Source organism: Helianthus annuus, chromosome 16 (assembly GCF_002127325.2).
Source record: "Helianthus annuus cultivar XRQ/B chromosome 16, HanXRQr2.0-SUNRISE, whole genome shotgun sequence".
NCBI classification, from domain to species: domain Eukaryota; kingdom Viridiplantae; phylum Streptophyta; class Magnoliopsida; order Asterales; family Asteraceae; genus Helianthus; species Helianthus annuus.
In genome coordinates this window covers 114,429,790-114,501,878 of record NC_035448.2, presented here as the reverse complement: position 1 = coordinate 114,501,878, position 72,089 = coordinate 114,429,790, and the positions used below count along the sequence as shown (strand labels likewise).

Sequence of the window (72,089 nt, the reverse complement as noted above, 5' to 3'; positions counted from 1 at the left end):
GATTCTTCCAATGAATCCTCAGACGAATCCTCTGATGACACCGTACCGCCACAAGACGCCCAGCCCAGCCGTAAACGAAAGACCTCGAGCCCAAACTCTTTAGCCACTAAACTGTCGCAACCAGATGTAACACCCCAAAAATATAAATTTTATATTATAAATTAAAAGTCGGTTATGGTCAAGATAAAGTAACTAGGAATAAGTAACCTAGTTAATCATAAGCCTTATATTAATAAGAAAACAAGGTTAAAACACCCTTTATAAAAAATTATTGAATTGTAGAGGGGCTAAACTTGGCAAAAGTGAAAAAGGTTTTAATTAAATTAAAAACCAAACACCAAAACAAACACCTAAGTGTGTGTTCTAGTCGTGCGATCCACAGAGCCAAGAAAGGGCTCTCAAAAGTTCAACCATAACTCACAAAATTGATCAAATTGAGAAGGCAATTCAAGTTCAAATAAAAAACCAAGATCAATCTAGTGATCACTCAAGTGAGGGGATCGCAAGGTATGTTGAATTTCGTATTTTGGTTACTTCTTGAATTCTTGATGAACCTAGGAAATCGAAATCTGAACTTGCATGATTGATGTTTAGATGAAATTAGTAACGAAAATATGGCTAGGAGTAAACCCTAGTCAAATACTTGTTGAATTGATGTTCATAATTGTGAAATTCATGGTCACCCATCTAAGTGTAAAATGGGTTTTGTAGAATGATAAAGAACACTAAGAATTTGATTTTAAAGAGTGTTGTTGACTTACATGAAGTGAATCTAGATGTTATTATGCATACTAGATATAATGAACTTGCAAAAATTGTTTAATTTTGGGCTAAATAGTTAGTCATGATCTTGATAATGGTTTTATAAAACGATGCCCATAAGGTGTTTGTTAAGATGCCTAAGAGAAAATTAAATGTTGAAATTCGTAACAAAACACATATTTGAATGATGTTGTGAATTATGCGTTATATGACATGAATAGAGTTCTAAACGAATCGTTGATTGAACTCTATAGGCAAGGAATCGAGTCTTCAAGTGGACAAGCCAGAGCGGACACACGCTTGAAGGAAACGCTTTAAAGGTACGCGACTTGTCATCTCTTTACATTTACGTAGACAAGCCTAGTCGTAGATATGTTAATGTTGAAATAGCAGAAATAGTTGTGTTTGGTAAGCCTAAGAAGTGATGGAATTCACTCGAAAACCAAACGGTTCAAAATAAACAGTTGGAATACGTATGATGTTGAAAAAGTGAAATTGCAAGCGTTTGGTAAGCCTAAGAAGTGATGGAATTCACTCGACAAACCAAACGGGTCAAAATAGTTAATTAGATATGTTGGTTGATAATATTGTTTAATTAGTCATGTATGGAATGTAAATAAAGTGATGTAACTCACTAGATAAAGAAATGGGTCAAAATATTGGGGGTAACGAGTTTGGTATGTTGATGAAATGGTGAATTCCATTAGACAACCAAACGGGACAAATAATGGTCGAAATGGTAGTGTTCGAAGTGACTTAAACGTCACTCGCTAAATTTGAGTTATAAAAGCATAAACCATAGAATGGACGTGATACGCTAAGATTGACAAGCCCGGGAATGGGTAATTATGGTTAGAAACCAATGTTGATGAATTATGTAAGTATGTAACTTGTTTCGTTACATTATGATAATTTGATATTGTAGTATTCAAAGTTGGATTTTAGAATAAGGTTTTGTATTAGTTAAAGTGGCGATGATCACTACTTAATTGAACGGTCAAAACTAGATTAGAAAACGTTTGGTTATTGTTGAAATGGTGGACTCCATAATTCAGACAAACGAGTCAAATAACTGTGTGTTGAATCGATACTATGAAATTATTGAAAGATCCCTTGGCGATTGTAGATTATAAAAGCGTAAACCGTGGAATTGGTAATGAAACGCCAATGATCGTAAGCCCCGGAAGATGGGTAAAATAAGCCTTGTGGTCATAAAAATATTAATGATAGTTTTAGTGCAAAACTATGCGGGTCGAACAAATATGTTAGGGATTTATTGACTTTCAGTCCGTAAGCTCAATTTTTGATACAATAAACATGATAGATGCGTTGGTAATTTAATTACGGACGCGTAGGAAAAAGAATCACCTAAAACGGACACTTAGATAGAGAGTTATGCAAATTTAAAGTTGGAATTGTGAAAAACGGAACTCGGCAGGAAATGCAGGTCACAAACCTACACCTGCTGGAAAATGGTATCCCCCGCGCCACGCGACAGGATCACATGGATCCGGTGCAACACGCGAGAGCCGTCGCGACACGCGACAGAATGAAGGACACCTGGCGCGACACCCGACACGCGACAGGGCCATTTGTAAATTTTTATTTTATTTTAATGATTTGATGCTGGAACTTGTTTATACGCACTATATCAATGTCAAAACTAACAATTTAAGTGGTTTTGACTTTAGGTGAAGATGGGGACTTTCCGGATGGCGATCAAGCATGAATCCAAGAACCGAACACAACTTTTTGAAGCTTCCGCACTAATCGAATTTGTTTTAGACAATGTTCATTTTGTAAAAACTTACTTATCGTCGGAACGTTTTAAATTAGTAGGGATATTTATTTTAAATACCCTAATCATGTATGGATATTAAACATAACAAGCTTTTGTTAATCCGTATTTACGCAAGCTAAATGCATATTTAGTAGTAATTTCTTATTAAATTAAGATGGGCGTAACAAGTTGGTAATCAGAGCTCAAGGTTTTTAACAAAGTGTGTTCAGTTCGAAGCTTGATCAAACATCCGGTAAGAATTAGTCATTTAGTAGATTTTATTTGAATATTAGAAAAAGGAAATTGATTTGATGTGCACGAGAAGTGCGTGTTAAGACACACTCAAACGCGGAAAGTGCATTAAACATGAATGGTTTAAGCAAGTGGTAAAACTTGGCTAAACTAAAGCGAATGATGCGTATGTTATAAAATGAAATGTTTAATATTGACATAAACATTACAAATTTGAGAGGTCTAGTGTTGATAAAAGATGATTAGGCAGTATAAATCCTAACCATAGATTGATTATAAAATAAGTACTTATGAAATAAGTACATTTGAATGCCTCGTATAACAATACGGGCAACATTGAATAGCAAGATTAATAATAAATTGGAAAATGTTCGAATGATATGATGACCGCATCTAAAGATGATGGGAGATAAATAATCTAAATGGAGGAAGGTTCGGAAGCATGACAACGAACATGCTAGCAAAGAATCTAAATCAAGTGATGACTTGAGACAACGGAGTACATCAGGGCGAGTATCAATCAGGTACACGCTATAAATTACGATAAGACAAGTAGAATGCAATAATTCACATAATGAACGATAGTTGCATATGGGCATATATGATTAGTGAAATGAATGAATTATGTAAAAGAAAAAATATATATATATATATATATAAGTATATATATAAATAAATAAATAATGGAGAGTATGTGAAACCGAGGTAAAAGTACATTCGATAAATATTGCAATGGGAAGGAGTGTGCGTACACTCGAACCCGGGAATGCAATAAAATATAAGTGTCATAATGGGAAGGAGTGTGCGTACACTCGAACCCGAGAACTTAATGAGGTGAATAAATGTTGTGTTGGGAGGGAGTGTGCGTACACTCGAACCCGGGAACTTAATGAAGTGAATAAATGTTGTGTTGGGAAGGAGTATAATTACACTCGAACCCGGAATTTGCAATAGTAGTAAATGACTTGGCCAAACCAAATAAAAACATGTAGAAACATCGTTTATATTGATAAACGATGTGGGAAAATTCCATACAACGACATGGAATAATAAAATGAAATGAATTGATTTCTATTATTGTTACAATATGATATCAACCATAGTTGGCAACGATACGGTATCCCTCATGACTGAGGGGATGCACGAAAGGATCTATGGGAAAGTCGGAAAGACTACCGAAGCCGTTTAACCCGGAATAATGGAAAGGCTATAAGTCACCATGATGACGGCAGAGAAAGAAAAGATTAACGAGTTGAGAGAAAGCCCATTGGGGTGAGTATTGCAGGTACACGTATTAAAATTTCATTAAGACAACGTTGGGCAACAATTAGACAATGGACTAAGGCTAAGAATGAGAAACTAAGACTTGGGCGGGAAATATCCTCAAGGAAAACTAAATGAATGATACGTATTATTCACCACTGCGAATATGAAAGTATCGTTAAATGCGGATTTAGAAACTTGGGTATGGGTAACCATCCAAGTAACACGTTAGTAATTAAATCCTTATGAGAAAGAACAATGATCACATTAATGGGTGTGATTGTATAAAGGAGTAGTAAAATTAACATTTTAAAAGTGATAGAACGAAAATGGGTAAACCCCAAAGGTTATATAACAATCGTAGTGGTTTTACCGAATAAGGCTTAAGAAATGGACCTTCGTGACGTTAAAAAAAAAGACGGACCTAAGGGTCGCTAATAAAAAGAAAGCTCGGTGTTCAAACCAAATAAGTAAAGTGTTTGATAATAAAGGAAGATGCAAACCCAGGTAACGGGCTGTAAAGAAAAATAAGTATGAACCGGATAACGCTAAGCGAAGAACAAACCGACGTGTAAATGATGGAAGAAGTCATAGAGTCAGAAGAATAGCTCAAACGAAAACAAATTGTCACACCCCGATATTTCCACGTATTACCGGTGGGCCTGGTGGGGAGTATCGTGACGTAGTTGATATCGTCATAGTCAAACAACACAATTTTAAATGCACAGCAGAAGCAAAAGATGAATCTCATTACAAACCGATTATTCAGTAATATCAATGTATCACAAAATGGATTGTAACGGATCCACAGGCAGATCAAAAAGAAAGAAACATAGTTCAACAGACTTTAACATCTAGAGCTTGCGAGACTTGATTATTGATGCCTGTAGTAGCCAGCCTATTACGTATAGTACCTGCACTTAGCCTTTTTGGAAAATACGTCAGTTTACACTGGTAAATACAACTTAACTGACTCATTTTGAAAATGTTTAAAAATTTATTTGAATACACTTAGGCAAAAATATCTTTTATAACTTGGGACAATTATTTAAAAATAATCTTGTATACAGTTTTACTTATTTGACGTCCATCAGGGCCGGTTTGTAGGGCCGGACAAGATTAACTGACACGCCACATTTATAATGCCCACAAGGTTGATTCTTTTAAGTGGATTACCAGTTTTTACATAATGCAACTGTCAGGTGTACGCCTACACCTCGTCCTTAGGTCGTGGCCATTTCTTTGAATGATGCCAAGGATATCCGGGACATGGTCATTTAACCCCCAAATGCCATACACCAAATAATACAGAATAAAACGAGTTATGTAAATACATCAATCATAATCCGATTTAAATGATTACATACCCGACCAAGCGGTATTATTATAATACTGTATCCCAAGCCCGTATAGGGAAAATAAGTTAAGAGTATTTACCTGAGCAAAGTATAAATCAAATACAACAACTGCACGTAGCTTTTACTGGGCTCCTAATCTGGAACGAAGGTTTTTAATAACCTATTAGAATCCCAACGGGTCTTTAATCAAGTCTAGACTTAGACCGGTTAGTTTTCAAAAGGTAGACACGGTTCAAACGCATGATAAGGCGAAGACTGGTTTAGAATGTGGTTTTGACCCGACAAGCTTGGAGACTTGTTTAATATGGGTAAACTAAACACATTCTGGATTTTGAGATGAAAACGATATGGTTTGACCCGTTTCGGCTAATTTATGCAAACTAGTCACATAAGCCGATCCGAACGCGAAAATGCGTAACGGTAACCAAATGAGTCATATGCAGGTTCCTAAGTTAATATGTCTTAAATATATTGTGATATCAGTAAGATATCTTCTATTATTCCCCAAATGAATTTAAACTCAAATTTTGCCCCGTAAGGGCATTTTGGTCATTTAAAAGGTTATAAAAGAGTTTAAATATAATTCTGAGTTTCGGGTCTGATGTAATCAGTAAAAATAGTTAATTTACTAAGTTATATCAGTAGGGTATAACCTATATGTGAAATTTATCATTTCTAACCATACTATCCACTGAAGGGGCATTTTGGTAATTTCACCTAAGGTTTAAATGTCAAATCTGGAAATCTGAGTTTAAAACTTTTGCTTACTGCTAAAGTATAAAAATTTACTTAAAACATCAGTAGGTATCAAGTCTTACATATGTAAAATGGTTTTGATACATATTATGCGTTTAAAACGCGTAAAAAAGCGATTTTAAGCGATTTCCAGGTTTTATAAGAAAAGCTGATGTTTTTAATACTCCAAAAGGCATAACATATTCTATTTATCATATTGGATCAGTAGAAAAAGGTTTGGTAACTAAAGGATTGGTAAAACTCATTTTATGGCCTAAAAGGGCAAAACCGACAATTACCGGATCAAGCTTAGAACTCTATGTTATGCTTAGCCTAAAAATAAATAAAAATCTCCAAGAATCCCAAAATATTATTTTATATCAGCGGGTAAAAAGTTTTGTATCAAAATTTTGGGTTTAGATAGGCTATTCGCTAATTACGCCGTTTAATTACTAAAAAGCTTTCTAATTACGCTAATGAGCATAACTCTTAATCTAGACCTCAAACTGATGTCAAATTTTAGGTACAAGTTTATAAATCAGTAACTAAGGTTTCTGCTCTTTTACATTTTCAAAATTCATGTTTTAAGGTCATATGGGCATAATAGTCAACATTTAGGCATTTAACGGAAATATGCGTATGAATCGGATAACTAATGAACCAAGTTGTATAATCACAGAGGGTTATACTTATTTCAAAAACCTGGTCCTAATAAGGCTCTAAGACATTAATAAACTATGCTCTAATGGGTCAGAACTGAAAGTCAAAGCAAAAGTCTACTTTTGCGACTTTCGGTTCCGAACCGAGCTTACACTGAAAATTGTCGAGTTGAACGTGTTTAGACATGTTCTTACATTAATTACCAAGTTATATTAATGATAAAATAGGTTGCATGACTTCTATATTGCTAATCATGCATTTATTTGAAAATAAGCTTTCTGTTGACTTTTTAAGATTAGCTTTGACCCGACAATTGACCTAGTTAGAATGGGAATCAGAGGGTGCCCTTTTAAGGGTTTATTACCCACATAATTACCAACTCATAGGTACTTTCAATTAGAGATTTGACTGAACAAATTAAGGTTAATGACGAAGTCAAACCTTAATTACGACGGTTTGACTTTAGGCTAAATAACTAAGCAAAACTGAATTAAGGAAGGTTAAGGAAGCTTACAATAGTCCTAAGCACGACTAAGAATCCCTAGGAAGTGTGCTTGAGCTCCAGGAATCTCAAGAAGTTGAGTTTGAATGGTTTTCAAAGTGTATGCCAAAGTGTTGCAACAATGGGTTCTTATATAGGACTTTAGATGCAACAAGATCATTCCATAATAGTCTATGGATGTTCCCTGATCATTTACAAGTGTCCCTAAGCTTGAAAAACCATCAAACAAGCCCCTAGAATCGAATACAAGGTTTCTAAGTCGGTTTAACTTGCTGAACTTGCACCTGTACATGAAATCTGACCAGCTAAGGTCGTCGCGTAGCGCGACGGCAGAGGGGGTTGTTGGTGGCGCTACGCCAGCACCTCAGTTACCAGCCAAACAAGTTTCGATTAATTACATTTCAGCCCCTGGTCCTTCCAAACATGGTTTTAAGCTTCCATATTGCACTTTTAACCTTCAAGAATAATTTCTAAGGACCTCAAGGCACAACCAAACTTTGTTAAGTCCTTGGTTAACTTTGTGATCACATGTAATGTCACACCCCAACCGATGGCGGAAACATCGGGATGAGACGAACAAATTGCTCAAAACATCATAACACTATGTGACAATATAAATTAAACTGAATTTCATAAATTGCTAAAGTATAATACAAGAATTCAACATAAACAACATTGTTTCGATTATACAACAACAAAATAGTTTAATCGAGGTGTGTTTCTAAGTCCACTTAAATCTTGTTTCTTCACTTAGCATCATCTTGTCTATCATCCTGCAACATGTATTAAAATAATCAACAAAAAGTTGGCGAGTATACAAGTTTTGTTACATAGCATAAAATAGAATAAAATTGTTTAACGTGTTCATATCCAACATAAATGACATGATGCAAGTTACTAATACGCTGGAATAGTGTCACTATATGTTCAAACCCGAGAATACAAGAGTTTAGCGGGTGGTAACATGTTTAACTTAACAATACCCCAAGTCTAATGGGCGGTGCATTACTCCTATAGCGCTATAATTGTTAAGGTGGGCTTGTACGAAGTTAATGAGCATATAGACACTAATAGTTTACATAGCATATGAGATTAACAAGCATCAAATCGTTCATAGACTAACTCCCAATAGACTAGCGGGAGGTGAACATGTTTACATGTGGATAGAATATGATTCAAAAAGTTTCAAGTGTTTAGTGTTTTTACATAGAATACGTGTTGCACCCAAAAGTGTTTAAAAATTAAAATGGGTTCGACTATACTCACAAAGTTTGCATATGCTTTCCGATTATCCAATTGTTGACGAGTAGAGATTTAGAGTCCGAATGTATAAGGGTTAAAGTTCAAGTATGCTTAGAGTCGAGATTTGGAATAAAACAACATGAAAGTATTATATCAACATAATCATCTTCAACACATAACACTTGTATTGTAACACCCCGACCCGAATAGGGCTGACGTGTCACTCTTACAGATATCAAAACCAAAAACCAATCCATAACATTAAATAAAAGATCTTAATTACATTTTATTACGTTACTGAAATAAAGAATCTTTGTCAGCAACTTCCTAACGCTCCTCACTGAAATCCCATATTATCCCAGATTGCCTGTAAAACAAATAAGACAAACACAAAAAGAAAAATACGGCTGAGCCAAAAGTTGCTCAGTAACGGAGAAATTTACAGTACAAGTAAAGTCATATCAGCGGAAGCCAAACACAACAGAATAGAGCAGAACTGAGACTGAACTGAAACGGTCATTAACAAGATTACTGAAAACAAATGGAGGCACATGACTGATGCAAAACTACACGAACCGATCTGAAATTGTAACGAAAACTGATACGGAAACAAAAGGTAGACGTATACATAACTGTTACCAAACCCAACACAAATCGATGTAGAAACTAGAAACTGATACATCGTTGACCATGATGTCAAAAGCATTTTATCTTGTATAAACGGACTTATTTTAAAACATCATTTAAATAATCTAGTATTCATACAACAATAAAAATTTCTAACCTATCGTTTATGTTTATATATGAAACGTTTGAACAAATAAAAAAAAAACTAATAACTATAGAATAGTTTAAACAACATTTAATAATGCTATTATTTTAAAACAAGATACTTTGCTAAGCTATTTTCTTATACTAAACGTATGAACTTCATCAAAATAAAATAGGTTATCATATTCATAGCAAATCATCATTGGACAAAAAGAACTAATTTTCTAACTTTGAAAAGTTATATTAAAAAAATAGAATAATTTAAATAATCTGGATTTCCGAATGAAACACTTTCGACCATTCCGTAAAACGACATGGGAAACAGAAACAAAACAAATAGCTAACCCATAAATACCATTTAAAATCCCATGATCTCTAAAAGAAAAGAATGGTCGAACTATTATCTTTAAATACACGTTTAGATTTCAACTTCATATCTTTAATTAATTAATATTCATAAGTTTATTATTTAATCAAAATAACTATTTTTATAACAAAATTACTTAAACCGATCGAGAGAATCGACACGAAATAAAGACAGATCAACCGGCAAGAATAGAACAGACATTGAATCAAATACTGAATACATGTACTGACAGATACAAACTAAACGTATAACACCGGATCTAAATCTTAATCAAGACTGATACTGAGATGAAACTGATACAAACCAGTACAGATACTGAGTCAAAACAGACATAACTGCTACATAACAGAATCGGACACTGAACATAGTCAGAAGCATACTTAACCCAATACTGATCGGAAACATAACCATATGCGTACATATATCAGAACAGATACTGAACATAATCGGAAGCATAACCCCATACATGATCGGAGGCATAATCAGATGTGTACAAAACATATCAGAACAGATACTGAACATATTCACATACAGAAACATATACTAACTTACACGACAAATCTATCAACAAACTAAGTCGTGTAACATGGAAGCACCTAAAGCCATAAACAGAACAGACTGGTACACAGCTAGCTAGTCCATGCACCTATGAGATGGTGAGTGTGGCGTTCACCCATTATTCCATCTCCAGACAAACAAACTCAGACTCAGAGCTAAGATCGATCTATACGCCTCTAGTGGCCAAGGTGCTACACAAGCACAAGCTAGAGACGCCGTGAACTTTGATTACGCACTGTCACGATAAGTGCCATGCCGTTGACGCCCAAACGACAAGCCAGACATGCTTGGGTGACAGAGTACAAATACCAAGGCCTTATAAGTAGTTCACAGGCAACTGAAAATAATACTAACAGGAACATGCGACCATGATACAAGTCTGAGGTATGGCATGCTACAACACACTAGTAAACAAACAAAGAAATACAAACTGACTCCTATAAGGTATCACATATCAAACGAATATAGGTATCAAATCATGAAAATAACACTTCAAGACGGAGACAAAAACCCGTACTACGAAGTAACGGACATAGAAAATATTATGATAGCAAGACCAAAGAATCCGTATCAACGAGAAACGAATAATACCAGTATACTATGATGAAAGAAAAACAGAATTCGTACCTTAAGTTTAGCAAAGCAACACAATAGCAAGTCGTCTTCAAATAGTACACAAACCTATATAATCATTATTGTCGCGTTATTATTTTTTTTTTTTGAAACACTATATTGGTTATCCGGTTCTTTGACTTATTGATTTCCGGCGACCAAAACATTTTGGATTGTTATCTAGTTATTAGGCTATCATTCGATATTATCACATCGTGTTATTAACTATTACAAGATTGGAGATAAGTATATCTACTAATGGAACGTAACTTGCATTACCCTAGTTTAAGTCTTACCTGAAAAGAGATTGGTAGCATATATATTAGTTATGATAAATAAATCCTATATTTGATTAGAAGTTACACAGGTTCATAATATTATAATTAAAATTACAGTTATAATTAATTTATTATATTAGCTATGCTATGACTAGTAGATTAATTTAATTCCAACTATGTGTACATCCACATGCATACCTACGTGACCACTTAGTTATCTTAATCTAGGTTTGTGAACTTGGTCATTAAACAAATAAAATATGCATGACCTAAGAAAAAAAAGGATCTAAATCAACTAGTGAAGTCATCTTTTGAGTAAATATAGGTCTGAGACTATTATCAAGCTAATTTGTTACTTAAGGATGATACTTTTATTTTATTTTTTTTAATGCAAAATTATTTGCTAAACGAAAACCGATCACTGAGGCTATAACTTATAGAACTAATACTCATGCTTACCTTCTTTAGAGAACTCATATCTTAGATTATAAAGGTTCTAATAATTTGATGTTTAAATCATCTAAAACTCTAATCAACAAACATGAATGGAACTTTCTTGCTATATCTCCATTGTTAGTGTTGTAGTTGGTCTTCTTAATTTATTCAGGTTATAAAAAAAAACTTTAATATAAAAAAAACATAAACTTCAGTTGCCGGAAACAATCCTATTGTAACTAGAATTCGTATATCTATATTCGAATCAAAAGATAGATCGATTTAGGTACCTTAATAGTCAACCAAGACGGGTCGAAAGCAACGATTTGGGAGTTTGCATATGATCAAACAGAAAACGACTCAAAGTGAGCATCAATTCTGGTACATGGCGTGTGGCGGGGCTGTTCGTAGGTCAGAGAAAACGATTACCGGAACTGGTTGTGGTAGCTATTTGTAGCGGTGCACTGATGGGAAACGGAGTCGGTGGTATATGGCAATTACGAAACCTTAATGGAGAGTGTGCGTAACTTGTGAGACCCATATTGATTATTATAATTATTAAGAATATCGAGATGATTATTTGTTACCAATTTGAACAATAATTTAATTAATTCATTAATCATAATTTCAATCAAGGTTAGCAAGTTATGGAAATTGAACAGATTTTCGACGGTGGTTTCGGAAACTAGAAGATACGTGATGTTATTACATTTAATTAATTGTAAAGTTCCAATTTAGCACTCTAAGTTTAAGAAAATTCACAACTAACCTTCTAGTTTAGTCTAATTTTTAATAAACTCTAAACTATTATATATATAAAAAAAAGAATACAAAATTGTCAAATAATATTTAGTGAGTAAAACGTTTGGTTAAAGTCGCTATTCATCTAACTGATTTTATAGCGTGTTAAGTTTTGTTTAAGACCCGAAATAATGAATCGATAATTAATATTTTGGGTTTCTGAATTTTCGTATATTACATGTATGCCACTTGGTAACCACGAGGGTTATAATAATGTTTTCATGAGTTGAACACTCATAAGAATCATAACAAGGTTTAGGTCCTAGATGATGTCCTACTACTTTGACAAATGAACATGAATTCAACATCAAAGGTTCGAATGTACATAAATATTATTTAGGTTAGGTAGTATATATTAATAAGTCCTTACTACAAGTATTTCAAGCATGAGGTAGAAGATTTAATGTAACACCCCCAAAATACCACCTGCGGAAACTCCGCGAGGCGTGTTACGCATCAGAGTCCGAGCCACCAATCACATCGAACCAATGATGTTTATTTAAATATAACATGTTAATTACCAATAGCAAATGTCAACCATAATATTATTCCCAAAAAGTTGTATAGCGGAAGCATGTAATAATTCGTTTAACAATTGTTTCATATTAATGCTCAAAACCAATGTATCACATATATGTTAATCCAAGAGCCTCGATCCATGACCACTCCAGCACTCCCAGATAGCAAGTCCACGTCACGAATTCTAACGACCTGCAAGCATGCAGACAAGTGTGTCAGACGACGCTGGTGAGTTCAAGGTTTTGTTAACGTGTTTTGTTACCAGATGTATGTTAAGCCAATTCAACGTTGTGATATGATGCTGTTTATGACTTGTTGAGATACCCTAGGGAGTGTGCCCATATGTATCCGGGAAGTGTGTCCCTTAATAACCTGGAAGTGTGTCCAGTCCCCAATGCCCCTAACCAAGCATTGGTAATGATGCCCAGATAATTAGTTCGCGCCCGTCCTTACGGCCCGGTGCGAGGTATCAAACCTAATAGCGCTATCAACTAATTACCCCATTGCCCTACAGGCAATCCGATAATGATTGATTCCATGTTCAATAACCAAAACCCAATTTAACTGTTTACCCAAGATTCCCTTCCAAATGTTTACTAGTTGTCCCAAACCACCGGGACGCATGCTTGAGAAATGCAGTGAACTCACCTTGGCTTGCTCGGTAAGATTAACTACTCGCTCACACTTAATCAGTCAAGTCCTAAGTATTCACATGCATATGATCAGTTGATATTCACGAAGTTGGCACGTATGTGTAATCACAACGGACAATGCATCGATAATCACCAAGTAGCACATTGTACACATTCGAGTTCATATAAGTCATGCGTATCACTTAACTATGGTCAATCAATCCAGTTAATTTCTAACAGAGTTAAGTCAGATTACTGTGCAAGTATTCGAATTGGCGAAACACACTTTGGTGAATCACACTTTGGCGAATCACAACTGTTTCGTCAATCCTGCCTTTGGCGAAACAGAGTTCTGTTTCGTCGATCACCCTTGGCGAAACACATTATGTTTCGCCGAGAGATCTGTTTCGTCAAGCCAATCAAGTTCGTCAAACATCAGTTACGTCAATTATCATTTACGTCAATTATCAGTTACGCCATAACACAGGAAACCCTAATCTGCCATCACAACATCATCGATCATACAGTCATCGTAATGCATAGTTCATACAGTAATCATATAGCATTCCATTCATAGTTACGATCACTAACTATAACATAATCACGGTTTTGATGTTAAGCAAGTTAACATGTGATTTAGACATTGCACAAGAGCCCAATTACATAACCAGCCTAATCGAACCCTATCCTGATGATCATCAACAAGAAATCCAAGTCTTGATACATTACAATTTGTAACCGGTAGCATAAATCCTATTGTTGTCAAAATCATTGCCACACATGAACACAAACGTTATCCAGTATCTACTACACCGATTTCAAGCAAAACAGATAGTAAGGATTCAAATCAAACAATTACGCAATGATTAGACACTAACCACGAAGAATGGAATAGCAAGTTGATTGATCCGGGGTTTCGGGATCACACGATTGCCGTCAACAGAGGAGAGGGTGTTCTAGGGTTTTTCTGATTTGCCAAAGATATAAAATAGAAGCCGGTTCCCATTATTATACACGTATTGACGTAATGGGCCCTTAATGGGCTTGGCGAAACGGATGGGCCGACGAAACATTTGTTTCGTCGAGATGATGTTGATGAAACAGATCTCCTGTTTCGTCGAGATTGAGTTGACGGATCAAGCTTCTGATTCGTCGAGTTATACAAGACTTAGCTAGCTCGAGTGTGTACTAACAGGTTCACATTATATCATTAACACATAACATGCAATATTCACAATACGTCTTATTGTAACATAACTTGGACATTACAAGTCAATAAGTCAAACAACTAGTCAGTCAAAGTCAACGTGCATTTAACGCGAAAGTGAAGGTCGAAAACTCGAGTTGTCACATTTAATCTTCATTTTGGTACCTCAAATGTGTCATAGAAGTCATGTAGGAGGTAGGAAGAACAAGCTCCCATTTAGGCACCTCTTAGGTGTTCACCACTACACTTGATGTAAAAACAACCAAGGAGGGTCTTGAACAATATTAAGACAATAATAAGAACAACTATACTATGAGAAATCATCAAATCATGTGGGGATCCTATGTTGGATAACCCAAGTTGATCCATAATCACTCCTTCATCAAGCTTGAAGTTTGAACATGACTTGTGGGTCAAAAACCCTAAACAAAGTAGAAAGTATTTGAGGATTATCCTCTGATTTTGTATGTCTCAACCTTGTATTTAAGCCTAACTAACCATAGGAGTGGTTATAAGCATAAGGACATAGGTTTGAGTGAGTTAAACTCATGTCTAAACAAAGATTAATGAAAACAAACTTAAACAGTGGACTTTGAAGCCTTTTTGCCGGAGTTCCAGGGACTTGTTTGCTGTGAAACACCCCTAGAATCGAAGCCAAGGTCAAGCCAAGCGTTCTGGAAAAAGAATCGACGAAAACGGACAAGAAATGAAGAATTTATGCTTGTTTGAAGAACATGGTATGAATCTGTCCACTCTTGCGAAAATCAGTTGATTGAAGGTGTTTGAGAGTGATTTTGAGGTGTTTGTAAAGTGGAAATGGCTTAGGAAATGATGGGTTTATATAGGGAAGAGTTTAGGGTAGGTTTTAGTTGTGTAATTAATGTTAAAACATGCTTAAAATTTGAATTAAACACCAAAACAGCGCCATTTTGCGTCTGGTCGCGCTGCGCTGCCATGGTTCAGCGTTACAAGTGTTTAAATAAAATAAAGATCAGGTTTGTTTCACAAAAAGGCTGCAGCGCAGCTGGTTTATGCGTGCGTGTGTGAGGCCGGTGATCTGGGTTCGAGTCCCGCGGTCTGCAGTATTTTTATTGATTTAATTTCTTTTTGTTTCAAAGCATTAAACTTTCAGGAAATTTTACAAACAGTCCGTGGACTTAACTTAACCAAGTTATATTGTAAGAAAAGAACTAACTTTATGGTTTAAACTAACTAAGTTAACTTACTAACTTTATTATCTAACGAGACTAACTAAATATTATTAAATGAACTTTTAAATAGTAAAATTTATTAATTTAATTAATTAAATTAAATTAAATAGAATAGATAAAAAACCATATTTATGAACGAAAATAAAAAAAACCTTTAAACGTTTATTCGTTTCACGAAGCTTCCGAATCTCATTATTTTAGGAGTTTAACCAGTTTAACGAGTATCGAGTTTCGTTGATTAATAACGAACCAAAAGTCTTGGATAATATAATGGTTGCAACGAAGGACGACATACGAGAATACAAGGTTCCCAAAATAGGATTTTAAGCAAGGGATCCCAAATATAGAAAGTATGAAATAGCAGGGCGTTACAAGTAAAGCCATAAATTTCAACGTTGACGCTTTTCACCCCTCGTATACGAATATTATCATAACTTCACTTTATCGAAACCTTGTGAAATTTTTATCACGTATTCTAGTGAGCATAATTAATTGTTTCAAAGCGTTGGGTTTGTTAAAAGGTCACTCAGAGGTATACTTTAAACATGTTGACACACTTAACCCCTGTAGTTTGTAATCTCTCACTTTCTTCCACAATTAGCTTCGTATGATCCATGATTCATTCGTTTAAGGGTATAGACATCGTGTAGGGTCGTTGAAAAGTATATTTACCTGTTGTTGACATTTTTAATCCTTTTACACACATAGATTCCTTGTTTGTCAACTTTAGTCCCTCTAAATCAATTCTTTACACGTTTAAAGTCCATGACACGTGTTGATATATTATTGGACATGAATTTTCGAGGTGTTACATCCTCACTCCCTTAAAGGAAATCTCAACCTCGAGATTTACTGAAATAAATGAGGGTACTTTTCTTTCATTGTGGACTCTACCTCCCACGTGTACTCGGGACCTCTGCAGGCATCCCATTTAATCTTGACAATTGGCACATGCTTCCTTCGAAGCTTCTTAACCTGTCAATCCTCGATCGACAAAGGTTTTTCCACAAATTTCAAGCTCTCATCTATATGCACATCTGTATGTGGTATGACTAGCGATTCACTAGCTAGACATTTCTTCAGATCGCAGATGTGGAATACATTATGAATACCACTGAGCTCTTCAGGTAAGTTTAACTTATAAGCCACTGATCCGACACATTCGATGATCTCGAATGGTCCTATATACCTTGGGCTTAACTTACCTTTCTTACCAAATCGCATCACTCCCTTCCAGGGTGATACTTTAAGCAAAACTTTATCACCAACCTCAAACTTTAGAGGTTTTCGCCTTTTATCAGCATAACTTTTCTGCCTATCCCTGGCAGCTTTCAGGCGGTCACGAATTTGGACAATCTTGTCCGTCATTTCAAGGACTACATCCGATCCTGATAACTGAGCTTCTCCTACTTCTGCCCAACAAATAGGCGTTCTGCACTTCCTACCATATAATGCCTCAAAAGGTGCTGCCTGAATGCTTGTATGGTAGCTATTGTTATAGGAGAACTCGATCAATGGCAGGTGGTTATCCCAACTACCACCTAAGTCAATTACACATGCACGAAGCATGTCTTCCAAAGTTTGGATCATACGCTCACTCTGCCCGTCCGTCTGAGGATGGTAAGCCGTACTAAAATTCAAGCGTGTGCCCAAAGACTGTTGGAAACTTTTCCAAAAATGAGATGTGTATCTAGTATCTCTGTCCGAGATAATAGACACTGGAAAGCCGTGCAAGGATACAATCTTATCTACGTACAACTGGGCTAATATGTCGGAGCTATGAGTCTCCTTGATGGGTAGGAAATGTGCTGACTTAGTCAGTCTATCTACTATCACCCAAATAGTATCATTTCCTTTCTTTGTCTTTGGCAACTTGGTGATAAAATCCATTGTCACCATTTCCCACTTCCAGGTGGGAAATTCAGGTTGTTGCAGCAAACCTGACGGCCTTTGATGTTCAGCTTTAACCTGTGCGCACGTCAAACATTTGGCTACATAGGTAGCTATAGACTTCTTCAAGCCTATCCACCAATAGTTTGCCTTCAGATCCTGGTACATCTTATCAGCTCCAGGATGAACGAAATATTTAGAACTGTGGGCTTCCTGTAGGATAACATCCCCAAGTCCTCCATAAACTGGAACCCATATTCGTCCATTTAATCTCATGATTTTGTCCTTACCATAGGATAACTGCTCTTCAGTTACTCCTAGCTTTTCATCAGGATAGTTAGCTTCCAACACAGCTTCCTTCTGTGCAGCTAACAACCTTTCATTTAAACTGTTCCTTAATTCAATGCTCTTGGCATTGATTCTTATGGGTTTCACCCTTTCCTTCCGACTTAAGGCATTGGCGACCACATTCTCCTTGCCTGGATGGTATCGGATTTCACAATCATAGTCATTTAACGTTTCCATCCAACGTCTTTGCCTCATGTTTAAGTCCTTCTGATTAAACAAGTGTTGAAGGCTCTTGTGATCTGAATAGATCACACACTTGGTACCGTACAAATAATGCCTCCACAGTTTTAGTGCAAATACAACGGCACCCAACTCCAAGTTGTGGGTGGTGTAATTCTTCTCGTGCACCTTTAACTGTCGAGAAGCATAGGCAATGACCTTGCCCTTCTGCATAAGCATACATCCCATACATGTGTGCGATGCATCACAATATACTACAAATGCCTCTATTCCATCAGGCAATATCAACACAGGTGCATTGCTCAGCTTTTTCTTAAGGATATCAAAGGATTCCTACTGCTTAGGACCCCAGTCAAACTTAATATTCTTATGCGTCAACGAAGTTAGGGGTGCAGCAATCCTTGAGAAATTTTCAATAAATCGCCTATAATATCCTGCCAAACCAAAAAAGCTACGAATCTCTGTGGGCGTCTTTGGCTCTTGCCAATTCATGATAGCTTCAACCTTAGCGGGATCTACTTGGATACCACGCTCACTAACAACATGTCCAAGAAATTGGACTTCACGAAGCCAAAATTCATAGTTCGAAAATTTGGCATAAAGCTTCTCCTGCTGAAGTAGTTCTAGAATACATCGAAGGTGCTTCTCCTGGTCAGCTTGGTTCTTTGAATAAATCAGAATGTCGTCAATGAAGACGATAACAAATTTGTCCAAGTATGGCTTGTAGACACGATTCATGAGATCCATGAACGCTGCTGGTGCATTAGTGAGCCCAAAAGGCATCACTAGGAACTCGTAATGACCATAACGAGTCCTAAACGCAATCTTGTGCACATCTTCATCTCTAACCTTCAACTGATGGTAGCCTGACCTCAAATCGATCTTGGAGAAATAACTTGCTCCTTGCAGCTGATCGAACAGATCGTCGATCCTGGGCAAAGGATATCTATTCTTGATAGTGTCCTTGTTAAGCTCGCGATAATCGATGCAAAGACGCATCGATCTGTCCTTCTTCTTGACAAACAGAATAGGTGCTCCCCATGGAGACGAACTAGGTCGAATAAAACCTTTTGCCAACAAATCATCTAGTTGTGTCCTCAACTCTTTCATTTCTGTTGGTGGTAACCTATAAGGCGCTCTTGCAACAGGCGCTGCTCCAGGGATGATGTCAATTCTGAATTCAACTTGCCTATCTGGTGGTAAACCAGGTAGTTCTTCAGGGAAAACTTCAGGGTACACAGAAATGACGGGAATATCTTCAACCTTAGGCTTCTGCTCATCAATAGTTACATGTGCCATATAAATGACACAACCCTTCTTCAAACACCTAGATGCCTTGAGCATAGACACTTGCTCAGGCAGTCCATACTAGGTATCTCCCTGAATGGTAAGTGACTCACCAGACGGAGTCTTGACCACCACTTGCTTCTTGTTGCAAACGACCTGGGCTTGGTTATTAGATAACTAATCCATGCCTAAAACTATGTCAAAACCGGCTAACTTCAAAGGAAGTAGGGACAATGGAAAAGAGTGGTTCCTAATGGATATAACACATCCATCTAACACAGTTGAGGGTGTTTCTAAGGTACCATCGGCTAATTCCACCTCATTTTCACACTTAGGGTTTTAACAGGTAAATTCAGTAACTTACAGAACTTATTATCTACGAATGACTTATCAGCTCCTGAATCAAAAAGTACTCTTGCATAGACATCATTTATGAGGAAGGTACCTGTGATCACATTATCATCCTGAACTTCTTCCTTTACATCCATCCGGAAGACCCTTGCATTTGTCTTTTTGGCTTCCTCAGGCTTCTTAGCATATTTAGGGCAATTGGTCTTAATGTGCCCTTTTTCATTGCAGTTATAGCATGTGGCATCCTTAATCTTCTTGCAATCAACAGTCTTGTGCTCTTTAGACTTGCATAACCCACATGCAGTTGGTCCTGACTGAGACTTGGACTCAAGCCTGCATTTTCCAAAGTGGCGTTTTTGGCAAGTCGTGCATTTTGGCTTTTCCTCTGTTCGTTGACTACTCTTTCTAGGCCCAAACTTCTTGGAATTAGTGTTTCCCTTATGCTTCTTCTCTGACCCTCGTGAGTTATCATCCTCACGCTTTCTCTTTCCTTCTTCAGAATTCTTGAGCGATCATAGCCTGGCCACATCCAAGGTTTGAGACAGATATAGATCAGCTGCTGACCTAAACGTAGCAGGTCTAGATGCCTTAACACCAGCCTTTATCTCTGGGGCTAAACCCCCAATGAAGCGAGCTATTCGTTTGGGTTCCGGTGTTACCAGATACGGAACCAGCCTAGACATGGTATTGAAACTGGTGAGGTAAGCTTGACAATCTAAATTCTTCATCACCAATGATAAGAAATCTGACTCAATCCTTTCAACCTCATGCTGAGGGCAGTAATTCTCCTTAATGAGAGCAACAAACTGATCCCATGTCAGATTGTAGAGTGGGATCTTTCCAGCATCTTGAATGAGAGACTTCCACCATGCCAGTTCCTCTCCCTTGAATGATTGGGACACATACTTCACTATATCCCTTTCAACACAACCGCTGATGTCAACTACTGTGTCCATCTCATCTAACCAAGTCATACAATCAATTGCCCCTTTCTCCCCAGTGAAATCCGGGGGTTTGCAGGAAACAAAGTACTTATAGGTACAGGACTTGGTACGCGGTTCATCATCGAACACTATCCTCTTGGATGGAACACTGTGTTGGTTTGAGGAGTGTTGAACGTCCTCTTTCTTGGGTTCATCTTTCTTAGAGGGTGACTTGCTGTGAGCTTCAGAATGAGTTTTAGGGACAGATTTAGAGTGGGGTACCGATGAGGTTCTACTATGCGTCCCACTAGATTCATTATATTGTCGCTCCATAGCTTTTGCAACAGCATTATATATCAGTGCTTGTAGTTCCGCACCGGTCACATGTATCTTAGCGTTTTCATGGTTTTCCACCGGATGACTGTTTACCTCTTCTGACCTAGCCATGTAGCTTTAATTGCTACATAAAATCAAATAAGGACAAGGTTTATTTGGAAGCCTATACAGTACTATCGTTCTTGACGATTTATTAACCATGGTTTTAATAACTATTTTTGGTTAATTTGCTAAATATATACATATTCAGGATCTTTATTACAATCCCTAGTTATAATTTAATAATAGCACAAAAAGGCAAGTCACATGGACAGATTTAATTTATAAACCAGGATTTTACAGAATCGAGGTATTAAGGTTTGAATCAAAGTTCATTACCTTTTCTTTACAGGGAATTGTAGGCCACCACTGTCTTTAGTCCCAAAGGACGTTAATTATAGCCCGTAGGCACTTTATTCTTAAGGGATGATTATATAATTAAGGAAAATTGGAATGACCCATTTTAAGAATGACTCATGTGATTTTATCGAATCACATTTTGCCAAGAATGTTAACATGTTTTCAGATGTTAACAAGGATTGGAATCTTTTGAATAGGTTTTACCATCTTGGCCATGTCTACAACGACATATAGACTAGGCTTTTCCTTTAAGATTCTTTTTTAATATTTAACGCAGAACAATCCTAAATTGAGATGTTAACAAGGATCTGAATCTAATTGAGGAACTACCATCTTGGCCCTGTCTTAAGATGACACACGAGCTAGGTCTTGTCCTTTTTAGATTTTGCCATTTTATTATAATGGTAGATCTTATAAAAGGAATGATATTTTAAATCTAACCGTTCTACTAAAATTTAAACAAGTACATGGTTGCCCTAAACGGGACTTCTAACTGAAATGATTTGCCCATGCAGGGGCTAAACAGAAAATAACAAGGAAACAAATAAAGAAAAAAATAAATGAATTAGGATTAGTCCTAAGTTCTGTGTCTAGACTCGAGAATCGAGGAACGTGCAACTGTGTAACTGAGATTAAACACAAAAGGCTAGTGTTTAATTCACTCAGTGTTGGATCTGATACCAACCTGTCACACCCCGATATTTCCACGTATTACCGGTGGGCCCAGTGGGGAGTATCGTGACATAGTTGATATCGTCATAGTCAAACAACACAATTTTAAATGCACAGCGGAAGCAAAAGATGAATCTCATTACAAACCGATTATTCAGTAATATCAATGTATCACAAAATGGATTGTAATGGATCCACAGGCAGATCAAAGAGGAAGAAACATAGTTCAACAGACTTTAACATCTAGAGCTTGCGAGACTTGATTATTGATGCCTGGAGTAGCCAGCCTATTACGTATAGTACCTGCACTTAGCCTTTTTTGGAAAATACGTCAGTTTACACTGGTAAATACAACTTAACTGACTCATTTTGAAAATGTTTAAAAATTTATTTGAATGCACTTAGGCAAAAATATCTTTTATAACTTGGGACAATTATTTAAAAATAATCTTGTATACAGTTTTACTTATTTGTCATCCATCAGGGCCAGTTTGTAGGGCCGGACAAGATTAACTGACACGCCACACGTATAATGCCCACAAGGTTGATTCCTTTAAGTGGATTACCAGTTTTTACATAATGCAACTGTCAGGTGTACGCCTACACCCCGTGCTAAGGTCGTGGCCATTTCTTTGAATGATGTCAAGGATATCCGGGACATGGTCATTTAACCCCCAAAGGCCATACACCAAATAATACAGAATAAAATGAGTTATGTATATACATCAATCATAATCCGATTTAAATGATTACATACCCGACCAAGCGTTATTATTATAATACTGTATCCCAAGCCCGTATAGGGAAAATAAGTTAAGAGTATTTACCTGAGCAAAGTATAAATCAAATACAGCAAGTGCACGTAGCTTTTACTGGGCTCCTAATCTGGAACGAAGGTTTTTAATAACCTATTAGAATCCTAACGGGTCTTTAATTAAGTCTAGACTTAGACCGGTTAGTTTTCAAAAGGTAGACACGGTTCAAACGCATGATAAGGCGAAGACCGGTTTAGAATGTGGTTTTGACCCAAAAAGCTTGGAGACTTGTTTAATATGGGTAAACTGAACACATTCTGGATTTTGAGATGAAAACGATATGGTTTGACCCGTTTCGGCTAATTTATGCAAACTAGTCACATAAGCCGATCCGAACGCGAAAATGCGTAACGGGTAACCAAATGAGTCATATGCAGGTTCCTAGGTTAATATGCCTTAAATATGTTGTGATATCAGTAAGATATCTTCTATTATGCCCCAAATGAATTTAAACTCAAATTATGCCCGGTAAGGGCATTTTGGTCATTTAAAAGGTTATAAAAGAGTTTAAATATAATTCTGAATTTCAGGTCTGATGTAATCAGTAAAAATAGTTAATTTACTAAGTTATATCAGTAGGGTATAACCTATATGTGAAATTTATCATTTCTAACCATACTATGCACCGAAGGGGCATTTTGGTAATTTCACCTAAGGTTTAAATGTCAAATCTGGAAATCTGAGTTTAAAACTTTTGCTTACTGCTAAAGTATAAAAATTTACTTAAAACATCAGTAGGTATCAAGTCTTACATATCTAAAATGGTTTTGATACATACTATGCGTTTAAAACGCGTAAAAAGGCGATTTTAAGCGATTTCCGGGTTTTATAAGAAAAGCTGATGTTTTTATTACTCCAAAAGGCTTAACATATTCTATTTATCATATTGGATCAGTAGAAAAAGGTTTGGTATCAAAAGGATTGGTAAAACTCATTTTATAGCCTAAAAGGGCAAAACCGACAATTACCGGATCAAGCTTAGAACTCTATGTTATGCTTAGCCTAAAAATAAATAAAAATCTCCAAGAATCCCAAAATATTATTTTATATCAGCGGGTAAAAAGTTTTGTATCAAAATTTTGGGTTTAGATAGGCTATTCGCTAATTACGCCGTTTAATTACTAAAAAGCTTTCTAATTACGCTAATGAGCATAACACTTAATCTAGACCTCAAACTGATGTCAAATTTTAGGTACAAGTTTATAAATCAGTAACTAAGGTTTCTGCTCTTTTACATTTTCAAAATTCATGTTTTAAGGTCATATGGGCATAATAGTCAACATTTAAGCATTTAACGGAAATATGCGTATGAATCAGATAACTAATGAACCAAGTTGTATAATCACAGAGGGTTATACTTATGTCAAAAACCTGGTCCTAATAAGGCTCTAAGACATTAATAAAATATGCACTAATGGGTCAGAACTGAAAGTTAAAGCAAAAGTCTACTTTTGCGACTTTCGGTTCCGAACCGTGCTTAAACTGAAAATTGTCGAGTTGAACATGTTTAGACATGTTCTTACATTAATTACCAAGTTATATTAATGATAAAACAGGTTGCATGGCTTCTATATTGCTAATCATGCATTTATTTGAAAATAAGCTTTCTGTTGACTTTTTAAGATTAGCTTTGACCCGACAATTGAGCTAGTTAGATTGGGAATCAGATGGTGCCCTTTTAAGGGTTTATTACCCACATAATTACCAACTCATAGGTACTTTCAATTAGAGATTTTACTGAACAAATTAAGGTTAATGACGAAGTCAAACCTTAATTACGACGGTTTGACTTTAGGCTAAATAACTAAGCAAAACTGAATTAAGGAAGGTTAAGGAAGCTTACAATAGTCCTAAGCACGACTAAGAATCCCTAGGAAGTGTGCTTGAGCTCCAGGAATCTCCAGAAGTTGAGTTTGAATGGTTTTCAAAGTGTATGCCAAAGTGTTGCAACAATAGGTTCTTATATAGGACTTTAGATGCAACAAGATCATTCCACAATAGTCTATGGATGTTCCCTGATCATTTACAAGTGTCCCTAAGCTTGAAAAACCATCAAACAAGCCCCTAGAATCAAATACAAGGTTTCTAAGACGGTTTAACTTACTGAACTCGCACCTGTACATGAAATCTGACCAGCTAAGGTCGTCGCGTAGCGGGACGGCAGAGGGGGTTGTTGGTGGCGCTACGCCCCAGCACCTCAGTTACCAGCCAAACAAGTTTCGATTAATTACATTTCAGCCCCTGGTCCTTCCAAACATGGTTTTAAGCTTCCATATTGCACTTTTAACCTTCAAGAATAATTTATAAGGACCTCAAGGCACAACCAAACTTTGTTAAGTCCTTGGTTAACTTTGTGATCACACGTAAAGCCATAAATTTCAACGTTGACGCTTTTAACCCCTCGTATACGAATATTATCATAACTTTCTCATACTTTATCGAAACCTTGTGAAATTTTTATCACGTATTCTAGTGAGCATAATTAATTGTTACAAAGCTTTGGGTTTGTTAAAAGGTCACTCAGAGGTATACTTTAAACATGTTGACACATCTAACCCTTGTAGTTTGTAATCTCTCACTTTCTTCCACAATTAGCTTCGTATGATCCATGATTCATTCGTTTAAGGGTATAGACATCGTGTAGGGTCGTTGAAAAGTATATTTATCCATTGTTGACATTTTGAATCCTTTTACACACATAGATTCCTTGTTTGTCAACTTTAGTCCCTCTAAATCAATTCTTTACACATTTAAATTCCGTGACACGTGCTGATATATTATTGGACATGAATTTTCGAGGTGTTACACAAATGTAGCCTTGGACTACGGCCAAGGTCAATAAAATTTAAAAGCGAAAGTGAATGATTCCAAACATAACAAGGGGTGCCTTGACGTTATATATGTAGATATTCATTTTAATAATGACGCGAGTAAAGGATGAAACTATGGGATCATCATAACCTTAGGGATTACAAGCAAATGTTAAGGTATACGGGACCAAAAAGACCCTTGGGTCACAAATAAAAAGAAACGAACTATAGGGGTCTCACCTTAAAAAGGTGAAAATCTAAGGAAATAGCCTACGAGGCTAAGTGAAAGAACCTACGGGTTATTTGGGTTAAGTAAGGAAACTAGTTATAACTCCCAGCCCAAAATAATAATGGAAAGGAATAAATCCTCGGAAGTAAAATTCCCTGACATAAGTAAATGACGTGAGACAAATAGAAACGTTAAACTAAAAATTCAATTTTTAGTCAAACGCAACGTTTTAACAAATATATATAACATGAAGTGGTTTGGGAAATAGTAAACACACAAAGGGCTGGAGATGGCGATGTGGTGCACCCGGATGACGGGGTATGAAGTAACGGTGACTAATTAGTCTAGCCGGTAAAACCAACAAGGTCAAGGTAATTGTAGGATCGTTGTTTGACCCGAACTAGCTAATCAGAAGAGTTTTGTATCCGAATCAAAGGCGGAATCAATGAAACGGACATGGAAACAGCTTGATACTCTTTAATATGTCACTATTATTGATTTGATAGTCTTACAGCACCTGGACACAATTTGGCAGCACTTCGTTACAAGTTTCTAATTCCGTGCCAAATGAAACGGGAATAAGAGTATTTATAGACGTTTAATTCTGTGTGAAAGTAACAAGTTTGTTTCAAGTGGAATTAGCTACAAACGGAAATACCCATTCCAAGCGAAATTACCAAGATGGTAATTTCGTGCGGAATTACCCTAAACCTCCTAAAACCTACTTTCTCGAACTATGAGCCCTGATCTATCAATTCCATTACATGACATGATACAAGACGAAGTCAACAGACATAGTGCACTAATAGACTCCCCCTTGGATGTTGACGAAGTCTTCAGTGTCTAATCTTTAGCATGACACATCTTCAGTCTTGATCAGTCTTTTGGTTCTTTCCAAATTGTCTAACACTGTAAGCATCCATCAATCTTTCTTCAAGTCTTCAGCTTCCATCTTGAATGTTATACCAGAATCTGCTTCTGGCTCTTTCACTAACCACTTCTTCAGGCTCCCCCTTTCGTCAAGCTTCCGTGCTTTAGGGATCGACACCTTGCTTTCTGGTTACAAGCTCCCCCTTGCTTTGAGCTCGTCTTCAGACTCCCCCTTAGACTCTGCTTTCAGGATCGTAGTCTGGTATCTGCAATTTCTCAAACATCTATAAGTAACAATCTTTTGAAATTGTCCAGAAATCATAATCTGGCTATTTAATCATTCTAAATCACTTCCCCTATCAACAAATTTTATTAATTTGGCAATATTTGAGAATCCAACTCCCTCACAGTTTATCATGCAAGTCCAATTTAATGACCTTGGAGATATCACAAACTGCTTTTGATTTTGATTTTAAATTCAAGTTTCAATATAATGAACTTGTTTTATTTTTAGAAAAACACAATCAGCATACTTAGATTTTGAAACTCAACACTCAGACATCGGTTGTCGAAACTAAAATGAATTTTTTTTTGTATTTTTCTGAAAATATAAAGCAGTGAAGAAATATTTACAAACATATTTACAGACAATATTTTTGTTTGAGTTCGTGTCAGAGGATCATATCAGTTTTTGACAAATCACTAGTACCGTTGAGCTTTAAACACTTTAAGTTCTAAACAATTCACTTAGATTGTCAGTATACTGATCCACTTAAATTTTCACACAAAGTTCAAATGTTTCGAGATACGGATTAATGTTTTATATGACTTAAACTTATTCACGTGTCCCACCTCAGAATATACTCCCGTATCCAGACTTCTATATTCAGTCTTACAGGTGAATGTACACTAATGATATTTGTAAACGGGTAAATGCGAAACCGTGAGAGCTCAGGTCAAAACTTCCGTTCAGCAAAGAGATGACAGTTCGACTTTCAGGTGTGTCCCGTTTGGGGATCTTTTCTTCAACTGCCATTGATATATCTTTCGATATTTCTCAATTTTTTAGCAGAGGGCTGGCTTTAAAGATTAAAGCTTTTGCAAAGCATTATACGAGGACTAGGCTATTGCTTCCGCAAAATCAGAAGTCCAGGTATAATACCCCAGATATCACCACGCACAAAGACCTAGTATGTCAGAAATAGAAAGCCCTTCAAACAAGATTTCAGGGGTTACCTATATATCCGAGAGATGTTCCCCACGAAATAAGTAAGTTTGAAATTTAGGTTTATATCTCGAAAACAATCTACTGAATGTATAAAAACCTACTGGCACATCATCAGTGAGACCGTTTATCACATTATAACTTTCCATTTCTTTAGCGTACTGTGATTGTCTACTGATGTACTATCATTTCCTCTTTTTACACAAAAACTCATTTTCGAATTTTTATCATGTTTTCGGCTTTTTCAAATTTTCAAATGTTTTTGGATTTTCTGACAATAATACTCCTCCTAAAATACAAAACCATTTAAAGAAAATTTGACAAACCGACACTGATAGCTTTGTCTCGCCATCCATCTTCTGCTTAATGTGTACCGAATTACATGAAAAGCAGTAAATACCCCCATGATTTACAACACATTGATCTTTTACAGTTTGAAAACCGTTTTTCTATCTTGTGAAATTAATCATGTTTGTTCCGCCGTGAGGGTTTCGGCATATTCAAGCAACATATTTTTGTATTTTTGAATATTTGACAAAAATTAAAAACAAACATATTTTTTATTTTTCAAATTTTTGACAAAAGGAAAACATATTTTTGGTTTTTATTTTTTTTTTTCAATTTTTTAGGGTTTTTGAAATATTGTTTATTTATTTACAGAAATCAAATAAACTCCCTGTTTCAACCAACACAGGGTTCAGCAGCCTCCTCTCCTCGTTGTGTCAGGCTGCTCCAACTTCCATTCTCACAATCTTTGGTTTTCTCGAGAACCTGCACTTTCAAAGTATTCAATTACTTGAACAATTTAGCCCAGGTCTGTTTGATCTTAGGCATTTCAACACAATATGCTTCATTCAATTTCGGAAAATCTATGTCATTCTTAACAAAGACTTTTTCAATTTGCACTTCAACTTTCTCATTCTCTTTTGAAATCATTGGTTTCTTAACTGACCAAGTTTGACCTTTTGAAGCACCTCTTTTGTAAAAATGTGAGTTTTTTTGAATATTTTGATTTTGAACAACAACTTTTGATTTCCAAAACTGTTGGGGTTTTGTCATATTAACTGATGTTTTCCAACTTTGTGTTGTTCTTAATCTGGGTGTGTGGGAATTCCAGGTCTGTCTTGAATCGAACCTATTCGGGTTTGATTTCCAAGTTTGATTTGAAACAAACTTGTTTGTATTATACCTCCAAGTTTGTTTCGAATCAAATTTGGTTGACCTTTGTTTCACATCCTCAGATTTTTGTTTCACAACATTTTCAGACTTCTTTTTCGATTCAACATCAACAGGTTTCAGATTTGGACACTTGCGTGCAAGATGTCCAATTTGATCACATTTGAATCATGTTCTCTTGGATACATCTTTGACCTGTGGTTGTTGCTTTTTCTTTTGAACTAAGAACTCGTCATTAGACTGTCGTCTAAATTTTAGTTCTTTCTCTTCTTCTGACGTTGTTCCATGAACAAAGTTCATCTTTGCCTTATAATTTGGCATTTCATTTCTTTTCCATCTTTGTTTCTTCTTATAACCCAACTCAGCCTTCATGTTTTTCTTCTTAAAACCAGGTTTGTTATAAAAAGTTTTGTGACCTTTTCTAGCGAACTTTGAAATTTCATACTTTTCAATTTCAACCATTTTGAAAACCTTGTCAATCTTTTCTGAAATCACATTCTGAATCGGGAATACAACATCTAAGAATAATTTGTCCGATCCAATCATAGTATAAACCAATCCTTTTGAATCATCATTCAAATTTTTCTCAGATTTTTTTCTTTTATTTCAGATATCCATCATGAAGATTACCTTCATTTTCATCCTGTGATTCAGAATTACCTGTTTTAATCGACTCTTCTTTCAACACACTTTCAACGACTTTACCTACCACCTCTGAATCATCAGATTTGGAATAGGTTACGTCAATGTTGTCTGGCAATTGATCTACCAAGTTGAAAGATTTTTCGACCTTTTCATCATCATAAAATACAAACTTTTCCGGTGGTGGAACTTGATGATACTCTGAGCCAATACCTTTCTTGTTTTGCTCAGAATCATTTCCATCCGGTTTTATGTTGAAAATACGTTCAAGCACATATGATGACGCATGGTAACTTTTTAATTTGTTATTATCCTGTTCTAAATCAGCAATCTGACGTTTTAGCTTAGCAACATCTTCAATATATGAATTTACAACACCTAGTTTAATTTCATACATTCATTTTAGTTCCTTTGATGTTTCAGAACAGTAATTCAATCTTGATTGAACAAATTTCATTTCACCCTTCACCTTTTCATATGACTCTTTTGTAATGTGATATGCCAATTTCATTGAATCATATTCTTTCTTCATTTCTTGACAATCATTTTCCATTTGATCACATTCTTCTGTCTTTTTCAAAACATTTTCTTTCAAAATCTCATTTTCTTTTTCTAATTTTTTATATTTTTCTGAAAGTGTTTTATTGTTTTCTTTTAAAACTTTTTCGTTTTCTAACATTTCTTTGCATTTATTTTTGAAAAATTCTTCAACTTTTGTGAATTCAAGATTTTTTGTTCTGAACTTCTCATCTTTTTCAGTACAAGCACTGCATGGTTCCATGCATTTCTTGCATTGTTCAACAATTTTTATGAATTCAGAATCAAAATTTACCTCAGTGATTGGCACTTCGGTGTTTTCAGCTGCATCTGTCTGCTTCAGCTCTTCCTTCTTCTCATCACCAGCGCTTTCATCACCAGCATCACTAGCGATCTTCAATATCTCATTCTTAACTTCAACCAAACTTTCAATTTTCTTCTCATCTTCTACAAACTGCTGTTCTTTAGTAACAGCTTTCTCAACCTCTTCATTCACCTCAATTTTTTCTTTCTCAGCAACCTTCAAATCTTCCTTTTTAACAACTTCGACTTTCTTCACAACCTCAACTTCAACAATTTTAGCTTTAACCTCTTCAGCAACTTTCTTCAGACTGTTCACCATTTCTTCAACATTTTTCCTCATTTTCTCTTCATCCCTTTTCCTCAAACACATATGTATCATCTTTTAATACATTTCTATAGCATTCGACAGATCGAGGAATTATGAGAAGAACATCTTCAAAAATTATGTCCTTCTTCGGAACAACAGGTTCACCTTCTCTGTTGACAAAACACTCTCTCTTCTTATCCCATCTCTTATTGCTGACAGCACTCTCATACTCTTCTTGCATTTCATCCATTCTGTTCAAAACAATGTTTCTTTCTCGGTATGTTTTCTCACTCAGAATCTCTTCTCTGGTTTTCTCTTTGATTTCAGCTATGCCTTTTTCTTCTTTGTTTTCCTCTTTTATTTCAGCAACAAAAACATAATGTTTGCTCTCTGATATAGTTTTGCCATGAGCTGTTTTTCGAATATTTTCCAAACGATCTTCTTCTGGACAAATCTGACTCCAATCATATCCTTCATCATCATGGATTACAGCAAGTGCTCTTGATTTTTCTCTGGGTTTATCTTCAATCACTTTTGGCTCTTCTCTGCTTCGGTGGTAGATTGCCTTTCGGTAGTAATCATCATTGAACGGATGTTCATTTCCACCAACTGCAGAATTATTGCATTCTCTCTTGAAATAACCTTTTTGCTTACATTTGAAGCAGGTGACTTTTGACTTGTCAAATCCAAGTTTTGTTGATGCACCACCTAATGATTGTTTCCCAGTAATCTCCATATATCTCTGAGCTCTGCGAATGCAACTTGCTAAACACCAGCGAATGTCTATGAGCTCCATTTCTTCTGGATCAATCTGGTCATAGTCTTCTTTGGTTAACTCTGAGTTTCCAATTTTGCCAGCTACAAGACCTTCATACGATTCCAGAACAGATTCTAGAAAACTCATTTGCTGCATTGATGCTCATTACAGGAGAATTTTTCAACTTAAGAGCAATATTGCATAGTATCTCCTCTATTTCTTCAGAACTAGCTTTTGAAGCATATGAATGATAACCTGGATCATAACTTGATGAGTTTTTCTGAGGTTCTTTTGTCCTCTCACCACTGAATGTTGTCTTTGGTGAACTATCAGCCTTCACCGAAGGTAGATTGCCTTCGTAATACAGACCAACATTCTATTGATGCAAAGAACTGCTCATCTTGTTCTGTTTCTGCAACTCCAATTCATGACTTTCAATCTTTTCTATCAAAACATCAAGAAAAATTTCATCACACAAAACATCATTTTTTAGAATAAAAACAAAAGTTTGCCACTGATCAGCTCGTGGTAACGCTTCTATGATCTTATCAATGATTTCCTCTCTTGTTTTGACGATGCCAAAACGATCAAGCTCAATTTTCAAATGACCAAATCTTTCTATCATTTATCTAACAGATTCGCCACTCAGACTATCAAACAAATCAAATTCTTTCTTTAATAAAGCTATTTTGTTTTTCTTTATTTGTTTACCCCCCTCTGCTTTAACCCGTAAAGCTTCCCAAATGGATTTTGAAGATCCATTATGTTGTAACAAGGCAAACATATCATTTATGATAGATGATTGAATTAAAGCAATCATTCTCTGTTCAGGTGCAAATTCAGATTTGTCATCTTTGGATAATCTCTTGAGTGGAAGATCTTCGCCTTTATCATCCTTTGGTCTTTCATATCCAAACTCCAGATAGAACCAGCTCTTGTGTGCATAAGCTTTTGCCCAGTTGATGAAACGCTCTTTCCACCATGTATAGTCTTCAATACTTTCAAGAGTTGGTGGCTTCGAGTGTGTTCCATAGAAGTTATCATGTTTAGTATTTTCATTTATTGCTTTTGTTATGATTTTTGGCGTGACAGTTGAGATTTCGGAAGACTCGGATGTAAACGCGTTGAAAAACGTGTTGTAAAATTCTTCAGCCATGATGTGAATTTCTTGAATTATAACCTGGACACAAAAACAAACAAACACAATCAGTTTCAACAATATAAAATAACCTGAAACAAACTGACACTCGGTTGACGTGAAATGATCTTGACGCGAAAAGTCCACTTTCAAACGGAAATAGATTTCAAACAAAATCACTTTGGTGCGGAATTAAATTTCAAGCGAAATCACAATTTTTCAAACGGAATCACTAATTCCGCGTGGAATTATCTCTTACTCAAACGAAATTAGATCTTTTGAAACGGAATTATAATTTCGTTTTGAAATAATTCAAACGGAATTAAATTCCAAGCGAGATTAGGTGTCAATTCAAGCGAAATTAACCCTGGATATCTAATTCCGTGCGGAATTAAGAACCAATTTCAAACGGAATTATGATGTTCGTTCAAACGGAATTAGGTTTTGATCCATTTTAGTCATTTTTAATCCGAATTTTGGTCTGATTTTCTCAAGGCTTTGTTAAAACACTATTTCGCGTGACATATGTGAAATTCAGTTCATTTTGACCGTTAAATCTTGTTCAATTTAGAAAAGAAGGTGTAGAAGTATGAAATTCTAATGAAATCAAGCTGAATTTTGTAGAACTCCTCTTCCTGTGCTCTGATACCACTTGTAGGATCGTTGTTTGACCCGAACTAGCCAATCAGAAGAATTTTGTATCCGAATCAAAGGCGGAATCAATGAAACGGACGTGGAAACAGCTTGATACTCTTTAATATGTCACTATTATTGATTTGATAGTCTTACATCACCTGGAAACAATTTGGCAGCACTTGTTACAAGTTTCTAATTTCGTGCCAAATGAAACGGGAATAAGGGTATTTATAGACGTTTAATTCCGTGTGAAAGTAACAAGTTTGTTTCAAGCGGAATTAGCTAAAGCTAATTCCGTGCGAAATTAACTTGTTAACTTCTCATGCGGAATTAACCTACAAACGGAAATACCCATTCGAAGCGAAATTACCAAGATGGTAATTTCGTGCGACATTACCCTAAACCTCCTAAAACCTACTTTCTCAAACTACGAGCCCTGATCTATCAATTCTATTACATGACATGATACAAGACGAAGTCAACAGACATAGTGCACTAACAGTAATGCTATGAACTATGTAACGCGTTTATCGATATAGAATTAGCATGAAGTAAACATGATGACAGACTCAGTGACCGGGTGATCAAATGACAACTCGGTCAAATAGGCGACAAAATAAGAAATACAAGATACAAGTTACAGTCCGTGAGGACTTACACGTGAAAGACACGCGTTGATGCGAATGATGACTTTTGACTAAAAGAAAGAATGCCTTGAAAACGAAACTAAGCTTGTTTGGTCAAAACCAAAGAACTACTTAAAGAAGGTTTCGGGGACGAAACCTATTTAAGGGGGGTAGACTTGTAACACCCCAAAAATATAAATTTTATATTATAAATTAAAAGTCGGTTATGGTCAAGATAAAGTAACTAGGAATAAGTAACCTAGTTAATCATAAGCCTTGAATTAATAAGAAAACAAGGTTAAAACACCCTTTATAAAAAATTATTGAATTGTAGAGGGGCTAAACTTGGCAAAAGTGAAAAAGGTTTTAATTAAATTAAAAACCAAACACCAAAACACACACCTAAGTGTGTGTTCTAGTCGTGCGATCCACAGAGCCAAGAAAGGGCTCTCAAAAGTTCAACCCTAACTCACAAAATTGATCAAATTGAGAAGGCAATTCAAGTTCAAATCAAAAACCAAGATCAATCTAGTGATCACTCAAGTGAGGGGATCACAAGGTATGTTGAATTTCGTATTTTGGTTACTTCTTGAATTCTTGATGAACCTATGAAATCGAAATCTGAACTTGCGTGATTGATGTTTAGATGAAATTAGTAATGAAAATATGGCTAGGAGTAAACCCTAATCAAATACTTGTTGAATTGATGTTCATAATTGTGAAATTCATGGTCACCCATCTAAGTGTAAAATGGGTTTTGTAGAATGATAAAGAACACGAAGAATTTGATTTTTAAACGAGTGTTGTTGACTTACATGAAGTGAATCTAGATGTTATTAGGGATGAGCTCGGTTCCGACCGGTACCGAACCGGTACCAGAACCGAAAGTACCGGTACCGAAAATCCTCAAAAGTGGGTACCGGTACCGAATATACCCGGTACGGTATGGTTCGGTACCGGTACGGTACCGGTATTTGAGGATAAAAACCGGTAAATACCGGTACCGAACCGGTACCAAACCGGTACCGAAAATGTTAAAAGTTGGTACCAAATCAGTACCGAAAAGGTACCCGGTTTGGTAAATTCGGTACCGGGTCCATTTTGCTCATCCCTAGATGTTATTATGCATACTAGATATAATGAACTTGCAAAAATTGTTTAATTTTGGGCTAAAAAGTTAGTCATGATCTTGATAATGGTTTTATAAAACGATGCCCATAAGGTGTTTGTTAAAACGCCTAAGAGAAAATTAAATGTTGAAATTCAGAACAAAACGCATATTTGAATGATGTTGTGAATTATGCGTTATATGACATGAATAGAGTTCTAAACGAATCGTTGATTGAACTCTATAGGCAAGGAATCGAGTCTTCAAGTGGACAAGCCGGAGCGGACACGCGCTTGAAGGAAACGCTTTAAAGGTACGCGACCTGTCATCTCTTTACATTTATGTAGGCAAGCCTAGTCGTAGATATGTTAATGTTGAAATAGCGGAAATAGTTGTGCTTGTTAAGCCTAAGAAGTGATGAAATTCACTCGAAAACCAAATGGGTCAAAATAAACAGTTGGAATATGTATGATGTTGAAAAAGTGAAATTGCAAGCGTTTGGTAAGCCTAAGAAGTGATGGAACTCACTCGACAAATAGGGGTGTTCAAAAAATTTGTGGCTCGCAGCTCGCTCGAGAAAAGCTTGAAGAAAGCTCGGCTCGAAATTTGCTCGGTTGTAAACAAGCCAGCTCGGCTCGGCTCGGTTTGTAAACGAGCCGAGCTTGAGCTTGGCCTGGCTCGGCTCGTGAGCTCGTGAGCTGGCTCGATAAGGTTTACATCCTTCATTTTTTTTGTCCCACATCGCTTAGAAAACAAAAACTAAGGGAGTATCTCCACTATAAAAGAAGGTAAAGACAATGTACAAAGTGAATTAACTATTTAAACTTGCATATTTAGCCATATGGTTAAATTAAATGGCAATTATGGCCCTTAGTCCATGAAGAAATTCATTTTAAGGATTTTTTTAAGTAGTGAATTTTGTGGTTCTTTGTTAGTTTGAGCTAGATCGAGTCGAGCCGAGCTAGCTCGAATTCTAATCGAGTCGAGCTCGAGCCTCAAATCTTAGCTCGATTTGAAATTCGAGCTCGAGCCGAGCCAGCTCGAATCGAGTTCGAACCGAGCTCGAGCTGGGTCTAGCTCGGCTCGACTCGGCTCGTTTACAGCCCTATCGACAAACCAAACGGGTCAAAATAGTTAATTAGATATGTTGGTTGATAATATTGTTTAATTAGTCATGTATGGAATGTAAATAAAGTGATGTAACTCACTAGATAAAGAAATGGGTCAAAATATTGGGGGTAACGAGTTTGGTATGTTGATGAAATGGTGAATTCCATTAGACAACCAATCGGGTCAAATAATGGTCGAAATGGTAGTGTTCGAAGTGACTTAAACGCCACTCGCTAAATTTGAGTTATAAAAGCATAAACCATGGAATGGACGTGATACGCTAATATTGACAAGCCCGGGAATGGGTAATTATGGTTAGAAACCAATGTTGATGAATTATGTAAGTATGTAACTTGTTTTGTTACATTATGATAATTTGGTATTGTAGTTATTCAACGTTGGGTTTTAGAATAAGGATTTGTATTAGTTAAAGTGGCGATGATCACTACTTAATTGAACGGTCAAAACTAGATTAGAAAACGTTTGGTTATTGTTGAAATGGTGGACTCCGTAATTCGGACAAACGGGTCAAATAAATGTGTGTTGAATTGATACTATGAAATTATTAAAAGATCCCTTGGCGATTGTAGATTATAAAAGCATAAACCTTGGAATTGGTAATGAAACGCCAATGATCGTAAGCCCCGGAAGATGGGTAAAATAAGCCTTGTGGTCATAAAAATATTGATGATAGTTTTAGTGCAAAACTATGCGGGTCGAACAAATATGTTAGGGATTTATACACTTTCAGTGCGTAAACTCCATTTTTGATATAATAAACATGATAGATGCGTTGATAATTTAATTACGGACGCGTAGGAAAAAAAATCACCTAAAACGGACACCTAGATAGAAAGTTATGCAAATTTAAAGTTGGAATTGTGAAAAACGGAACTGGGCAGGAAATGCAGGTCACAAGCCTGCACCTGCTGGAAAATGGTATCCCCCGCGCCACGCGACAGGATCACATGGATCCGGCGCGACACGTGACAGAATGAAGGACACCTGGCGTGACACGCGACAGGACCAATTGTAAATTTTTATTTTATTTTAATGATTTGATGCTGGAACTTGTTTATACGCACTATATCAATGTCAAAACTAACAATTTAAGTGGTTTTGACTTTAGGTGAAGATGAGGACTTTCCAAATGGCGATCAAGCATGAATCCAAGAACCGAACACAACTTTTTGAAGCTTCCGCACTAATCGAATTTGTTTTAGACAATGTTCATTTTGTAAACACTTACTTATCGTCGGAATGTTTTAAATTAGTAGGGATATTTATTTTAAATACCCTAATCATGTATGGATATTAAACATAACAAGCTTTTGTTAATCCGAATTTACGCAAGCTAAATGCATATTTAGTAGTAATTACTTATTAAATTAAGATGGGCGTAACACCAGAGCCTCTCCAAGCAGTTCCAATTCAATTGAGATGCGCTTACACTGGAACTCTTCCCCTGTGTCACAAGTGTACCTATCACCACCAGCCAGAAGCTGACTATCGCTATTGCGCAAATTGCAACTGCCTTGGTCACCATACCCATCGCTGCCGCACAGGGCCACGAGCTTAAGGCACGCTAGCACTCCCCGCACCGCCAACGCAGCCCACAACTCCAGCAGCAACCGCAATCCCAGCAGAAGTCTACAACACCAAACATCAACCAGGCGTAGAATAACGTTGTAATGATGCTATACTATATGAAAACTCTTGTGTGCTTATTCTATTACTCGATGCAACGTTGACTCTCTCTCTCTCTCTCTCTCTCTCTCTCTCTCTCTCTCTCTCTCTCTCTCGTTCTTGCACTTAGTCTAAGATCACCACACAGATTATATTACTAGTACTATATACTATATCACGATATAATGTGTTTTACCCTCACTATGCGTCCTTGAAATAAGTTACGATAAACGTGCAAGGATAACTTAATCACGGGTGCACACAGGATTATTTTGGTCAGTGCACGGAGATTGTGGTAAGTTCCAATGATGTCATAACGTTAAAAGCATAGTTAAGCGTGGTGGATACGCCGCTGGTACTTCCTATATATAAGCGTCTTAACCATGTCGACAAAGTGTGACATCTATTCATGGGACAAAGGCGTGTGGTTGAAGCATGGTGGATACGCCGCTGGTACTTGCTATATATAAGTGCTTCGCCATGCTAACCAAAGTCTTGTGAAGAAAGTGCCATGCAGAGTTGAACGTTATTAGACCTCTTATACTATTGAGACTATTTTCAACACGCTAAACTCATTCGCAAGGCGTAACATCTCATCGCAACTCAGACGCGTCATCTCCATATTTTCGTAACTCTACACGCACGCAATGTATATCGCATCACAATCGCTACTCCCCTTGAAGTTTTAACGCGTAACGCTATCGCTTATCACTCACCGCAATTTGTGTGTCACCTTTCGGTTTTCGTTGATCACTTATCGCCTAACGCTCATCGCTTATCGCCTAACGCTCATCGCTTATCGCTTTTGATGTTTAACGCGTATCGCTTTTAACTTTTCGCTTATCGTGTATCGTTGTTCGCGTATCACGTATCGTTGTTCGCTTGTCGCTTAACGCTTATCGTTGTTCGCTTATCACGTATCAATGTTCGCTCGTCACTTAACGCTTATCGCTTGCTGTTTATTGCAGACAGCTTATCGCTTTTCGCTTACTGCCCTCGCTTTTTGCACTCGACACTCGCGCTACTTCGACGCTCTCAGTCATTGAACCATTCGCTTTGCTAACCGAGTTGCAAACGAAGTCGCCGCTCGGTTTACTCTATCTTCCTCCTAAACTTGGATCGACCACTCATCGCTTGGACCAAGTGAACGAAAATCTATCCATACCATGTTGACACACATGACACTGCTCCACGAGGCGGAGACAATATGACTAATACATGGTAGATACGTCGTTGGTACTTCCTATATATAAGTGTTTTAGCCATATTGTTGAACTTTCGTGGAAACATGCCATGTGGGGTTCGACGTTATCTTATGGTGATATTAAAACTTATCTGTATAAACCAAACTTTTCTTATAAACTTTTAGAAGTAAATGGAAATTTTCTGAAAACCTTTTTCTAGATAAACAAAACTCTCTTGTAACGTTGGTTTAACAATCGACTCAAGTTAGTTCACGGGTACAACCTTTGTAACTTCATGGTATACCCATGGATTGGCCAGTTCCTATTTGGAAGGCTGCAATTTCTTAACTGCCGCAGTTTCTACTCCTGCTAATAGTTTAGCACATTCTTTGTTATTACTATGGGGTCCTGAAGCACAACGTCATAAGAAAGTTTTCGTAATTCGAGTTTTCATCATCTTTTTATAACTTAACGAAACTTCTTTACAACGCAAGCGTGAACATCGACTCAGTTCGACGCCACACCATAAGGAAATTTTTCATAAATCAATTTTTCCTTAAAATACTTTTGCAACAAAACTTTTGATTCGAGAACTTAAAACACTTTAAAATCGCTAACTCATGAGATACCATCCTTTAGTCAAACGAATTGCTTTACTTATTGCTTTCCCTATGTTGCCAAGACGCACTCGTTAGTCAATCCCCGACTGACCGCTTGTTCGCTCTCTGCTTACCTTAAACGTTTTCGTCGCTCGTCGCTTCACGCTCAGTGCCAATCGCTCATTACCCTTGCTCGCTTTTATCGCTACTCTCACTCGCATCAATCCACGCGACCCTCTTTGTGGATTAATTTCGGGACGAAATTTTCTAAAGCAGGGGAGACTGTAACAACCACCTGCACGTTAGTGCTTGTTACTCTCGTTACACTCGTTACGCCTAGCACCAGAGATTCAGATCATAATGTAACTTTATCGCTTACAATGCTAATTCGCATTTACTCGCATGCTTTCAACACGCTATATCGCACATCACAATGCATACACAAACGCTAATGACGACATCGCGTGAATAGTTAAGTTGCTCCCCTCGATCGTCATGATGCAACGCAATCACGCTAACGACGACATCGCGTGAGTTCTTAAGCGGTTCCCATCGATCGTCATAAAGAATCGCAACGCTAACGCAGACTCAAACGCAGTTACATATGCTATGACCTGCTATATATATATATATATATATATATAATAATAATAATAATAATAATAATAATAATAATAATAAAAGTGTATCCAAACGCGCACTCGCAGGCACGCGCAACTCAACTTATCGCATTCAACACGCAAACCCGAAACACGGTTACTTATAACACAATAAAACGCAACGCAACGCTCAACGCACGAAACGAAGGTTGGAAAACTAACCCGCGCAAGCCAACCCATCGAACGACCATTCGATCGAATGGACATCCGACCGGATGACCATCCGATCGGATGGCCATCCGATCGAACGGCCGTCTGACCCAATTAACCTACACTTCCTTCCTCACCTTTCACATATAAATACCCCCTTTTGCATCAACTGTTCCTTGATGTGACAGCCTTATTCGACCCACGCACTCTCAAGCCCTTTTCTCTCGATTCCTCATGATTCTTGTAAGTTTTCTTCCTAAATCTTGTACTTCCATCTTCATTACCCACTTTCTCATCATCTTCTCCATCAAATCTTGCATTATCACCGTGAAATCACCTGATTTGGGTTGTTCTAGGGTGACGTCACCTCGGGTTCTTAGGAACACTGAAGTGTGACCTCATCTCATCAAGAACAGTTCGGACCTAAAGGATTTCCACATATTTTTACACTGATTTCATCAAGATCTAAACACTTTTCACTGTTTTCAAACTTTTCTTCAACATTCTTCACTTTTTACTCAAAACCGTTAGAATCTGTACTCGTTCGGGCTCTCTACTCATTCTCTAGTGGAGAACCGATCTGAGAATGGATTTCTACCAAAGAGACGACCAATTCACGGGTTGATTATGAAACTCCATCAAGAACATTTGAGTCTGGTCGAACGGGGTGATTCCCCTCTGATCGAACGAGTTGGACTTGATGTGATTTCTGTTGTTTAACACGTCGTTACGCTGTCTCCGTTAACCCGCAAAACTTTTAACTTAGAAAACTTTGTGAAATTTTCAAACAGAAGGTTGCTTGATCGAACAACCATCCGATCGAACGACTATTCGACCAGGTGACTTGTAATCTCAACACTTAAACTATTTTGCAAAACTTCAAAGAATATCAGTTTTCAATCGAGTAGCCATCCGCTTGAATGGCCATCCGTCCGGATGACCATCCAATCGAATGACTTTATTCATACTGCAACAAAAACTTCAAAAGTTCAACATTTTACAAACACACCTCTCCACTCGAATGACCATCCAACCGAACGGTCATCCGTCCGGATGACCATCCGTCCGGACGGTCATCCGACCGAACCACCATCTGATCACCCATCTCACCAAACTCACTGTTTACACGTTGTTCAACGCTTACGCTATCGTTCTGTGATCAGGCTAATCTCCCCAAGCGCTCCCTTTAATATAAGATTGTGTTTATTTACTATACACGTTCTGTGAGTATACTTGACCCCCTTTTTAACGCTTTCAACACACTTTGGGGTGTAACATACGTTTCTATTTAATTCAAACTTATCAAAACGCAGTCTATACTCTAAAACTATTATCACTTGCGAATTACTGTCGTACATATTTACACGTGATGCTGATACATATGTGCTAGGACTTTTACTCATGACGTCCCACCTTAGCTAGTATCGAGTGACTTAGCTGGTAGTATTTGTTTTGTAGTGTATATGTTGTGTATCTCGTTTATGTGTGTGGAAATTCGCAGCACTTTTATCTACTTTAATTGCTATGTCAAACCTGTATACTCGCCAATACTTTATTTGTATTGACGCCGCTTAACGTATGTTGCAGGTAAATCGCAGGCTATCTCGAAATCAAGCTAGGAAGTCTAAAAACTCACCATAAATCTAGGTTGTCGGATTTGTATTGTTTGAGAGAACATGAAATTTTTATAACTGTTTACTGATATATTGTTTATTAGTATGAGATAATGAACAAATTAAATATTGTCACTAAATAGTTGTTATGGATTCTCTTGAACAATCTGATTCGCCAAGTGCCGCGCTCTGATGATTCCACCATCGGTTGGGGTGTGACATCAAGTTTCTCATACGTAGGGTTCCATTAGCCGAACCTACATATTGCTGGTGCAGTTTTGTTGTGGAAGTGTGTTAGTTGCTGCTTGTTGCAACAACAATTTCAGATGTAACATTGTTGGATATTGTTATACAGCTGGTCGACATCAATTTTACGGCAACACTTTAATGAGACATTTTGTCCATTAATTGGCCTGCAGTTTGTACCTATAGCTTTAGATCCTTGACAAATCTTAAATCTTGGCTTTAAAGTAATGAGCCAAAGCTTTGGTAAGCATTTGCTGGTAAACATCTATAGACCCAAAGCGACAAAAAAACATTATATGATGCAGGCAAGAATACACTTAAAACATTACCCGGAGAAAGGTTCCTTGTGTGCTTGGAGAAGTTGATATTCTTCAAATAAACAAAGAATGCACTTAAAACACTTGCATGCTCACTGTTATAACGGTCAACATAAAATAATCATTATATACCAAATAAACAAATTATACCTCAAGTGCTCACTGATCAATCCAATAATGGGGAGCCCGCGCGATGTCGCCCTTCCACCGTCTATGAAGGGGTAAAGAGATGGAGTTCTTACCTACCTCTCACATGTTTCTCTCTCCCCGGTTACCTTTTTCAAAGACGATGGAAGGGCGGCGATCCGGAGCAGCTCTGCGTTGAGTTAGTCGATGGAAGGGGCGTGTGGGTTATGCAGGTTTCTTTTGGCAAAAAGATTGTATCGTATGAATCCATAGGAGCTCGGTGTATACATGTAGGGCATCAATGAAGACAATATTTGGACTCAGCGTGGCCTTTGCAAAAGGATTGTATCTTATAACTTGCCACATAAATATACCTCGTCATAAATATTTTTATTTAACTTGTTCTAGCAACGTTTATGGGCTATTTGGTAGCCTCTTAATGACCATTCAGATACTACCTCTTAATGGTTTAAAAACTCTAAATGAATAAGAGGTAACCTTAAGTCTGAATGGTTAAGAGGTAACCTCTGAATGGTAAATCATCACATGTCACATTCTTCTACCTTCTCATTGGTAAAATTCTTAATGGTTCCATTAAGAGGTAGCCTCTTAATGACCATTCAGAGGCTACCAAACAACCCCTTACATCAGTTTAATAATCTTAGCTTGTATAAGGTGATACTTTGTACGTTGTGATTTTGATCTCATTATTATCGTTTAAGTTTGATTTGGTTTCTTACAATAACTAGAACTTACACGGAGGCAGTTAAGAAAACTTAGCGGTTAAGAAAATGTAGCGGCTAAGAAAACTTAATAGCTAGGAAAAGTTAACAGCTAAGGAAACTTAACAGGAAAGCAAACTTAACAGGTAAATAAGTTAAACAGTTAAACAACTAAACAGCTAAGTAAGTTAAGCAGTTAAATAGCTAAGTAAGTTAATCAGTTAAACAGATAAGTAAGTTAATCAGTTAAATAACTAAATAAGCTAAGTAGTTAAACAGCTAAGCAAGCTAAGCAGTTAAACAGCTAAGTCAGCTAAACAATTAAACAGCTAATTAAACTTAACAACTAAACAGTTAAGTAAAATTAATAATTAAGGAAACTTAATAGGTAAGGAAGTTATATGAGGAGGTGTATATGAGGTAGATAGCATCTGAGGAGGTGTATATGGGGTAGATAGCATTTGAGGAAATGTATATAGGGTAGATAGCACCTTAGGAAGGTGTATACAGGGAGATAGCACCTGGGGAAGGTGTATATGGGGAGACAGCACTTGAGGAAGGTGTATATGGGGTAAGGAAACTTCATTGCCTATAAATAGGAAGCCTAGGACTTCATTTTTCCTTGCTCATTTTTCTCTTTATACGTTGGTGTTCTAACCAACAATCGTCGATACGGTTTTCTGTCCGAGCAATCAGAAAACCAACCAACGAATGCCGAAGCTCTGCCTGAATAAGGCGAGACTTTGTGAATCTACTTTGTGGTTTTTATCTCACGCCCATCGTTAGGCTTGATTCGGTTTTACACTAATACGTATTATACTCTGTTAATCTAGACGTTTAATTATCAGAAGGCTCAGAACCATAGAGTTACTGTTAATTTAGATGCTTGATTATCAGACTATAGACTTACAAGGTGAGTCATTCTCTTTTTCTCACAACATTATGAGTCGTTCTCTTTTATCAAATGTTTTCAAAACCCTAAATGTTTTCCGATTGTTACTTATATTACCGTGATTAAGTCTTTGTATTCTTACTAGAAAACTATTGTCAGTATGTGGGGTTTTGTATGCACTACTTGATAAGCTTCACTAGTTGAGAGAATAATCAACGGTGATATGACCACAGTCACATGAACTGCCGTGTGCAAGTACCTTTGGGTAGTTGTAAGATATAAACAAATGTAAAAACTCTTAATGTTGTAATTATAAGAAGGTGTCTTTTTATACAAATGAATGTATCACCAGTATTTCTCGCTGATAAAATGTTTTTAAACATGTTACAGGTGATTTACAGTAAATCTGAATAAGAGTTGTTACACGGCACCAAAAGGCTTAAAGGATTGGCTTGTTTTATCAATTAAATTAAAAAATGTTCTTTTATATTTTCGGGTTTGTTCCCTATTAAATCTTTTCCGTAAAATATGGGTTTTATGCCCATTTGTTATAAATAAATTCCGGTGTTGATAAACTCTGATGTTTTTCCTAACTCAACGATCTTGATGAATTTCCACTTCAATGTTTTCAAAATAAGCACCGGTACCACTTGAACTGTTCACGGATCTCGTCCATGGTGTGGTCTGTCCAGGGTATGGTCGGGGGTTGTGACAGTGGTGCGCAATTCCTAGAGCTCTCGCAGAACCAAGCAAGTGTTCCAAGACCATTATTGGACACAATACTGAGGGATGGCCCGACTAAGGAAAGTATTGTGTGAAGTGTATTGTCATCTACACAAATGGGGTTCATTTAAGGACAACACGTCTACTAACCGCTAGTAGACTAAGTATGCTTCACAAATGAATGTTCAAAGCTAAAACCTACCTATCATGCAATACTTAACTATTGAGGTTACTTTGGGGCTTTTGAGTATTTTGATCGATTGCCATTCATGTTGGGATTGTTGGAGTAATATTAGTGAAAATGATTTTTCATTAATTTTGGACTTAAATAATTTTATTCATATATGAGTTATAAAGTTAATTTCTTTATAAATTTGTGTTATAGCATGTGAGGGTTTTACAACAAACCGAACCACATCCAAATCAAGCTAAGGTGAATGTGATATAGATGCTCGAAGTTTAGTGGTTGAAATAAATAATTTTTAAACTTTGATGACTCTAGTAAAAAAATAATATTTGTTATAAAATGATTTTTTGTTTTGACTTTTAATTTCTTTTCAGAACTCATTATAAATTTTGATTATGTCTCATATTTTTATTTAATTTGACATTACATGTCAAAGGTTTTATTTTATTTCATTATATTATTATAATTGTCTTTAAATAAAGGAATTAATTTTGGAGTGTTGATATGAGTATAAATAAACCTTATGATTCGTTCCTCTATAAAAGAGAGAAAAAAAAAAGATAAAAAAGAGATGAGCTAAAGAGATCATGTTGTCAACAAGTTTCATAAAATATAGTATTTAAAGAGAAGCATTCTCTAATTCTCTAATTATTTCACCATCATCAATTTCATCCTTTTCTTTATCCATGTAAATTGAAGGCATCTTAACCAGGTGTAACCTTGGGACATTTAACAGAAAAATTTAACGGTCATCCAAGCTACGGACCGCCACGGTTATAAATTGTAAACCATAAATAACATGTAACTTAAAAGTTTTGAAGACCAAAACTGCAATATGTGAAAAGCACAGATATCATTCGTGTAATTAACTTGGTGTAATTAACTCTAACTTATGATTAGATATGTTGGTAACTTATCATTGAACAAACAATGATAGTTTTTTACTTATTTTATTACTAATACAATATTTTATTATTACACCTACTTTTAACTATATGTTTATGTTGATTTCTACTTATAACTTTTAGAGTCAACTTATTTTTGCACCATGTGATTTGATCATTTTAATATTTTTGCTCTAATAGTTTAAAAACTATCATTTTCTTCCCTGAAGATACTACTTTCTTCTTTAATATGCTTCCTAGGTTTAAGTTCATCCAAAATCTCTATTAAAAGTATAGGCATTTTAGTAATTTGACATGTAATGAGAAGGGTATTTTAGTAACTTTACAAATAATTATAATTAACTACATAAAAATCTCTCGCTCTTTCTCTCTTTCACTTTCTCCCTCTAAAATATTCTTTGGCCACCACCATTACAACCAGCAACCACAATACCACCACCCATCAGCAACCACTACCGCCATCACCATCATCCTCCACACCACCACCAACAAGTTCCATCAGTAACCAACACCGCCTGCCACAACCACCATTGTCACTACCTGCTCTTTCTCTCTCTCCTCTCTCACACACACATACACAAGAACACAACCATCTCAAACCAGATCTTGGGAGTGCTTAGGGTTTAAACCCGTCTCAAACCAAATCCGACAATATCACCATTCACCACTACTAACTTGCTCCGCCTCGAAATCTGACTGTCCTCGCCATTCAACGTCTTTAGAGCTTCGATTGAAAGCTCAGACCACCATATTATGCGTGTGTACTGCTCAGATTTAGGGTCGCCGCCCTTCCACGACATTTGGGTTTGCAATGGTCTAATATTGGCTCATATTAGCGATGGTTATGGTTGGCGATTGAACTGATATGCGTGTGTAGAAATTAGGGGATAAGCAGGTTGTTTGTTTGGGGGTCATGATTTCCACTTGGAGTTCGAATGGTATGTTGTCACGTCTAGATTTCGATTACAAAAAAAATCCTTATGGTATGAATTTCTATGGTTTACAAAATAGAATATTTGGGGAGAGGGGGAGAGATGGTAAGAGAGAGAGAGACGGTGAGAGAGTTTGGTCGGTGGTGGTGGCTGGGTAGCAAGTGTTGTGGCTGAGTTGATGGTTGATAACAGATACTTATGGTGTTAATAACAAATAACAATTAAATCCTTATATATGAAATTAACTGAAATTTATAACTGAGTAAGAGTTAAGAGCAAACTGACAATAAAATAAAACCTCAGGTAGGAAAATGATGGTTTTTAAACTATTGAGACAAAAGCGTTAAATTGATTAAACTACAGGGAGCAAAAATGAAATTAACTCTACTTTTAAGATAAATCTATCTATTATACTAAATGAATTCTCTTAAGCCACAAGATTTATTCTTAGCCAATCATTTTGATGATGTGGACACTCTCTTAGGCCAGAGAATTCTCTTTGAGCGCCAAACCCTTTTCCTCTATTTTCCTTTCACGCGGCTTCGGCTTCTTAGACACGCTTTACATCCGTATCATTCAAAAACCCTAATTTTCTTTAATCCTCCTGAACATCTATCCTTTTTCCCCTATTTTCTTTCATCAATCTCCTGTTTTTATCAATGACGACTTCATCTATTGAATTCATCTATGTTGATTTCCTCAAATCTTCATGTAACCCTAGATCAATCATCGCCTCTATCACAACAAAATAGAACAAATGTCGATCAACAACTCCAGCGTTTAATACACATATTTGCTTTCGTTTGTGCAAATCTTCTTTTTTTCATCCCTACTGATTATTTTTGCTTATGAAGGTTAGTGCATACATTAATTTTGTTTTAAATTATCACTTTATAGTGTTGTTCATTCACCGTAATCTTCTTTTGTTCATCTTCGCTTTTTGTCCTTGATGAGGTTTTTTGTTACAGATCTGGAAACTGGGACAAAATGCCCTAGCCGCCGCCGCTTCCAAGCAACAAAAGCTAGGGTTCCGACAAGTTGATGCGGAGCCAATTCAGTTGACAGGTTTGCATTTTAGTTTATCTTTTGATTTTTGGTTGCCATTGATTTTATTTATTAAAAAGTGTTTCTTATTCTTTGTTTCTTCACATTCATCTCACGGCGTCTATTTGAGAAACCCTAATACACCGCTGGAAGAAGCAAAACCGGTAAATATAACTGGAAGTGAAGACCCGAGGACAGATGTAGCTCCAACTGTAACTCCTAGGTTTTTTCAAGAAACTGAGGGAGATACTCAGAATCTTGAAACAGCTGTAGTTGTGTTGGATTCGAACACCGTGCAGGTAAAGAGTTCTGTTGAAAGAAATGAACATACTTGGATTATTCAATAACGAATGATGACATCAGTGTTTTGAAAATGTGCAGAGTGAGGAAAAACAGTTGAGAAAAAGGAAGTGCAATATAATGAATCACATGCAAGTAACCATGATTGAACAGGCTTTGCAGAATGAGCCTGACATGCAGCGGAAAGCTGCGTCGATACGATCATGGGCTGAAAAACTTAGTCTTCATGTATGTAAAATTTGCATTAGTTTTTAATTTAGTAAGATCATGTTTCCGTTTTTTTTTCCTGAAGTAATTGTTTATGTTTACTGATTTGATCTTGCAGGGTTCAGAACTTTCTTCCTCACAGCTGAAGAATTGGTAAGCAAGCATGTTCTTCTTTTCATGTAACCATATAGTTTAGGGCTGCCCAAAGTCATTAAACATACATGGCCCGGTTTGTATCAGGCCATTGTGGGCCATGGACAGTTACCCAACGGGTTAGGTAGGAATGTGGGTCAAGTGGGCCATGATTTGGATAGGGAACAATCAATGATGTGCAAGTCATTAGATAACCAGTTAACCAATGGTTCTCTACTATTATTTGATTATTATATAATTATATTTATTAGTTTGTTGTGTAGATAGAAATGAGGAATATGATTTCTGGAGGTGGCTGTGTGGCTAATAGTTTTGCGCTCTTATCAGGTTAGGTTAAATGATTACGGTTGCATATTTGATTGTTGGTTAACATTGTGATAATTTTGAACAGATTCAATAGGTGTTTGATGAGATTTGTTTTGATTTGATGCACAAGTGATAACAACTATAACAGTTTACAGAAAACAAAATCAGTTGAATGTTTTGAATGGATAAAATGACATTTAGTGATCATATTGTTCAGTGATTTGTCAAACAGTTAATACAAAAGTTCTGTTCGAATAATGTTAAAAGATTTGAGTTTCAGATTGATTCAGACGAATTTTTGATTTGTGTCGGTGATTTTTGATTGATTTCGAACTGATTCGTTTGATTTAGTCGTAATTACAGTTTGTTTCAGATCATTTCAAAGTTATACAAACTGTTCTTGTGATTGATTTTCGGTCAAGTTTCGATTGCAGTTTATACAAATCAGTCTCTTTTCTCAACTGATCACAACAATCCCCAAGGTAAAAACTATGATCTCATCGGTTTTTGTTTTAGATTAGTCTGAAATTTGATACAGTGAGTGTATCTCATTCTTAGTTTTCTTAATCATAAATGTCTGGTGGTAGGATTCTTGAGCAGATCGGTTGCAACTGAGACGAGATCCTAACAGTACATGGTGGTCAAGGTTGGTTCCGACAACCCGATTCCGATTTAGCGGCCGCATGTATATTTTTTGAGAACAAAGGTACGTCTGGCGACCTTTTAATTTGTTTAGGTCATGTGCTTCAGTTTCTATTAGATTTAGCAACTGATGTTGAAATTTTGTAGTTCTGGAGGCTTTAATGATGATTCTAACAGCTGAAGTAACGATTTGCGACACCATAAGGGGCTATTAACGGATATTTGTTATGTGAAAGAATATGTGGTGTTCATATTGGCTTTAAACCTGACCCATGAACAAAATCTGAATCCTATATAATCTCTTATAACCCGTTCCTTAGCCCTATTTTCCATCGTTTTTTGTTTACCTTTTCATCTTCTATGTGAAAACCCTAATTTCGAAATCGTTGTCATCCATTTTCATCTTCGCGGAATGTTTATCTTACTGTTATCTTCCTCTTCATCGATTTTTATTTATGGAAATTCCGCATATCGGTGGCCATCTGGATCCCTTTCGTCCGTCACGCACCGTCGACAAAGTTTCAGGTAAGGTTGCTTTGTTCTTCGTATAATGTTCAACTTGAGTTAGGCATCACTTTACTCTTACTTCAATTTCACATTCATCTGAATCATATGTTGTCAATTACTTTTTCACATTAATTCGTGTGTGTTTTATCTCTTGAATTCATTCTGTTTGTTTTAGTTAATTTGAATTAGTTGTGTCAAGTACTATTTTTTATTGTTGGATTGATTCTTTCGATACGAGGTTTGTTGTGTCAGAGATTTAATTTGATTTGGTGAATCTGCATCTTATGTGTAGCATATTATGATAGTTAATAGAGATAAGAGATTTATGTGTTTGTGTATCTCTGTTTAACGCTGCAGATTTCAACTTTGAGGTGAGTTTGTATGTTTTAGGTTACCGATAACTTTATTGTTTTGTATTATGATGATTTAATTAGTGATTTATGTGTTTGTAGTTTTGTTTGTTAACAAAAATTAATGTTTTGAATGGTTTCATGTCATGCTCTAGATTGTAGTAATTTTAGAGTTTTCTATTTCAGATTCCCTTTTTCCTCTTTTGATTCAATAAAATGTGTTTTTTACGGTTAGTTTCTTCTATTTTGATATTTCTTAGCCAGACTGCGTCCGAAGCCAGAGGAAGATCCCTACTGTATCGGATTTCTATGTTCCTTTCGTGCCAATTTCAGACTCAAGGTATGTATAGTTTATTTGATTTATTTGCACAATATCGGCGCTTGCCGTCATGGCGACCGGTGCTCGAGGCCTCAATTCAGAATACCCTTTTCGAGATAACAATATTTTTTTTGCTTTTATCCGCAAAATTACGAGACATAGATCCAAGATTGGCCATCATGTTAATCTTGATGATGAGAACTGTAAAGGGTTGTAGTGATTTGAAAGTCGAATGGTTTAGAAGTCAGTAAAATTGCTTTGTACAAGTTGGATCATTATTGTAGTAATAGCTTTTTTAAAATCATACTGGATATATTAGTTATATAAAAATTACAGAAACTAAGTGCAAATAAGTGGTTTATACATAGTCATTTCCTATGACAGACCATGTTCTACATTTCAATTAATGTATGTATGCTTAATCAACATCTATACAACATGTGTATTCCTTTCAGACTGACCAAAACTAAAGACCAGGACAAAATAGAAGTATTAATGGTATCTTCACCAAACCATTATGACATGGTATTTCCTAAGGTACACATTTTTTCCTTACTTTTCAAAGTTGTTACTTTTATTTAAAAAAAACTGTAATGGGTGATAACTGATTCTTTGCTAATATATACACGATTTTTGGGGTACAATACATTCCTGGTGGTAAGATTCAAAAACTCAAGCGGCGTGCAGCTACGCTTCTTATGGGCTGCAGTAGTGGTTCTCTATCTTTTAACGGCTCATACACTCCAAAAGGGACTCCATTGCATTATATGTTTGCTTAGCTCTTAAAAATGATATTTATATTTATAGATATATATATATATTTGATATATATCACTACATATATAACTAAATATTTAAGCAATGGCAGGCTGAATACAAGTCTGTGAAGAAAGCAGCAATTGTGTTTTTCTTCTCAATAACGATTCCATTTGGGATCGCTCTTGGGATCGCGTTGTCGAAGACATACAAAGAGAATAGCCCAAGTTCATTAATCATAGTTGGTTTACTCAATGCTTCATCAGTTGGACTTCTTTATCTACATGGCAGTGGTCGATTTCAAATTAAGTCTTATGCAACCGTCTTACAAGGTTAGATCTATAAATTACATTATCCAACAGTTGATGATTTTTTTTTTATTTGCGTGGTTATAAATTTCTTTACTTTACTTTACTGTATCGGATTTCTATGTTCCTTTCGTGCCAATTTCAGACTCAAGGTATGTATAGTTTATTTGATTTTTTTGCACTCCACTTCATTATATGTTTGCTCAGGTCTTAAAAAATGATATTTATATTTATATATTTGATATATATCACTACATGCCACGAGTTTAATGTTTTGGTGCTAGCAGGAAACGACATAAATGTTAATGAACATAACGAGCCAATTGCGAGCTTGGAGAGAATTAGGGAAGAAGAGATTCCTAGGGACACTAACCCATTGGCGATTGTGGCGGATAATAATCCGAGAGTGGCATCTCCGACTAGAGGTGGTGGCGGGATGAGTTTGGTTAGTACTGATCGTATCAGCGATGTTTCGTCAGTCCAGCGAGTGAAGAAAGAGGAGGTGGAGTCGAAGATATTGGCATGGCAGAACTCTAAGATTGCAAAAATTAACAATTGCAACACTTGAAAAGAACTTTGCTGTTGATCCGGTATGTGGTTTAAATTTACTTTCATGCCTTAGATTTTATTTTTTCTCATTTTCATTTACTTTTATTTTTTAGGATTCATTATCCAATATTGTAGATGATAATGCAACATCTCAGCTAAAGAATAATGAGAGTACGAAGAGTCATGTTGATCTGAAACGTGCCTTGGAAGATTGTTATGATTTACACAACTCATCTTCATTTTCTGCCACAAAAAAGTCAAAAAATGTGAAACAAAAGATGATGTCAAGGCTAAATCGAAAGACAAACTTTTGATTCCTAAAATTGAAAAGTAGCTCGCCTACTTTCAACTTCAAAACGGTAACAGTTTATTTAAGCTTATGATGCTTTTATTTACAACCAAAACTAGGGAATTTATGTTGTTTTTTTTGTATGGTATGTTGACTTTATATTATTTTGATGGAAATTTTTTTTCCCATTTAAAGTATTTATTATCAAGAAATATGAATGAGGTGTATATTTTGGCACCCGTGCATCTGATTAAGGAGAAATTTATGATGATTATGCCAAAAAAAACATCCGATTAACCGATAACGGTATAATAAAAACCGGTCTTCTTAACCGGCAAACAATTCCGGATAAAAAACCGATTGCGCGGAACAATAACGTTAATCCATTTATCCCATCTACTACTAATCGAATAAATTAAATAATTTAAAATTCTGTCCCTTTAGATTTATATACGTCTAAGGTTAAGTAGAGTTGTGTAGAATTTCAATAGTATGATTTTGGATTTGTAACTGTTGTTGGAATAGGAAGGTTGATAAGCGTTGGTTGCTGATGGTTATTCTTATAGATTATTAAATTATAACATTCATAAAATAACAAAAACCAAAAAAACAATTAAAATATAGTGATGCGTCAAATAAAGAGTTCAATTAAAATTTCAAGCATTTGATCAGTTCGTTGTTTTAATAACTACGAACCCAAAATAAAACTTGTGTCAAAAATTCATTATCCTTAATCTTTAAGCCAACCTAATCGACTTATGTCACATTTGATTAAAAACCGTAAGTCAACATACATTTTTAACTATATAGAATAAAATTTCTATATTCTTTTTATTAGTTCCAAACAAAATTAAACTACCTTCATTTCTTTAACCAATAAAATCTATCCTTTTTTAACCGATATTTTTTTTCTTTTTAACTTAATCAACTTATCATTTTTCGTGTAAGGATTTCATCACGTTGTTCATGTTATATAGCTATCAGTTAGGGTGTTCATGTTGTTCATGTTATATAGCTTAGAATGGATGCATGGACCTCAGTCGTGAAAGAGTCAAATTAGTGCTATTACTATGAAAAGAAAAGTGGGAGATCCTCAAGAGGGCCTGCATAAGACCTGTGTGGATATGTACAACTTAGAATGGATGCATGGGCTTGGTCATGTAATGGGTCATAAAAAGAAACAAATCATATGTGCCGAAGCTATAACGTCCAAGTCACATTTCATATTCATTTATTTTAATTACGTGTAATTTTATATTTACTTTAGTACTAATACTGAAACAAATCTTTCATTAGAAGATTTATGAAAACACCGTTAAATAATATATTTTTTTAGGCCACCCGTGTAACACATGGGGTCTTAAGCTAGTTGTTTTATATAATTATGATTATGTCATTGCGACGTGGTTTTTTTATCTACGTAGATATAAATTTTACTCGAAAACTAGTTGTGAATAGAAATATGAAACCAATCAAAGCGCAAACTTACATTTCGTCAAATTCGTCTCGTGATTTAGCTTTTTTATATATATACAGTGATGTCGTTTACACTTTTCGTTATTTTAGTTAAGACAATATAACGTTCTATAAAAAAAATCAAATATACAGTTGTAACGTGCTTATCTTTATCTACAATACGACCGAATGCCTGCTGTGAAGCACGGGGAATCCTGCTACTTAATAATATTTATTAATGTCTAGTTATTAGTTATTTAATATTAAAATATCAATTTATAATGCATAAGGAATTGTTAATAATTATAATAACCTACGTTTCATCCTCTCCAAGATCTCCAGCCATCTTTAACCACCACTGCATACCATCGCAGCCACGAACATGGCAACATCCATACACCCGGTTAGTGAAAGAGGAAGAGGTTGAGACCCGATAGCAACGGTGGGGGTGATGACACAGCCTGTTTTGAACCGACACGATTAAATATATTACCATGCTAATTCTACTCCTACATGTATATAACACGACAATATTTAGTTCACTAAACAATATCGTATCTAGAATAGCCCCCATGATAGCAATAATTAAACGAGTTCTTGATTATCATAAGAGATATAATGGTTAACGTATCCCACTAGTCATGCTCTAATTTTCTTCTGTAATACTTTTATCAGAAAAGAGCAGAGGGATTGTCATGTCTTAAACGATAATCAACAATCCAAATAAGAGCAAATTTTATAGAAACTCTTTAGTAAGCAAAACATCTTAAGTTTTCGAAATTAGAGTGGATGAAATAGATGAGATACAAACTTAAGAAGAAGCTTGGAGTAATTTACATTATGGGGTAATCAAGTAAAGCAGACACAAATTATTATATTGAAGATATAGTCTACTATAACACCAAAATAACAGACTAACTCAAGGTTCTATCTGACTTTTGACTTCGCTTTGACTTTGACAAAAATTCAGACACATTCTGAACATACATAAATAACAGATTGCCTTATTGTTCTAAATGAACTTCGGCTTCGCTTTGGCTTTGACCAAAACTCAGGTATTATGAACATACATAAATAAAAAACTAACTTAATGTTCTGCCTGAACTTTGGCTTCGCTTTTGTTTTGACTAAAATTCAGACATTATGAACGGTATAAAATAATAAAACTCAGCTTAATGTTCTACCTGAATTTTGGCTTCGCGTTGGCTTTGACCAAAATTCAAGCATTATGAACAATATAAATAATAGACCATCTTTAGTGTTCTATATGAACTTTGGATTCGCTTTGGCTTTGACCAAAATTTATGAACACGCATGAATATAGGCTATCTCAAAGTTCTACATGAACTTTGGTTTCGCTTTGGCTTTGACCAAATTCATGTATCATGATGAACGTACATAAAGAATAAGGTAAAGCACATAAATATAACATAACACCTTTGGACCAGAAATGAAATATTTATGTAAATTAGGCTAATAATTTATTATGTGTATCATCAAACAATTAGTTTTTGGGTTCATTATCTAACAATACACATGATAACATAAAATGACATAAATTAAAGTTTGGCCATTCGCAAGTTATTGCCATACGAAAGCCAGGTCGTGCAACCGTTAGGGCCATACAAAATAAAATAAAATTAGGCTTGCAAAAATTAAAGCATGCAAAAGTTATATATTTTCGTATAAACAATATGCAGAAGTTATGCAAAATAATTTATACAATATGTCATATGTGAAAGCCTAATATATAACTGATACGAGTCATACGAAAATATAAATTAATTCCTTATATCATGTCACCCTGATTTCGAATGAATTTTTGGTAAACAATAAATCTCATTTGCTAAATCCTTTCATTCGATAAATTTATATTTTTCCCTATAGAAATAATTGTGTACCGTCATTTAAGATCAGAAAATAAAAGATCAAAAATGTTAAAACCGATCACATACCACAATTGATTGCATCCATGTGCAATTTCCATACCAATTAATTTATGAACTTGTGGAACTAAAAATAAATTAATATTGTATAATCAACTTTCACAATTTTTCAATGTGAAGTATACTTAAGATATATCAAAAACAACATGATATTTATCCACATCATGGCCTCATACAATCAAATCCATTAAAGCATATGAGGTTGAACTAATAATAATATGTCTAATCAGACATTTATCAACTGATGGAAATCGATATGGTAAAAAAAAGTATTGTTCCAATAAATCTAATCTTTAGAATTTCATGAATCCATCAAAAAACTTTTGGATAACAATTTCCTCAAATAAAAATTAATTTACGGTAGTTTTAATGTTTCTTACAGTTATGAAACTTAATCATCTAAAGTGGACTTCAGGATTGAATTGATAAAAAAATCAACATACGCTCTGATACCACATGTTGATTATATCTTTAAACATGGGTAAAAAATAAAGAACCCTAATCATGTTTATTCAATCATAACGTAAATATAGATGCCAAGTTAGAGATACTTACTTGTAGGGATGATTATCTTTGAGGATAAAGATGAAGTCATGATTCTTGTTATGGTACCTTGTGTTGATGAATCACACTAGAGAGAATTCTTAGTATTGGTGTTCTACTAGAGTTTTTGATCACCACTTATCATCAATATATAAAGATCAATGCTTAATGGTCATGAATGGTGATCCGTTATAAAAAAATCTATGTATTCTCTATTAATGGTACCTAAAGGGAAATCATAATTGCCCCTTGAACTAATCAATATTTACAATTACTACCATCAAGTAATTGTCGGTGACTAGTTATGTCATATTGGTAATATTACATCTTACAAACATACGAATCAAATACAAGGGTAATACTGTCATTTCATATTCGATGAAACTATGTTTGAGGCCCAGACGCAAACACATTAACAAGACCGCGAAAGACTTGTGCGGATAGTTTGTGAGCCAGAAGAACCTCACCATCGACATTCCACACGCTCTCCTCCCCATATGAAGTGAATGTGAACGTTGTTGTCTGGACAAAATTTTTAAAAAAATGAACCCAACATTTTCACAAGCCGGTATATATTCAACAATAAAAGTAACAAAATTTGTACCTTATAATGTTCCACAAAATCAAAGTCCAATGGGCTTCCACCCTTCCTTGCTAGTTGCATGAGGTGCCTACATGTCATTATCAGTCATGAGTTAGAGCATGTGCTTGAAGCGTTTGTATGTGTGGTAGAGGTGGTCAAACAGGCGGGTTGGGTTGACCCGATAGAATTTTGTCCAAATCCTCCACCAAGTATCAATTTGGTTTCTTTTATGCCAACTCTTACAACAAAAAAGTTACCAGAAAACTTGTAAAATGACAAAAATACCCCTAACTTTAAAAAAATAGAACAATAGTGTACTCTTCAAAAAGTTACCGAAAATTTCGTCAATTTCATGAAGGTTTGGAGGCCGGAACCGGCATAAACGAGACCACGTTGATACTTGGGTTGGTCGTAAAGCTGTCTTAATATTCAAGTAACCTTATACATACTTGGGTGACATATGCATACATTATCTCAAGCTTTTTTATATAATGCCAATAATAATAATAATCAGAATGAAACAGTTTAGAATCTTTCGGCTTCCTTTTTAGCCAAGTTTTTTTTATATATTTATCCATTTGACCTGTTAAAGATAAAAAGAATTACCATAAATAGAAAGCGCGAGGGCAGTCTTTGATCAAAATAAGATGCAAGAACCCATCTGAAAGATGTGCATCGGCAACCAAGCCATCAGGCGCCTTTTCATTTCTGCATGAGATGACCGCAGCACCAATACTAAGAAACCGTCCTTTAACTGTAACTAACTTTGATTCTTGGTGCGAGTCCGATGTTTGGTTTGTGTTACAAATGTGACAATTGACGCGACACGGAACCCTTTTGGGATCCTTTGGTAGGCCCCAAAACGTCTTTAATTTTCTTCCATTCGCCTGTGTATCTGTTTTCTCATGTTCAACTTTCGTAAAAGCTACCTCTGCCTCGTATGACCTTGAAAAACAAACGGGTCACGTTTGGAAAAAATAATAATGACCCGAGAAACAATTGTAAGCCGGTTTTGTTTTATTAACCGTAAAAACAAATACCTGTGTCTAAGAAACACTTTTGTTCCTGCATAATCATATCGTTTTGGCCCCATCCATCGATATTTTTCGCTCTCTGTGATCACGTCTCCGTAGAAACCATACCTAGTAACATTAAACAAAAATAAACTTACCCAAAAGATAAGAATTAAACGAATAAATGAAAATGAGAAAAATACGAAAAAAAAATTACATCAAACAAGGAGAAAACGATAGGAGTCTACCCAGCAAATGAAGCTGTATATCGTACACGAGGCTCGTGTTTGGATATTTGTGATGTTTTCCATGTTACAATCTGAGCTATATCCAGGCGTAACTTTTTACCGATAATAATTTGCAATGCTGATGTCACAGGATCTCGAGCTCCAGTTGTACTGCAAGACTACAGGATATCAAGATTTTGAAATTCCATGTTTAACATAAATAAATGATAATCATTTGACGTGAAAAATACCATATGACAATAGCATCGGTGGACCCGGAAGGAATAAGTCCAAAGCGAAATTGATCATTCGGGAAAGAAATCTCGGGATCATGGGCTGGTTACAAGATTATGTGATATTGAATAATCAGAATAGGATATTGTAAAATGGCCAAAAAGGACATTCCTATATATTGTTGGTACAAATATATATTATGTATGACAATTTAGTTTCCATCAACTATAATAACTTTTTGTAAATTATTCATTATTTAATTTTACTAAATTCACCTATAGTTCAATAGAAAAAGTTTAAAATACAAAAGTCCCTTAACATGCGTAAGTCGGTTTTACTCATGCGTGATTTCTGTTTTTTACCACATACGTAATTAGGGGTTACTCATGTGTGATTTCTGTGTTTTGTTCATGCGTGATTTTGTGTTTAACCGATGCGTGATTAGCGTTTGAATTTTATAACATGCGTAATTTAGTCACGTACGTAGCACACGTTTAAGGGGCTATTGTACGTTAACCTTTCCCTAGTTCAATATATATATATATGTGTGTGTGTGTAGTGAAAGTGTAAAATACAATATTCCTTAACGTACGAGCGTACAATATGAAATTATGTACGTTATAAAACTCAGAACCCTAATCACGCATTTTGAAAAACCATAATCATGCATGTTGATAAACAATAATCACGCAGGTTGAAAAATCATAACCATGCGTGATTATGTTTTTTCAACATGCATGATTAGGGTTTAGAATTTTATAACGTGCGTAATTTCATATCGTACATTAAGGAATATTGTACGTTAACACCCCCCCCCCCCACATATACATATATATATATTCATAATATAACTTATCATAAATTTAATTTCCATCAACTACAATTATAACTTTAAAAAAAACCTATACACTTTTTCTAGCATTCACAAATAAGTCATTTGGCTGTAACTTTGACTGATTAAATCCGTTGACTCTGAAAACTAACAAAAAGATTCTTATAAAGTTTAGAGACTTATCATATAATTATTTTATAATAAAAAAAAGTTATAGTAATGCAAAAACTAGGGACGGTTTTGAGAAGAATAAGATCCAAGGACTTTTAGTCTTAAGTTTCTTAAAGTTAAGGGATTTAGGCATGCAAATATAAAGTACAGGGACCTGCATACAAATTTAGCGAAAGTCCAAATAAACAAATGTTCAAGTAATTGCTTCGAAAAACTTACCAATATTTGGGACTTGTGATTCATCAAGTGATGAACTCAGGAGCGGTGACTCATCCTCACGAGAAGGCAATGGTTCAGCCATGGTTACGGTTGGACCAGAGTCCACTATGTCATTATGGGTATCAACGGTTTGATCATGATCCGGTGGGGCTGGTGGATACGGAGCTTTATGTCTGGACAAGAGAACACTGTTTAGGATCTCATTAAATAGGCCGTCACCTCCCTGAATCACATCAGATACGTAAAAAGTTTAAAGAAAAGTCTCTTAATCAGAATTATCAGAGGTGGCAAGATGCGTGTGTAGGGCATGTTAGATAACATGTCAATATAGATTCGGGTCGAGATGGTCATATTTAGTAGGGGACGGGTCGGGTTGGGATGACCCGTAAAAACCTTTTTTTCTAATCCACATATTGATAATTGATGTGTTACTTATGAATCCAATAACAATATTAATACAACAATAATCTTTAAATTTGAGAAGACATGTGTCACGTATTCAACATGTTTCCTCTTTAAGCTATTTTTATTTGACCCGTTTCACTTATAAAAAGAACCCAAACCCAAATTGGCCCATTTGTAAGTAAACAGGTCAAGCTTGCCACCTCTAGGAATTATGGAAACTAAAAAATAATAAAAGAAACCAAATTCAGATTCACGAAACTTACAACAGCAACAACCCCATCATATGAAGCAAGCTCCCTGCTTGTAATAGAAGTCATTGCATCAAATGCATGACCAGCCCGTTCCGTCACAATAACCTATAAAACAAAATTATTATGATTCAACAAACCAAAAATAGTTGAATATATATAGAGGCCGGTAATTTTACAAAATGCCTTAACGTACGAAGCGTACGAGATTCAGTATCAACATGCGAAAAAAAGTTTATAACATGCGATTTTGGTATTTTTGAACATCATGCGATTTTGGTTTTTTTATAACACGCGATTTATATTCTTTTTATTAATATGCGATTTATATTTTTTTTAACATACGATCTTCTGTTTTTACAACATGCGACTTTTTGTTATAACGTGCGAATTTGACATTGCGTACGCTCGTACGTTAAGGCAAAATGTACGATACACTTTCAATATATATATATATTTCCACAAATTTGTGTTGTACCTTTGTTTTTACTTCGGCTTGAGAAAAGAGTGGAGCGACATTTTCCCAAATTTGGCATCCATTTCTTTTTCCACTCATCGGGTTAACAAAAACCTAATCAAGATTAATAAAAAATCTAGAAAGCTATTAGCTATCTTGAACTTTGACTTATTAAACGGGTAATAAACATTCATAATCAAGATTAAGTGACCACGTGCATATAGTAACTAACTAAACATACCAGAAGATTCTTAGGCCTATCGGTTTCGATGCCAAGGAACGTTTTTATTTTATTCACCCACGTTTTACATGTTTCCTTATTGTCATGACCAAAAGTGTAAACAACTGGAGTCCAAAGAGAGGGTTGACCCTTTGACATTTGTACACCATGCACTTTGAACCGGTACATCTAGAAGAAACATATGAAAGAAATAATCAAATTTATTCATGAGTGAGTCGATTCAGGTTGGGTGGTTATCTCAAAGGGGCTATTACAAAGATACGGTTGAAAGGAGAACGGGTCAAACGGCTTGGAAATCACCCAAATTGTATAGTCAATGCATAAATGATAAAACCTTGACAATTGTTTCTTTTGTTATCTGTAATAATAATTTTGTTTCTGTAATCTTAACTGAAGCGTTAGCTATTTGGAGACATATTCTTAAACAGGCACAAAGATGTTTACGGGTCAACCCAACCTGACCCGTTTTGACTTGTATTAAAAATGATATGTTTCAACCATATCTCATACTGACTTGTTAGTTGTTACCCAAATAGCATAACCCGCCCATCTTGTCACTTCTAGTTTTGATTCTGAAAAACTCTGGCCCGTTTTGACTAGTACTAGTGACCCATTTCAACCAAATGTACATTGGTATGACAAACAAACCTCAGATGAATGACCCGACAAGCATCCTGGGTTTTCATGTATCAAGCCAAAATCTATGAACTCGACAGCATAAACCTCGGAAATTTTGATAAAAGTATCGCTTTTGGAAGCATAAAGTATTCCTAAACAGCATGAGCTATCCTCCTGTTTATTCCAAGAAAATTAGAACACAAGAATAAGGTCAGCCTTGTATAGTATACTTTAAAGGCAAATTGGATTTAAATAATCCCAGCTTTCTCAATTTGGCCGATAATAATCCCAACTCAGTTATTGCCGATAATAATCCGAACTCGTCCACTTTTGGCCAATAATAGTCCGCCGTTAAAAATAGCTTACGGAGTTAAGCTTTTTTCCGAATTACAAACTGATGTTTATGGATTTTGATCAGAACGAGGATACAAGTCGATTTATGTAAAACTTACCTCGAAACGATGCTTCAAACGGCTTGATTTTTGTTAATTAGAAGTTTAAACACCCGAATTGAAGCACCGTTTTCGTCGTTTGGGGCAGTATTTCGAGGTAAATTTTACATCAATCAACTCGTATCCTCGTTCTAATCAAAAGCCCTAAAACATCAGTTTGTAATTCGGAAAAAAATTTAACTCCGTTAAGCTGTATTGCAGACTATTATCGGCTAAAAGTGGACCAGTTCGGATTATTATCGGCCAATAACTGAGTTAGGATTATTATCGGGCAAATTGAGAAAGCTGGGATTATTTAAATCCAATTTGCCTACTTTAAACTGATTAACTAAGGGTAGCAATTCCTGACACATCACAAAAGTAGTCAGGTTTGGGTTGTCAATTGTCATGTCTAAATTTCTAACCCGTTTTATAAACAGGTCGTGTTGGGGTTGACCAGTTTAACCCGTTTGATTAAACGGGTCAAATCTAGGTTGACTTGTTTAACACATTTAATTAAAACACATGTCAACCTGTTTAAAACTAGAATAAAAGTATCAAAAAGTATAGTTATTTTAAGGTTAACCATCCGACCCGTTTACGACCCATTTACAACTTGATCAACCCGAACAATCTGGCAAATGTCAACCTGTTTGACTAGTTTAGATAATATCATGGTTAATGTTTAGAGACAAATAAAAATACGGGTCATGTTCGGGTTCATCAATTCAACCCATCAAACTAGCTTAGGCATAATTTAAAGTGAGTTCAAACATGATCTCAATGTGCTCAACTACAAATATTTTATTCTATTAATAGAAATATAAACCATAATCGACATGAACAATTAATCACACCAAATGCATAACAAAAAACCAAATTCATGTTAAAAACTAACAAAAAAGAATCTCAATTTAACCTGGAGAAACTAACATTTGAAAGCGAATCCAACGAATTCCATGATAACATATCTGATTTAAGGGTAAGAACAATCTCCCCAACTTGATCCATGAAGAAATTTGAAGTCAAAATCGATGGTTTTTCCTCACCCTCATATTGGGTATTTGCTGGAGAATCATCAACATCACTTGAACAACCTGGGTTTCTCTGCATGTCACAAGATTATGTTTGATTATAGAAATAATGGAAATTTGTGAAATGGAGGGTTTTTATCCAGATTTCTTGAATCTGTGAGCTACAAGAAGAAGAAGAAGAAGAAGAAGAAGATTGAAGATGTTATTGTTTGAATAATGGAGCTGTTGTTTGTTGACACGGGGGATTGCGGATTTACAGGTATGTACGATCGAGATCTAAGCTAGATTTTTTTATGAAGAAATTAACAAGTTTTTTTGGGTCAAAAGGTTTGTTATTAGAGGGGCTATTTTCGTTAACTTAGCATTACCCCCCCCCCCCCCCCCCACCCTCCTCTCGTATTGCATGAGGTGTAAAACCGTAAGAAATAGTATCAATGTCTCGTCACCGACTACTAATACTGAAGGTGTGGCGTGTTAATATGAAGAAATTTGATCGAAACGTAAAGTATAGAAGATAATATAACTAAGTCGATTTAGAACCCGTGCGTTACGACGAACCTGTTAAATAAAAAAAATAGACGATGTAAAGACGTTGAACCACACACGCACGTTGCGCCGTGTTAAATTGCAAAATTTAGAATAAAACTGAAGATACATTACCGAGGCCGGATATTACCCACCGAAGGGCGAACGAAATAAACATGTCAGTTCCGTGCCCAAATGAACATGTCAGCTCCGTCCTCCACGTAACTCCGGAGACGAACCACCATTCAAGTGCGTCTGGCCGAATGACGTCATCCCAGTTGACCACTATAAATACCTCACCAAAGTACAACGCCAAGTACGATTTTCTGAACCTTCGTCCTTACTTTCTCTCTCTATTTTCTCTCTCTAAACCAATACTTATCCTCACGCCGGAGGGTGGTCGCAGAGGGGACCTCCCATCTCTGTGGCGAGCCTAACAGTTTTCTGTTTTGCAGGAATCTTTCCTAGCTTTCTACAAGACCCAAACCTTCGATTACAGGCTCCGGCCTTAACTCGACTCTTTGGTTCTTCAATTGGCGCCATCCGATTTCACAAGCTCACAGTCCTTCACCTTTAGTGAATTTCTTGAGCAGTAAACTGATCTATGGCGGCCTCGAGTTCCATGAATTCGGGAACCATAGCTGCTAGTACACAAACTACAGCACCAGTACGTGTTAGCTCCATAACTCCAGCTCCTTTGAGTTCATGGCCAGGAACAACTCTGTCGTTCATACTGGTTCCAACATCTCAAACATCAGAATTCGATGCCGAATTCTTGTCAAAAAATGCAAGTCTTCTTCGAAGGCTAAAAGCCCAGCAGGCTAGAGATGAAGAAATCCTCGGTTTACGAACCAGGCTTTTTCACGATGAAACTCCAGTAAGGACTACGGGTCCTACAATGTTCACCCCTCCTACTTTCTCCACAGTTGTTACCTCGGAAACTTATAACGGATTTGTGCAGGGTTCTTCCGGACCATCTCCCGCAATGGCAATACGAAACGAAACACAAATGGAAGCAATTAATGATCCGGAGCTCACCAAGCCATACCATCCGCTCTCCATGACTGCTAAGTCCAAATTCAGTGCTCGTATAACACACGCCAAGCTCCCTCCGAAGCTCAAGATGCCTACTACAGTCAAAAAATATGACGGTACCACTGATCCGTACGATCACATGTTTGACTTCGATGGGGCCGCACGTGTAGAGCAATGGCCGATGCCGGCATGGTGCTTCATGTTCGCATAAACACTAACCGGGTTGCCCGGGTATGGTTTGACGCATTAAATGAAGGAGAGATAAATGACTTTGAGGAGTTCCGAAGATTGTTCCTCCAGAATTTTAGCCAACAACGGCACTACTCCAAAGAAATCACTGAAGTTCACAACATCCGAAGAAGGGATGGAGAATCTTTGGATAGTTTCATAGACTGTTTCAATCGGGAAAGCATGCAGATCAGCGGGGTAGTTGACCAGTTAAGGATCTCCGGATTCTGTCATGGTGTCCGGAACAACCAGCTGGTCGAGAAACTGCACGAGAATCTGCCGAAAACCATGGAAGTACCAATGGAGCGAGCCAGAGCTTTCGCTCGGGGGGAAAATGCATGTAATCCAGCTCCGGAGTCAGATCATAAGATGTCTTCCTGGAAGAAAAATGGCGGGTCCGTATTCGATAAAGCCCCGTCCAGCAATAGAGGATGATCGCACCCTTACAGCAGAAATGATAGATCTCAGAGAGGACGAAGCTCCGGGTCAAGGTTTTACAACCTGTCAGATCTTTCCAAAACTCCGAGTGAAATCCTCAGTGCTGAAGGAGCAAGCTTTCCAGCCCCACCGAAGCTCCGAAACCCAGGTGACAAGAACTCCAAAAAGTACTGTGATTACCATCATGCTCGAGGTCACAATACAGACGATTGTTGGTCCCTAAAGCAAGAAATAGAAAAAGCAGTGCGGTCTGGAAAATTATCGCATCTGGTGAAAGAAGTTAAAGAAGGAAAGTCTTCAGGAAATTTGGCGGATAATCCAAACAATCAACCAGCAATCTGCATGATCAGAAAAGTAGGTAATCAGGGTATCAAGCGGTCCTGTCATCATATGGCCGCCTGGATGCACCAACCAATCGTTTTCCCTCCAATTACCCCTGGAGAAGTAAAAGACGGACCTATCATAGTGTCCGCGGTCATAGCAGGTCACAAAGTCCGGAGGGTCTATGTTGATAGCGGAAGTGCTACAGAGATTATGTATCAACAGTGTTTTCAACAGTTAGCTCCGCAAACCAAAGCAAAATTAATACAAGTCTCTATGCCACTGGTAAGTTTCTCCGGAGAAGTTGTACAGCCCATCGGGCAAATCACTTTATCTACAACAATGGGGGAAGGAAGCATGGTCCGAACCGTTAATTTGACATACCTAGTGGTAGAAGCAAGGTCCGTCCAAAACGTTATACTTGGGAGGCCAGGCATGTGCGGTTTTGGTATCATCAGTTCCACCATTCACGGTTCTCTAAAATTCCCCACCGAAGCAGGGATCGCAACGTTGCACTCTGAGTCAACAATCTGCGTAGCGGAGGTACGACAAAGTAACGCTGATGTCCAACCTCCGAATCCCCTTATAGAAGAATGGGCTATACACCCACATTTTCCGGAACAAAAAATTGCAGTTGGGGCTCAACTCCCTGAACGAACCAAAAAGAGGCTGTGGAAACTTTTGTCTAATTCACTCGATGTATTCGCATGGCAAACCTCTGACATGGTCGGAGTACCCCGATGTTTGGCCGAACACAAACTGAAAGTATCACATTCGGTAAAACCCGTAGCTCAAAGAAAAAGAAATATGGCTCCAGCCCGTAACAAAGCTATCTCTGAGGACGTGCGAAAGCTACTAAGTGCCGGAATAATCAGGGAAGTACGGTACCAGACATGGGTCTCCAACCCGGTAATGGTAACAAAGAAAGATAAGACCTGGAGGATGTGCGTCGACTTCTCTAATCTGAACAACGCTTGTCCAAAGGATTGCTATCCTTTGCCAGAGATCGACTTGAAGATTGATTCTCTTTCCAGCTTCCCTCTGAAATGCTTCTTGGGCGCATATAAAGGTTATCACCAAATCCAGATGGCTTTGGAAGATGAAGACAAGACCGCATTCGTAACAAACGAAGGTCTTTTCTGTTACACTAAGATGCCATTCGGGTTAAAAAACGCCGGAGCTACGTACCAAAGACTGATGGACAAAGCGTTCAAAGACCAGATCGGCAGAAACCTGGAAATTTATGTGGATGACTTGGTCATAAAAAGTCAGGCCAAAGACAACATGATCGATGACATACTCGAAACCTTCACCAGGCTTCGGAGTATCAATCTCAAACTTAATCCCAAAAAGTGCTCTTTCGGTCTAGAAGAAGGAAAGTTCCTAGGGGTATGGATAACGCGGTCCGGCATACAGGCTCATCCTGATAAAATCAAAGCAGTAATCTCCATGCAGCCTCCAAAGACAGTTAAAGAAATCCAATCGTTAAACGGGAAGCTGGTAGCACTCCATCGTTTCGTATCAAAAGCAGCTGATCGCTCTATCCCTTTCATGAATGTGTTAAAGAAGCGAACGGAAAAAGGTCAGATAGAGTGGACGCCAGAAGCCGATTCGGCATTCCAGGAATTGAAAGTGTGTCTTGGATCGCTACCCACCCTAACCGCTCCAATCACCGGTGAAACTGTCACTGTGTATCTCTCCGCCTCTCATTTCGCTGTAAGTGTCGTACTTGTGGTATACCGGAATCAAGCACAAATCCCACTCTACTACGTAAGTCGCATCCTGAAAGATTATGAAACTCGGTACCCGATGATAGAAAAATTGGCACTCGTATTGGTGCACGCCTCCAGGCGCCTCCGAAGGTATTTCCAGGCTTTTAATATAGAGGTACAAACTGACCTCCAGATCCAACAAATTCTCAGAAAGCCGGAGGTTTCTGGACGCCTAACCAAATGGGCTATCGAACTCAATGCATTCGATATTACCTACCGAACTAGGGGACCGGTGAAGGGCCAGGCTGTGGCCGATTTCCTCGCGGAGGTACCAACCGGAGAAAGCGCCAAAGAAAAGTCCGTCCTACCAAAGGTATGGAACTTATATACGGACGGAGCTTCCAGCAGGGAAGGATCGGGAACCGGGTTAATCCTGATAGATCCAGAAGGAATAGAATACACTTATGCTCTACGTTTCGAGTTTAAAACTTCGAACAATGAAGCAGAGTATGAGGCTCTCCTTGCAGGACTCCAGACCGCGGCTAAAGCCGGTGCGACCTCCGTACTAGCACATGTTGATTCACTACTAGTCGGTAATCAGGTTAGCGGAGAATACGAGGCGCGAGAGGAAAACATGATCCGGTATCTAAGCCAAGTTAACAGTTTGATCTCTTCGTTCGACTCGTGCAAGATTGTTCACATACCGCGGAGCAAGAACAAAAAGGCGGACGCTTTAAGCAAACTTGCCTCGGTGGCATTTTATCACTTGTCTAAAGAGGTGCTAGTTGAAACTCTTCAAACTCCGGCTATCCATCAGACAGTGTCTGTAATGTCAGTCTCCGTACAGGAAAGGTCTTGGATGACTCCGATCTTGGAGTATCTGAAAGATGGCGTACTACCAGAAGAAAAAGCTCAAGCCCGGAAGTTAAGGGTCAAAGCGTTGCAGTATCAAATCCATAACGGGCAACTTTACCGAAAGACCTTCCTAGGTCCGCTCCTAAAATGCTTAACTCCGGAAGAAGCCAGTTATGTCATTAGAGAAATCCACTGGGGAATATGCGGCATCCATGCCGGACCTAGAATGGTCGTTGCTAAGGCTATGAATGCCGGATATTTTTGGCCGGGTACGCATCAAAGTGCTGTTAGCGAGTTACAAACATGTGAAGAATGTCAGCGACACGCGCCTATTAGCCATAGAGCCAAAAACAACCTCGTCCCCGTGACTTCTGCATGGCCATTCCAGAAATGGGGGATTGACATCGTCGGTCCTTTCCAAGCTTCCACCGGAGGGGTGAGATTCCTATTGGTCGCCATTGATTACTTCACAAAATGGATCGAAGCTAAACCCCTCCGGACTATCACAGGGGAGCAGGTGCTGAGGTTTGTCTGGGAAAGCATAGTGTGCAGATTCGGAATGCCACCTTGTATAGTAAGTGACAACGGAAAGCAGTTTGCGGAAAAACCATTCAAAACATGGTGCCAAAGAATGCACATTGAGCAGAATTTTGCTTCGGTTACCCATCCTCAGGCTAATGGGCAAGTAGAAAGAGCCAACCGCAACATTGTGGAAGGCATTAAAAAGCGCTTGGGGAAGGAAGGCGTTTCATGGGCGGATGAGCTCCCGCATGTTCTGTGGGCTCACCGGACCATGCCAAAGACAAGCAACAAGGAAACTCCCTTCAGCTTGACGTACGGTACCGAAGCAGTCATTCCCGCAGAAGTAGGGATACCCACGCCTCGCATGCAACAGAGCCGAGAAGAGAATGAACAAGAACTCCGCCTAAATCTTGATTTAGCCGAGGAAAGGAGAGAACTTGCGGCCATCCGGGAGGCGAAATATAAAAAAGAGTTGGAAAAACACTACAACTCTAAAGTAAAGGAGGCCCGGTTCAAGGTCGGAGAGTATATCATGCGGAGCAACGAAGCAAGCTTGGCTGAGGGAACGGGAAAACTGACGCCCAAGTGGGAAGGTCCCTACCAGATCAAGACAGCAGGAAAAGACGGCGCGTACACCTTAAGCAAAATGGATGGAACCTCCGTTCCTCGTACTTGGAACGGAGTACACCTTAAGAAGTGTTTTCTTTGAAAAATTTATGTTTCAAAATAAATTTGTAAAACGGAAGCTACGAGCTCCGTCACTTTTAGTTTCCTTGTAAAGCGGATGTTTTTACCCGCCCTAAAGCAGTATTATAATTCCAAGAACCGCAGAGGGTTTTACCTGCGGATTGTTTAAAATGTTTTTACTTTGTGCTTACCGGAGAAATTTAACTCCGGATCAATCAAATAGAATGCCATAAATTTTCTGTCAGCAAAAGTTGCAACTTATAAATAACCATCGGCCGAAATCAGGGAACTAACCCTAAAAGGAAAGGACGAACTGGTATCGTTCGTATTTCCCTCACAAAAAATTATCCTAAACAAAATGCAATACGGATCCGCACCTAACTAAGAACGTTCTGAAAATTCGAAAATGTACGCACCAAAATATGGACGCATGCACAAAATAGCTACATTAAAATAACCGGATATATACAACCGGAATGATATTAATATCATTTACAAAAGGATAATTGTCAAGTAAAACATCATTACAAGTTGGAATGAGGTACCTACCCCGGTACCAAACATGTTCACTATTCAAAAGGTAAAATCATTATGCAAACAAACTAAAAACTGCCAAGGTGCATACCCCAAAGAGCCGGGCATGTCCACCTTACTTCTCCGAAGATTCACTGCTTGCGAAGGTTAAAGCCTCTTTTATCTTGAACAACGGTGCATCAATCAACTTGGGAGATCCTCAACCACCGGAAAGGTAAGGGAATCAAAGCATGCAACGACCGTACTCAGTTCTTCCGCAGCATTACGATTCAAGAGCGGGACCGCTGAGTAGGGAGTCTTCAATTTTAAGGCATGGAGATATCCGTTGTGAAGACCAGAATTAACACCGACCGCACTCATTGCATTATTCACAGCGGCCACGGCGGCGGTCATCTCCCGACCCTTGTGTATATTTTTAGCCAAGAGCCGAGCCCCCTCCGAAAGAAGCCATGTCTTCGTAGCATAAAGATCATCAACCGACGCTTTCAAAGCAGCATTCTCCGTCTTAATTCCTTCAACCTCGGCTTCATAATTACACTTCATTTCTTCGATTTGGGCTTTCAGGTCGGCTTCCCCTGCTTTTAACGCATCCCACTCTACATAAAGTGTTAGAAATAATAATGCAAAAAAGAAACTATAATCGGAAAAGGCACGTACCAGCCATCATGTTCGCATATGCTATGCAAGCATTATTAAAGGACTCCTCCATCTTCGCCAGCACCGATTTATGTTCTTCATCCGTCTTTTTCATGGACTCTGAAAAATTTCTTAATTCCGCACTCACCCGATCCCTCTCCTCGGCAGGAGCGGCTTGGGAAGATTGGTTTTGAATAGTTAAAGACTTGATTTTTTCCTGATGAATCTGGAGTTCGAAAGTCAACTGAGCAATTTTCTTTTCCGCCTCTGGTGCCCTGTGGATCTTACGTTTCAAAGACCGGGTTTCCTTCTCCAGGTTTTCTCTCACCGACTCCGACTCCACCCATCGCCGATAAAGCTCCGTCACCAAAACGTTTGATTGAGCTTGGTTGGACAAAACAGCTGCACCCAGATCTTGGCTCTTCATCTTCCGGCTCCTAGCATGATCAACCGGAGTATTGATATTGAATAAAAAAGTTCTTGCAACCAGCTCATCCATCACGGAGTCTGTATTTCGGATGTCCCAATCCGGAACAAATTTGTCCTCAGCTGTTGTAGGATCTATCTCCATATCATCTGAAAACACATCTGCATACCGAAAGAATGGCATCAACTCAGGTTCGAACCAAGAGGGAGGGTGAGAGGACA

General features: G+C 36.9%; 2 protein-coding genes across 17 annotated transcripts; one reads left to right on the top strand and one right to left on the bottom strand.

The window, feature by feature from the left end:
- The first annotated feature begins 48,086 nt into the window (after positions 1–48,086).
- On the top strand, positions 48,087–53,505 carry LOC110918251. 15 transcript variants are annotated; one of them, XR_004884135.1, is made up of 14 exons: positions 48,093–48,415; positions 48,516–48,626; positions 48,736–48,904; positions 48,987–49,133; positions 49,231–49,265; positions 49,529–49,592; positions 50,006–50,053; positions 50,159–50,277; positions 50,361–50,738; positions 51,331–51,410; positions 51,845–51,926; positions 52,258–52,477; positions 52,741–53,043; positions 53,116–53,505. XR_004884135.1 is itself a non-coding variant. In XM_022162597.2 (13 exons), exons 8-12 carry the CDS (start codon positions 50,669–50,671, stop codon positions 53,019–53,021), a joined length of 729 nt encoding a protein of 242 aa, XP_022018289.1. In that variant the 5' UTR covers positions 48,097–48,415; positions 48,530–48,904; positions 48,987–49,133; positions 49,231–49,265; positions 49,529–49,592; positions 50,006–50,053; positions 50,159–50,277; positions 50,361–50,668; the 3' UTR covers positions 53,022–53,043; positions 53,116–53,505. The 15 variants fall into 15 exon arrangements, 2 of the variants coding, with proteins under 2 accessions (XP_035841481.1, XP_022018289.1); XR_004884134.1 differs by having other exon boundaries at positions 48,094–48,415; positions 48,530–48,626; XR_004884143.1 differs by having other exon boundaries at positions 48,090–48,415; positions 48,530–48,904; positions 49,533–49,592; positions 49,945–50,053.
- A 3,919-nt stretch (positions 53,506–57,424) lies between these two features.
- LOC110915812 (ceramide kinase) lies at positions 57,425–64,248 on the bottom strand. Of its 2 annotated transcripts, none has more exons than XM_022160560.2 (12): positions 63,848–64,248; positions 62,514–62,657; positions 61,866–62,033; positions 61,646–61,738; positions 61,183–61,275; positions 60,515–60,737; positions 59,310–59,394; positions 59,080–59,229; positions 58,859–58,960; positions 58,425–58,763; positions 57,840–57,906; positions 57,425–57,757 (listed from the first exon to the last, which is right to left on the bottom strand). In XM_022160560.2, exons 1-12 carry the CDS (start codon positions 64,025–64,027, stop codon positions 57,620–57,622), a joined length of 1,782 nt encoding a protein of 593 aa, XP_022016252.1. In that variant the 5' UTR covers positions 64,028–64,248; the 3' UTR covers positions 57,425–57,619. The 2 variants fall into 2 exon arrangements, with proteins under 2 accessions (XP_022016252.1, XP_022016254.1); XM_022160562.2 differs by having other exon boundaries at positions 63,834–63,970.
- Between the last annotated feature and the right edge of the window lie 7,841 nt (positions 64,249–72,089).

Excerpts from the sequence above, each read along its gene's own strand:
- LOC110918251 (XM_035985588.1), top strand. The coding sequence starts at position 50,669 with ATGGAAATTCCGCATATCGGTGGCCATCTGGATCCCTTTCGTCCGTCA. Across the intron at positions 50,739-51,334 it reads CACCGTCGACAAAGTTTCAG|ACTGCGTCCGAAGCCAGAGG; the intron begins GTAAGGTTGCTT and ends TTTCTTAGCCAG. Across the intron at positions 51,411-51,829 it reads GTGCCAATTTCAGACTCAAG|GTGTATTCCTTTCAGACTGA; the intron begins GTATGTATAGTT and ends TCTATACAACAT.
- LOC110915812 (XM_022160560.2), bottom strand. The coding sequence starts at position 64,027 with ATGCAGAGAAACCCAGGTTGTTCAAGTGATGTTGATGATTCTCCAGCA. Across the intron at positions 62,034-62,513 it reads TGTCGGGTCATTCATCTGAG|ATGTACCGGTTCAAAGTGCA; the intron begins GTTTGTTTGTCA and ends TGTTTCTTCTAG. Across the intron at positions 59,230-59,309 it reads ACCGATGCTATTGTCATATG|TACAACTGGAGCTCGAGATC; the intron begins GTATTTTTCACG and ends GTAGTCTTGCAG.